The sequence below is a fragment of the Lissotriton helveticus genome, chromosome 1_1 (assembly GCF_964261635.1).
Source record: "Lissotriton helveticus chromosome 1_1, aLisHel1.1, whole genome shotgun sequence".
In the NCBI taxonomy this organism is placed as follows: Eukaryota; Metazoa; Chordata; class Amphibia; order Caudata; family Salamandridae; genus Lissotriton; species Lissotriton helveticus.
Genome location: NC_136057.1, coordinates 2080139861 through 2080211949, shown reverse-complemented (window position 1 = coordinate 2080211949; position 72089 = coordinate 2080139861).

Here is a 72089-nt window from a genome sequence, read left to right as displayed (position 1 = left end):
CTTCCCTGCTCTCGCCGAGAGCCAGCGCGCCTCTCTCTCCCTCCTAGCTTCGCTGACAACCCCCCTGCCTGCACCTGCCGCGAATCATAAAACCCCTCTTCGGCGCTGCTCTGCCCCAGGCCCTCGTCCTGTTCCCAGCGCAACACCTCCCTTCTTCCCATTTATGATCCCCGGCCCTTTGATGCAAACCCCTTTTCCCCGTGTGCCCGTTTGTCTTCCCCGTTCCCAGGCCGACACCCAGCTCTGCCGATACCAATCCTTGCCCCTCCCCGTACAATAGAAAGTTTCCCCCCAGCAAGGGATCCCCGGGTTGATCAAAGCCCCCCGCCCTACGAGATCCGATCGAACCCCACACACTCCGTGAATCGGCGGAATATCCAGCTGCGCGATGATCATCACCTGTTGTGAACGGGGCAGGGACTTCCACTGTAACCTTGCGTGGGAACGGGCTGGGAAGGGGGATTCTGAGGATGTCTTTCCGTACATCAAAGTATCGACGAGAATGTGTTACATGCAATAAAGAGATAAACTTGTGTATAAGAGGCCAGGCCTCAGGGATGCAGTTAGAGCACCTCAGAACGATACCTTCTGTCCGTTTCGTTGTGTTCTCCTCCGGAGAGAATAAAAACCTTGTTTCCTGCCTTCCAGTCTCCAGCGCCTGCCTCTTCAATAGTTTAACTTCTTTGTGGGTTCAAGAGGCGACACCGCCGGGCAATACTTAAGGATCTTATATTCTGGTTGGTAGTGCCCCCCTTATTTTCAACAGAAGAACTAGGCAGAGATAGTCTAGGTGGAATACCAGTAAAACCGCAACTGACTACAAGTCCAGAAAAAATATTTTTTAATAATAATTCACCAAAAAAGAACTGGGATGGAAACAAACAATCCAATCCTAAAGAAAAGAAATTCCAGTCCCGAGGGAGGTCTCCCAGGCGAAGAGAGAAATCTCCAAACCAAAGACAGAGGTCACCGCAGAGTGACCCCTCTGGGAATAGATATAACCTTAGAAATAGGGATAATATTAAAAAACCTGATAGATATCAAGACATTGATACACGTCCCTCTCAATCTTTTCAGACTTCCTCGCAGAAATCGGAAAGAAGAGGACGATCAGAAGAGCACGCCAAGTCCAAAGACAAGGAACCTGCTCAGCTAAAAAAGAAATTACAATTTCCAAAAAAGAAGGTAGCCAGTATCAAGGTAGTTAAAAATGCCGAGAATACTGAGGACACAACTGAAAAACGGAGAGTGGGCTCAGACAATGCTAGACAGCGCAGCAGAGGTGAGCATAGCTCGCAAAGTCCTTATGAATCATCTGGAGACAGTGGACACGAATGAATACCTTCAAGGGGAAACTGCAGACACCAGAGTTAGCAAGCCCCACAAGATATACGAGATAACATTACGTATAGAGGGAGATAAGACTAGGAAAATAAGGGGACTATTTTGGGATAACCTCTCAAAGGGTTATGACATCCTTCTAGCTGAAAAAGACTGGCCACCAGAGTTTGTCAGGGAGTGCCCTCATGGCGAAGAAGTAATTATGCCTGCCTTCTCGAATCAAATCCCGATTCATAAAAAATACACACTTGCTAGAAAGTGGGCAGTGGCCTTAGCACCTGCTTTATATAAAAATCATGTAGGATGGGATGAGGACTCCCCTCCTCACAAAATCCAGTTAAAATCACAACCTACTGCACAAAGGCAGTACCCAATTAAGCAAGAAGCTAAAAAACAGGTAAATGAAATACTAGATCAGCTAGAATACCAGGGGGTGATTGAAACTTGCACCTCACAAATGAACAATCCTTTGTTTCCGGTCTCCAAACCAGACAATTCATATCGTCTAGTTTTGGATTACCGACACCTTAACACATGTTGCAAAACCTTTGCAGTGCAAAACTCACACAGTGCTGCACTAATGAATAACATAGTGCGCAAAAAATACAAAACAACCTTGGACATCTCCAATGGATTCTTTTGTCAAAACATAGCACCAGAGAGCAGATCTTTAACTGCATTCTCAGTAAATGGCACTCAAAAACAATTCTGTCGGTTAGCCCAGGGGTACAAGAACAGCCCGGGGGTATTCTCAGCGAGAGTAACAGAATTACTACAACTATATGATGATGAAGCATTATCTTATGTCGATGACATTTACTTAACAGATGATGACTTGGAGACTCACTTGAAAAGGGTGAACACCATAATACTTGGGTTCGCTGCAGAGGGTTACAAATTCAACTTTAAAAAGTCCAGAATTGCCCATCTGACGGTCCTATTCTTAGGATATGAGTTATCAAGTGAAGGCAAAAGCCTGGCTGACAATTTCCTAGAGAAATGTGCAGTAATCCAAGCTCCTAAAACACTAAAAAACCTACAGTCGATTCTAGGTTTCCTAAATTTCGGAAGAACATACATTGCAAATTACGCAGAAAGGGTCAAACCCCTTTATGATCTAATTAAACCAGACTTTAAAAGATCCAGTTGGACTCAAACACACACAGAAATTTTGAGATCCTTACAAACAGACATGCTAATTAAAACAAAATTAGAAACACGTGATAACACACGCAATCTTGTGATTCGAGTCATCCCAGGGAGATGCGGATTCACATACCTGACTTCTAATGAAGGAGAAAAGGTACCAATTGCATTCAAATCACACTTGTACACTAAGGCTGAAATGAAATTTAGCCCAACGGAAAAAATTCTTACAGCAACACAGACAGCTATAGCAAAAGAACGAGCCCTGGCACAAGGTAAACGAATAATAATCGTGACACCAATACCAGCCTTAGAGGCGGTAACAAAGGCAAGCATTCCAAATGCTAAAGCACTCCATCCAAGATGGATACAATGGGCTAACTCTCTTGCTGCAACAGACGTGGTGTACGAATTTGATCCTTATTTAAAAACACAAGAATTTCTCCAATATGAATTTGAATGTCCTCCGCCAACCGAAATTCTGCCTCTAGATCACTACGGCTGTATAATATATACAGACGGATCAGCACAACCCGCAGTAGGGGGTAAACAAGCTTACAGTGCTGCGTGCGCGATTGTTAAAGGTCGTTGGCACGAAGGGAAATTTAAACCAACCCTCACTAAAACACAATCCCTAGGAGATTGTACAGCTCAGCGAGCTGAACTACTAGCATTCAAGATGGCGCTTGAAAATACCGATCGAGAATTCCCCACACTCATAGTGTGCGATTCGTATTATTGCGTTCAATCTTATAATGAATACTTGCAGATCTGGCTTCAGAACGGTTTCAAGGATGCGAAAGGTGGCACAATCAAGCATAAAATGCTCTGGGAACAAGTAGCTCTTTTACAAAAAGAACTACCAAAGACTCACGTGATACATACACTGAGTCATCAACGTGATGGCGTTCACGTTGCAGGGAATTCATTGGCTGATGAGTCCGCGAAGGCAGCTGTGCAAACGGCTTCCGTAGCTGCCGTCACCAGGTCAAAAACAAAAATAGACAGCGAAATATTACAAGCTGTCAGCGCTTCAGAAAAGGATTCGATAGAACCACTCCCTAAAGGCTTTCCAGTAAAATACTCATACATAACTGATGCAAACAATGTTCCTTTTGCTCAAATCCCTGGAGTGGGGGATAGGGCAATTCCAAACATGGAACATAGGTTAGGACTAATAATAGCGGCACACGAAGGGCTTGCTTCTATCCATGCTGGCGTCTCAGCCACAGTATCATTATTAAAACAGAGATACTGGTGGCCACAAATGAGAAGACAAACGAGGAACTATGTTCTAGCATGTGAAATATGTCAAAAAATGAAAGTATCAACAGTGAGACGTCCAGCGCAGACATCCCTTCTAATCTCGGATAAACCATTAGCCTGTGTTTACCTAGACCACTGCGGTCCCTTACAAAGGGATGGTAACTATAAATGTATCTTGGTCGCAGTGGACTCATGCACGAGATTCATATGGATGTGGCCCCAGCGAACGGCTGACGCCAGAACTGTTATAAAAGATTTGCGAGTCTTTATCGGCACATACGCAATTGGCATGCTGCATTCGGACAATGGTCCTGCTTTTAGCTCACGGGCTTATAAGGAGGCCATGGTCAGCATGGGCATGCAATTGCGGTACTCTTGTCCATTTCACCCTGAGGGGAACGGAATTGTTGAAAGAAAAAACCGTGACATAAAGCAATCTATAACGGCAAAGGTATTAGGTTCGGGAGCTGGGTGGGTCAAACATCTAATAAGTGTCCAACGTAGTCTAAATAACTTGCCAAGAAATTCTCTGAAGGGATTCAGTCCGTACGAATTATTATTTGGAACTAGGATGTTGATCTCTGACCTTGATAGTCAGACTTCAGTGGTTAAAGAAAAAAGCTTTGATGTCAAAGACCGTTTGGCTATTTTGCAGGACTTAAACAAAACAAGAAAAGACCTGAGCAACATACAGTTGAAACAACAGCCAACGACCACTGAAGAATCACCACCTGTCCCAGCAAGACCTGTCTGGATTCCAAAAGTCGGGGATCTAGTCAGGGAAAAGATCGCGGTAAAGAAGGAATTTGGGCCTTCCTACAGAAAAGCAGTTCCTGTCTTGTCTGTCAACGGGACAAGATCAGTTGTACTACCGCCACTTGCTGGTAAAAAGGAGAACCGAGTTGTATCCATCGACCTGGTAAAACCACAACATGTGGCCGATAACAAACAGTAGGCCAAGTGGACTCCCAATAAGTAGCAGAACACCAAGGTTTGCTACCAGCACAGAGGTCCTAACAAAAAGGCTCATCACATTCGAAACGCCTAAAGAAGAACAAGAAGGACTATGCAACAATGCAATAGAACTCAGACCTCTGAAAACCCAAATAAAGACATTTAGCAGAGACACACCAATCTATACTGAAGTACCAAGTGAAAATGCAAAAAACAGAAATCCTGAACCAATTGGAACAATTGACAGAACTGCATCCGGTTACTTCATCAACTTCGATGATTCCTCTGAAAGCCTCAGTGAATCAAAGACACAGCCATCATCAAAATCCTTTAAAGACAAAGCTAAGGAACTTTTGAACCAACTGAAAGAAACATATCTGGTTTCTCCATGGATTGAATTTTGGGTGGGTTTTGGTGCATTTATCCTCATACTTTGGCTCATCATGGTATTTACTTTGGGACGCTTCATTGAGGGAAAATATGCTAAAATGGACACAGCAAGTCAGAACATCAACTTGGTCCTCAAACCACACACATCTTCACACGTCGAGAAAAGAGAACTTTCTTCAGCCAACTTCACAGCCAATCCTATACCTGGTGGGGTAGCCTGGGACAACACTGACTATGAAATTTATGGTCCGGTCGAGATCCTGAAATATCCACACCAAATCAAGATCTCCTTGAGTGACTTTGCAAAACCAAACTCATTTGCTGATGATTGGGACTTCGAAAGTATTAACAACATGATGTCTGACTTAGTAATGTCTGCTAAATTTACAAAACATGATTATTTGCAAGGTTCTACAAATTATGATAGTATGTATTGCTATAACCATTATGGTAACCATTTTTTACATAAATCTGCACAACCTAGAAATGTTTTAAGTTATAATCAATGGGAACATTGTGCTACACCTCCAAAAGGAAGCTCTAGAACCGTATATGACAAATATTCATATTTTTCAGGTTTTAACATAAGTAATGCTGAAACATTTTATTTTAAATTGTCAAACAAGACAGGGATGAAAACCATGATAACCAACACAAAATTGATATATTCAGATTCATTCTTTGAAAAAATGAATACATTTGGATTTGATTATTGGGACAAAAATGTTGATTTGAAAAGTGTTTGGGGTACAAAAGAATGGCAAGTACAGGGTATAGAAGCTTTGTTTAGAGCCTGCATGATCCCAGAACAAATGATATTTTTAAATGACACTGTTCAACAAACCACCTGTCTTGGCTTAGCCAAAATCAAAGATTTAATTAAACCGTCTATTCCAAAGCCAACAATGTTCTGCAATAGCTCTGATACAGATGAAGAGATAGACGTAAACCATATACTAAACCAAAACAGAACACATCCTGATTGGAAACAATGGTTGATCTGGCCCACAGATACAAATAACTGTCAAGATAGATTCCTGAATAAAACACAGGGTTTCAAAATGACCAGGCCAGACCCTAGATATCCCCAAAGACATCACCCAGGGATAATAACAACCTACAGTGTGGGCAAATTATGCCTTCAATGGCTACAAACTTCCACACTGCCTGAAATTAAGCAACACCTAACTTTACTTACTGATGGTGCTGACTTGCGTGATTTCATAATGGGACCACGCAAACAGCGTCAAAAGCGTTTCATAGCAGCCTCTGTATATGCAGCATACAATGAGGCCTGGAAGGTTACTCAAATTGAGACAGCAGAAAGAATACGGGAAATTGACCGTATTAATTTGGAAAAATCACTATCTGTAGTGGACAATGGGTTAATGACTCTGTCCTCCAGAATTTTTTCATTGGACAGCATTGTGTCTTCAGCAATCGATATATTATCGCAAGATTTACTGTTATTACAACATGGTCAGTCACAATTGCGTTCTATTGTACAGCTTGGCTGGACGTTACAAAATCTGCGTTCAGGCTATGTGCCTTGGCGTTTAATCAACACAACGTCACTATTCCAAATCTTTAACCTTACTGATAGACAAATCGGTATGGCGCAAAAGGGTGCTGATTATACAATCTTGAGCATTGAAAAACTAGAAAGATTACCAATGACAATGTCAGAACGACCTGTCAGTGAATGGATAATACACGGAATCATAAATATTCCAATCTCAACCTTCAGGTTTCAATACTGCCAAAAATATATACAGGCTGGCATGTACGAGAAATTGGGAAAGGGGTACCTTAAAACAACTTGGAACCTGCCCTATTCACATGCATGTGTCAGTAATAAAGGACAGAAAGTGTTTCTTAGTGGCAACAATTGTGCTATGTCACTAAGCGGCACGCTTCTGTGTAACGGTATTAGTTTGCACGGAGCCTGTGAAGGGAATTCGTACAACCTTTCATGTCACCAGCAAGGCGCACCTGCAACTGAAATAGAACCATTCTTTCAAAGACTCTATAATGGGAGTTACATTCTTATTGTAGACCGCAGATGTTGTAGTCTTATGCCCGGGACTCCTTATCTAGTCACTACGACGGCGAAGGTCAAGTGCTGTGGACGTTCTTTATTCCCCAGCTCCTTTCCAGACAGGGAGGCAAGGGCATGGCCCAGTTTGAAAATTACTTCTATTCGAATAGATACTTTAAGCAGAATGAAAACAGTGCTTCTTCAGACGCCTACAAGGCTCACGTCATCAAAAGAAACGTATGATCTACAAGTCGCAAGGACGACTGCAGAGATACATACATTATTATCAACTAATTCCCCCGTACATTTCGCGGAAATCCTGAGCGAAATCTTAAATATTTCTGATACCAATGGGATCTCAGGGGTATTTAAGACAGTATTTTCGATGGCATTAACACCATTCAAAGCCATACTGGGTATTTTTCCAGATTTCGTCCATTCGATTTTTGGCGGACTTCCCCTGATCTTGGGACTAATTGCAGGAATCCTATTCTTAGTCCTTATTTTTCGTTATGGCAACCCATGTCACAGATCAAACTCTCGCGACAATGGAAGATACGATCCTAGCCATTGGATACCGGGACCGGATATCAAAAATCCTGGGACTCTCCCGGCTTAGAGACCTAAACATGACTTGGTTTCTATCATTTCGACCAATGTGGCAAAGGTGTGTTTTACCTGTACTAAGGTGTCTGCTATGCGGAGAAGAATGCGTGTTAGACACCTGTCTGACGCTACAATCGGATGCACCAGTGGATGCAGATACACTGTTGGTTCCTACCAAGGTTCACGCTTTGTGCTGCCCTCAAAGGCTGCCAATCCTGATGACGGCATTCCTGGAATCTTCACCACTGCGATTGAAGAGTAGTGAAGTTCAAGATGAAAGCAGCATCGAACAGGTACGACCTTCTGTCAGCAATGCGAATCAGAATGTCAATGCAGACAATCATGCGCACGAATGCATGGTTACCCCTATTTCCGACTTAGTGGAACTTTCCCATGAAGCTGTTGACAGTTTTTTCGAAAGCCTGAATGATATGATGTTCTCTCCAGAACAGAAATAGAGACTTTTGAGCAAGCTCGCACACGGCGTTCCCTGAATTCGGCCTTCAACTTTAAAAATAAAGTCACATGAACAATTCTTCCCACCAGTTCACGGACAACAATTTTTTAGCAGCCCCAAATTATTTTTCACAAATTTTTCGGGACACTTATCTTCTGCTTAAAGTAAGAAACTATTCCTAGAGAACTAAGATTTCTATTTTTAGATACTCTATAAACTTTAGTTGCCCGCTGGGATGTTCACAAATATTTTATTATGTGATGAGATGGTCTCGAACTTCCTTTCTGTATAGCTATATTAAGAGCCATTTCATGTGTATTTTTCAAATACCAAATTAACAATAATGCATACAAATGCGTGTTTACTTTTGCATTTAATTCATAGCTTAAGTGCATACAATATATATGACTGCAATTTTTCAGTATATTTGAAAATTTCAAAATGCATTTATGTATTTTGGGGTGGTAAGGTATACACTATACTCTATAGTATGTTGTACTATGTTATACTATGCATAGATTAGTAAATATGTCCATAGTTAGCGTGGAGTGGGTGTCATGTATTCCTATAGGTTCTGAATCAATCCCCCTATTCCTGACCCTATTCTGGTTAAACTAACTATCAAGTTAACTAACAGTCAGCCCATGAGGCAAGACAAGCCCCCATGATGCAGATACCGTTATCTGACGCAGTCACACTACGGCACAGGAACGTGTTATCTGATTAGGTCATAACGCTTGAGATCTAATTAGACAAGCGACATTCCTCCAGCCCCTGATAAGGCATACGACGTTCTCATAACAAATCAAACCTATGACAACCTGGAAAATCCGTGCGGCCATTGTTTTGATTTCACAGAGAACTTCAGTAAAAGAATGTGCTAACGAGCAAGTCGTATGACATCTTTATTGACGTATCTATGTCTATCTTTACGTCAATCTCGGCACCTTTAAGGTATAAATATTGCCGATCTTGCTCTATGCAAACACACGCGTGGTGACAAGACGGAGCAGCCACACTTGCCGAAGCCGAGAGCAGAAGCAGACCCCGCTGGCAGCAGCCCCGCCTTCCTGACGCGCTGAGAGACGCGCTGCTATCTCAAGCCGAGAGACCCAGCACCGGCGTTTCTGGGCAGCCCTCGCAGGCAGCCTGGAATATCGAGAGCAGAGAAAGAGATACCATTCCTCATTCATCCTAAATTCCAGGTACAGAACTGAATAACCCCTCACGGAGAATTCTTTAGTTATTCACTTGGCAAAAACAAACTTAACTTAAACTGTAACTTTCTATTCCCGCCCACGCATTAGACTTAGGTCAGGTACACGGGGTAGGCGTATTTAGAAACACCAGTTGAGTACGTTTAGTCAAATGTATATGTGTATGTAAATATATTTTAATCATTTTAAACATCATATGGCTCAGAAACCATATCAATGTTTTTACAGTATTATTTTATACTATTGCTTTTAATGTATGCACTTTACTTAACTATAAGTATTGCAATAATATTGATCCATTTCTCATGTATGAGAAAAGAGACTGATCAATAAATAACACCTTTTTATTGAACACGCCCGTCTCTTCCTTTTCTCTACAATCTGATGAGACTAAGAATGCACGTACTGACTGAGTAAAATAATTGCCTTGTGCTCACACGACTCTCGAGATTGACTCTTGATTAGGGGAGAGCAAAGTTGTCATGTTCTATGGTTGTCAGAAACTAAATCCCTTCTTGTCTAATCAGGGAAGTTAATTCCTCCTTGAACATTCGAGAAAGTTTCTAGCGAACTCTGAGCTACGCTGGCAAACCCAAAAATTAAGTCTAGTATCGACAGTAGTAGACCTAGTTAACGTCTGGTCTAGGCCTTTACTGCTGTAGGTATTATTCCAATGCGCAGAGCCTATTGGGAAAATAGGAGCTACACTACAAAAACTTTATTCAATCATTATCAAATGAGATCATAAAAGTACATAAAACAACAGAAAGCTTGGAGTTACATCCATGACCAGCATGCTGTGACAGTTCATAAGTTCCAGAAAGACACAATTAAAAAGAAAATACAAAGTTCATAATAAGATTCACTGTGTACATACACAAATGCAAAGTTAAAATATATGTTAAAATACATTATAGTTCAAAGTTGTGGGAATCTAAAACAGTAAATACCAAGACCAGTTCAAATCCCAGCGACTTTCTTGTTTTCATGCAGGCCCATAAAAACAATGCTACTGAAAAACAAACTAGGGGGTCGGGAAGTGACTTTAAAAAATACAATGCCACCCTACATTGTATAAAATGAGGGGCTTTAGGATTGGTGTAATATACTTTTTATTTACCCTCTGATAGAGTCCACAAAAAAATATTAGGAGGAAGACGGTTTGGGGAGAGTTCATATCACAGGGGCAAAGGATCAGCTCTGAGTGGTTAAGCCTTTTCGCTGTGAACGATCAAAGATATCACATTTAGGCGGAATCGCAATAGTATAAATTTATGATGCGGTAGTGAATCATCCTGTAGGTAGAAGTATCCTCCCTCTAAAATAGGTGGAACTAGTTTATAGGTGAGGACTGACTTTTTACTGTAGTTCTTCTCCCTACGGATGTATTGGGCCTTCAGCATAAATTTGTCCACCAGCCTTTGCTTTGACGTCAGTCTACAAGCCATTGGGTCCTTAAATAGATCTTTCATCCCCATCGCAGTCAGTTCTAGTTCAACATAGTTCAACTATCTAATCCTTTTATAGTTTTCTATTCTTAGGCTGTCTCTTATTATATTTTGTTTTAAAGACACCGTGTCCCTACGCCAGATGGAGTGCCACAACAAGATCGGGGCTAGCCTAAAAACATCTGTAATATAGGGTAAGCCCAACTCCAAATGTAGTATGTAATCTGTTAAAGATGGTGGAAGTGACACCAATGATTTAAAAAAAATATTCTCAATGGATTTGAGTCGACCAACGTGAGCCATTCCCCAAACACCAGCCTTGTAAGTAGCTGCAGACTTGGTTTTAGCATGGTGAATATGTTTGATGGCGGCTAATGGTTTCGCACCCATCCTAAACATGAATGCTTTTATGGCCACTAGGCTCCTCTCCATTCCCAGGGCCTTCCCTTCAACTAGCCATAACCATGTTTGTTTATTATCAAAAAATACCCCTAGGTAAAGGAAGGACTCAACTACCTCTATTTTTCCTTTTTCCACATAGAGATATGGTGATTTATCTCAAGCGCCACCCCCTGCTATAATTGCAAAGGACTTTGTCTGGTTAACTTTCAGATCTAGTGTGCTCATAAAGGCCACATAGGCAGAGATAAAACTTTGGAGTCCTATCCCTGTTCTTGCAATCAGGACCGCATTGTCAGCATAAGCCAAAATTGGCAGCTGAGTAGAGTCAGAGACAAGAAGGTTGGGGTTGCGCTGAGCTTTCTCAAACACCGTTCGTATAGATGGAAAAAAGGAACGTTGTGAGAACACAGCCCTGTCTAACACCCCACAGGATCTTAAGGGGTCAAGTGCATTCCCCATTTTTCCCATATATGACCGATGCGGCGTATCGGTGTATAGTTGCTGGATAAAATCAATTATGGGCCGATCAATCCCCATCCAATAAAATGCCAGAGCTTAGAATGGGAATCTCAATCAACTGCTGCTGAAAGCAAGGTCCATGAAGGCAAGATAGATTTTCCCACCCTCAGCTATAGAATATTTGTCCATAATCAAAGAAGGGTTCAAACACTGATCAACGGTACCTTTGCCCCGTCGAAACCCATATTGGGGCTGCATTAATATTTTCTTATCTAGTGCCCAGGCCTCCAGCCTAGATAGTAGAAGCCGGCCCATGAGTTTTGCTGTTGTATCTTAAAGTGATATGGGTCTATAATTCTTGGGACTTCCCCTATCTCCTTTTTTGTGAATTGGGACAATTACACTAGTTTTCCTTGAAGGAGGGGGTCCTACTACGTCAATATTACGTCAATATTATTAAAAACATTGGTCAGTAAAGGGATCCACAAATCCTAATTGTCCTGAAAAAATTCTATCGGGACCCCATCAGGTCCAGCGGCCTTCCTTATGCTACATGCGCAATAAGTGAGAATGATAGGCCATCCTGCATGCTTGGGGGTGGGAATATGGGTGATTGGACAATAGAGGTGGTAGGCAAACAATATTAACAAAATGCTCCACCCATTCCTCTTCTTCTACGTTGGTATCTAGCATGGGGTCCCTATGGGTTTTGAAATACAGTGAATTAATTATTCCCCAGAACTCTCGACTATTACCCGAGGATGTTGCATTACCAAGCTTTTCCCAAATCTCCTCCCTCAATGTCCTCTACCTTTTCCTTCTAGCCAGTTTGTATTGGGTGCTGAGTAATGTTATCTGGGCTTGGTTTCTTGGTTGGGCTTTAATGGCAACGCTAAGGACCTTCCTAATCTTGGAACAAGCCGAGTCAAACCAGCCTTTGACCTTAGTATTTTTATCTGTTTTCTGATGAGTCAATGCCACCTTTATATGCTCTAATAATTCCATAAAGGAAGAGACCAGAGCAATTGGGATGGTTCCTACATCTACGCATGTGCTGATGCTAGTCTGAGCAGAGGTTATTATTTCTGGGATCAACTTGAGCTTGTCAATTTGGGCCCATTTAAGTTGATATAGTTTTTCCTAGCCAGTAAAGCGGGGTCTGTATTCAGATGCCTACTCTTTTCCCTCCTAATCAGGGTTAATTCACAAGGTAAAATAGCATGATCACTAAAGCTCATGAATTGGGCACTTGTGTGACTAAAACTATCATAAAAAGGGTTAGAGATCATTATAAAATCAATTGTTGATTCCTGGACTTCTCGGCGAAAGGTTTTCATAGGGGAGTCCTCTAAGTTACTCCAGATGTTAACTATGGCCATGTTCCTGGTGGACATAGTTTTATTAAGACTGTTTCCATAATGACTGTGGTGAAACTGGAGGACAGGGTTTCCCATCAGATCAGCCAGGCCACAGACATTATCATGGTTATATTTGAATGGGTGAATATTAAAATCTCCCATCCAAATTATGGTTGGTGCCTCCGCTTTCATCAATCGCCAAATGTACCTAGTCTATAACTATATGCTTGCTGGGTCTAAAGTTAATATTATAAAAATGTATTAGAGCCCAGGTACCTTCATTTGGATACTCAAGAATAAGGAGGTGAAAGAAGGGACTCCTGCCATTGAACATCTTGACTTTCAATGCCAATAGATCTCCCTGCAGCTGACGGAGTTGCTTTTGTCTGGAAAGAACGGAAGCCATTGATGAAGACAAGATCCACAGCCCATGTCTCCTGAAAACAGGAGATGTCATTGTCCTGTCGGAGTTTTTGCCAATGAGCGTTACCCAGTTGCCACATTCCAAGGTGGTATTTTAAATAAACTGTTTTCCCTTCTGTAATTCCATTGGATTTGGTAGGGTGAGTCCTACAATCTGTATACCATTCAGAGGGTTTCTATGTAGTTGGGCTAAGATAGTTCTTAATACTAAATGATTACTAAAGTGTATCACTGCACAGTCCCCATTCATTGATTTTCTATATGGGCCCAACCAGCCTACCCTTCTGGCCATAATAATTTGGCTAGCCAGTGAAGCCCCCCCCCCCCTCTGTCCATGATAGATGTATTTGGAATTTTGGAATTTGGAAGCGGATTTATAGAGCGCGTAGCTACCCTAGGGCGTCCCAGCGCTGTTGAAAGACCTGTGTATCCAGAGGGGAAGGAAAACTAATGTATGACGAAACAACCAATGTAGTGATTTGTTCATCAGTTGGGCAGTAGATTCAGACTGTCCCGCCCTAAGAGTCGGAACGTTACCCAGAACATGGGTGGAAGATGCCAGAGGGAGGTGCAGTGTCTAGTAAGAAGAGGCTAGTAAGAAGAGGCTAGTAAACCCACATTTGTCCCCAAATTAGGTCCTTGCTGTCTTATGGGGTTAGGTTTTCCTTTATCACCTAGTGGGTTTGTCCCTGCATTGATAGCGGACCTAATTGGAATATTTCTACAGTCTGAATGTGACATTGTGTCTCCCCCAAATTAGTAGGATTAGTGTGATGCATATTGGATAATGGGGGGGCTTGTTGGGGGATAGGCTCCGGGGTGCATGCATTGTTACTTAGGTTACATTACTGATTTCCCATGAGTGTAGGTTCCTCACTAGCTCCCTCCCTTACCGGTGCCTTTGCCCCTGTCATGGTCACTGTTAGTATAACATTGTACCATCCAACCCCTAGAGGAGACTTACTTATGTTAGAGCCCTCAATGTTCTTTAATCTCTCTTCAATATGTGTTAACTTAAGTAATAGAGGGTTCAGGAGCACAGTCACCAGAGTCTCAAGTCTTTTCCATGCATCGTCGTCAGTCATCCTGGGTGCCAATAGAGGGGTTAAAATGGTGGTTAAGGTAAGCTTTGTCCCAACCCAGTTTCTCCATGTCCTCTTAGTTTGCCAGCTCCAGCAGTTTTCAGGGTTTTTTGGAGACCATCAGCTCTTCTCCTTTTGACCAGTGGCTCACCGTTATTGTCACGCTGAGATTTTGCGGCCTGGCCAATAGTAACTATCTTAGGAACTGTTGCTTCAGGTGTGGGAGAAAGTGGAGGTTCAAGTGCAGCAGACAGAGAAGCCATGGACGGTGTTTCAGCGGTTTGAGGGGTATTTAGAATAATACCATCCATGGGATTACCACCAAGGGATGAGCACTTCTGTGAAATCAAAGACCCCAAGGAAAGCTGCCGTTCAGTTAGCTCTATCTTGTGCGTGAGTACAGACTTAGCCCTTGTTGAAAAAACATCCAGTGTCCCTACTATACCACTCCCTGTTTGCTGACTAGAACCTTTGCGTTTACCCATTGATGATATCAGTTCGAATTGATAGGTTAGTGGAAGAATGTTAAGGACACAGTACCCTGTTTACCTTGAAATGGGGAACACAGCAGATCCTAGAGTCCAGATGAAAGAGGGTAGCCCAGCCCGACCTCCTCTGGGCTCTGTCGGGCGTGGATGGGCCCGCCCCCGCCACCGGTGCGTGACACATTTTTGCGATGAGGAGGGCAAAAACAGGAAGCAGGAATTTCAGATCTAATTACATTTGCTTTAGCTGTAGCTCCCTACTGTGTAAGTTGATAGAACCAATAAACCTTTGGGTATACATTTGCGGTTTCATGGTCTCACTGACTAGCAAAGCACCTAAGCAAAAGTGATAAAATATGCACAGTGAAATAAAATCTAAATTATAGAAGAACAAAATGGACATAATAAAATGGACCATGGGTTCAGGCCTCTCTCACTCTATCAATCAATCAACAGACTTTGAGATGGGGATCTCCAGACCTCTCAAAAGTTGGTATTTCAGACCTGAAAGTCTGAAACATATGACTCCAAGACACCCCTGATTCTGCTATCTCAGTGCCACAAGAACTATCATTGTTGGCTGGAAAGGGTTCAACAATTCATAGTTTAAAGTATATTTTCCACAAATGTGGAGGCTGAACTGATTGTGACCATTGCCACAGGAGGACTAGGGACATACTTGTGAGCCTCTTTTATAACAATCCCCACACTCCCATCTTTTAAGAAAGAATGTGGTCTGTATTGCATGAACTCAAATGAGAAAACTGTCAGCTGTGTCCTGAGAACAGGGCATACAGCAATCATGTCTTGTTTTTGAGTCCGTAACTCAGCAAGTTAGTGAGTTAGTGCTGCAATATAGATATTATGATTACTTTAAAATCTAGACATCTCTTTTATGGACCCATGCATAGGCACAAAAAGGGATCATGGCTGCAGGGATGCTATTACTGCTGCTACTCAAATTAAAGACAAATTATAATGACAGTAGAAATCAAAAGAGATCTTTTGTAGGAAAAAGCTTGGGATTGTTATGTGGCTTGCATTTAGCTTCCATATTCATTTCTCATTTTAATGTAGCCTCTTTTTCTAATGGTGGTTTGCACATGTTTTCCTATTGTGAGAATGGCCCTTGCAAGCATTTATTCCTGATAGAAATTGGTGACCTGTAGTATGCCCATTTAGTTCCAGGGTCACACAGTTTAAGAACATGAGGCATTGTTTTATTTTTTTGTGCACTCACAAGGAGACGATTCTTGTGCTTTACTATAATTAAAATGCTGTCCTGAAACTTTGGCACAGTGTGATAAGCCTACCATTTTGTTATTTAAACTGCGTCCATGCTGAAGCCTGTGAGAGGTGCCCTTCTGCTGAAGTCATCACGGTACGCTGCTGAAAGATACAGTCCCGCTGTCCCCGACCTTAATCATGAGAAGGTTCCCTGGGTGGTGCATCGCCTGGCTTCCTGAAATACAGTTCCAAGATATGAGGTTACATCATTCCAACAAACCAGGCAGAGGGGTACTTCCCATTGGCTCTCTTTAGCATAAAGTCTAGCAATAGATAGGAGTAACTTTAGCAACATTATGAACAGTTACCATGATTGATGTGTTTGCATTTGTCACTATTCTAATAATGTTTATTACAATAATGTATCTAATTTTTCTTATAATCACTGTTCATGTTTTATTTACAATAATTATAGATTTTCAATAAATGTTTGAAAATACAATATTGTAACTTTTCTTTGTGAGTTCTTTGGACATGCAAGAGTGACAAACAAAAGGGTTAGATCTGTGTCCACGGTTTCTTTGGGTATCTAACAGTCATGTTCTTGGCTACTGACAACTCTGAGGGTTTTGGAGTTTAGATGTGTACTGTAAGCTAGCCGAATAGACCACCATATACTGATTATATAAGAATACTCAGTCTTTGTATTATGAAGTTTTGTTGTTCTAAATACACAGTCCAACTAGATTAGTCAGAACTGTAGAACATCGCACCACCAATTTTCTAAGTTTGGTACCTATTTAGTGGATCTCCTGAGTAGTTTACTGGTATGTGCCCAAAGCTTTGTTATACCTCTCTATGGAGACATCAGTGGTGATAAGGGTTTTATCTTCCTTCAACTTAAAAGGAAGCACCTATTCATATATGTAGGTTAATCAAGCTTGATTATTCAACAGGATTGTCCTCTGTAGTCTTTTTCTTTCTTTGAATTCTATTCATTAAATGTGGCTCAACCAAAAGTTATTCCTGTAAACTGGGAGCCCTGCAGGCAAGCAGTAACTACACATTTAACTACACATAGGCTCCCCAATGGTGGTGGAGAAGGTATCTTTGTGGCTGAGGCACACAAAGGACACAGATGTGAGTTTTTTATTCCTGGGTTGATTTTCCTGCAGTCGATGCACACATACAAACATTTCACACATACACTGAGGCTGCAGTCCCACATGCATATGGACCTTATGACTATTTAGAAATTCTTTTAACATACTAGGAACTTCATAATTGGTTTCAAGGCACCCTCTCATACACAGTAGACAATGTACAGGAATTTATATAGCGCAAATCAGGAATTTGCCAGACTGGGTCCTCTCAGTTGTGATGGATTGACCTGGCCATCCTTAGCAGGCTATACACTTCATCCTAATTCACACAAACTTGGTAATCCGCATAATAGCGGGTTCCACTGGGTACATGTATGTTTTAATCAAGGAAGGAGAAACTGTGCCAATTGCTTATAAATCACATTTATATTCCCATGCTGAAATGCATTTTGCATCAACAGAAAACCTTTTGACTGCAGTTCAAACAGCAGTTTTGAAGGAACGTCCTTTGGCTCAAGGGATACACATAATTGTTGTATCTCCTGTTCCAGCCTTGGAAGCTCTGAGCATGGCCAGTGTTCCTAACTTGAAAGCTGTACAAGCAACATGGATTCAGTGGAACATTTCCTTGACAACTACTGATATAGATTATGTTTTGACTCTACCTTAGAAACACAGGAAGACCTCCAGTACGAACAGGAATACTCTGTGCCAAGGGGACTTGTGCCTCTAGATCAATATGATTTTATAATCTATACTGATGGTTCAGCCCAGTCCTAGGCTGGTACTAAGTACAAATATTCAGCAGCATGTGCTGTGGTGTAAGGTGCCATGAAATAAGGTGTATTTCTGGTTCTAAAACATATACAGAAACTTTAGGTGACTGTAGCACTCAGCTGGTTGAATTAAAAGCTTTGGTCCTGGCTGTGTAGAATTCACATCCAGAATTCCCCACACTTAAAGTGTGTGATTCGTTTTACTGTGTCCAGGCCTTTAATGATAAATTATCTATCTTGTTTTAGGTTTAAACCTATAATAACTGACAAAACTCCACCGAAAGGAAAATAGCCATCACCGGTTTAAACATATAAACACTGAAAAAACACCTTTGCAACCACAAGGTAAGGGGCCCATTAGGATGTCGGACGGATCGCCACCGCCATGCAGGCGGTGACGATCTGCCCGACATCCATGCCCGCCCGGCACCCATTTCCCCCCGCCATATTATTATGGCGGGGGGATCGCGGCGGACGTAAACACCGTCCGCCACTTTTCCGCCCCAGTCGCCTTGCGGCCGGGGCGGAAAAGGGTTCATATGGTGGTGGTGTCTATCAAACACCGACAGCCACATTAGGATGGGCGTCTTCAGATGCAGGCCCCCATGGTGAAGGCAAGGTGGGGGGTGCACATGGGGGGTACCTGTGGTGCCCCCTTGCATTTGCATACACAATACGGCAGGCACCGCGCGGTGCCTGCCGCTTTGTATATGCAAATGCATCACATACATTTCTAATATTGCGGCGCGTGAAGGTGTAAACATCGCCCGCCGCAATGTTATAAATGCATGATGCACCCGCCTCTGTGGCGAGCGCATCATAATTTGCATGGCGGGACCACCGCTCAGCTCGCGGGCGGTCCCGTTTTCCATGGGGATGGCGGGCGGGCAAAGTCCGCCCGCCATCCTAACGGGGGCCCAAGTGTCATTCAAAAAAAGGAAAAGATGAGTGAAAGAGACATTTTTATTTCTTCCTGAAGGGGCCAATACAATGTAACTTTGTTATACAAGGTAGCATCAAGAAGGCCTCAGATAACATTATTCTGCTTGAGTTTTGTTATTCAGGGATGTCACTAAAACATTGTCTATTCTTTGTTTTGCTTTTTTCAGTTTTGTGGTCTTTGGTCTAAAGATGCAGTGTGCAGAAGCATGTTTTAGGTCTTATTCAGTTATTCTATAAACCGTAGAGAATTGGGTAATATCAAAATCATATTTGATATTTTGGCTACATTTTATTTCACTGATAGGAAAAATAGCTGGTTTCATAAGAATCTATCTTAATATGTACCATCACATTTACCCACAGACAGAAAATGGGTGAAATACTTTGATACATCAGCCCCTTTTCTAGTGAGTCAGTATTGATTGTAAGTGAATTGCCAAACACCCCAAGCTTTATACATTAAATGCAAGATATAGTGACAGGTATATGTGAAAACAATGTTGTCGCCAAGCATCTGAGATAGTGGTGAAATCATGACACCAGACTTTTGGTAAACATGGAGCACAGTGTCACTTAGAATGCTGCTGAAAAAAGTTCCTACTAAGTTCCCAAAAAATTGGAGTGATATTGTTTGTATTTGCAGTAATTCAGCTATGTATGTGAAACAGTTGTATGATGGTCTTTCAAAATTGATACATGAGTGGAAGTGCTCCCCTGTAAGAGATCCTTGTAACTTGCTAGATGGTATGCTGAAAGCATCTTTACAATCTTCAGAGTTAGTAAAGAATGCTGCTGACTTTGTAGTCCATTCTAGTGTAGTAAAAATATATTTGGACCTCATATACCCTTTGCACACGCTATCTATACACATGCACTATCAGTGCATAAAGCAAGCAATAATTAAAATTAAATTAACACCGGAAAAGACTGTTTATGTTGTTTTTAATGGCGTGGAAATGTGTAACCACTGATAAACACTGTTTTATTAAGGTATTGAAAAAACTGCAAAAAAACACCAGAATTTATCAAAAATAGAAACTGAAAACAGGAAAGCCTAATGATAATTTCCCTTATAGGTGCTTGAAAGGATTCACTGATTCTAAAGGAAAGGCTATTAAGCATAAATTGCTTTGGGGGAAACTTGAGGCACTAAAAGATGCGTTGCCACAGGCTATTATTCATACATTGAGTTGTCAACGTGTTGGTATACATTCTGCAGGGAAATATTTCGCTGATGAAGCAGCCAATTGGCTGTTCAGACAGTTCAGACAGTTTGAGTAGGTGCCTTTCCTTGTTCATGAACGAGGACTGATTTTGATATTGCAGTCACTGATTTGGCTAGTGGCTAGCCCTTGCCTAAAGTCTATCCAGCAAAATACTCCAATCTATTGAGTCCTGAGAATATCCCCTTAGCCTGCATTCCCCGGCAGGGTGATTGAGTGACACCCAACAGGGAACACATGTTAGAGTTAATAATAGCTGCTCATGAGTGATTAGCATCTGCCCATGCTGATGTGGTGTCTTTACTACAGAAACGCTACTGGTGGCATGATCTTTACAAACAGGCTAAAAATGATGTCCTTAGTTGTGACATTTGTCAGCAGATTAAAATATCCACTGCTGCACACCCACTGCAGACACCTCTTTTAGTTTACAACAAGCCCTTACAGTGTGCCTATTTAGACCATTACAGACCACTCCATTTGGATGATATCTTTAAATTTATCTTAGTGGCTGTTGATCCTTGTTTGCGATTTCTATGGGTTTGGCCAGAGCAATCAGCTGTCGCTTGAACTGTTATTAAAGATTTGCAAGTCTTTGCACATAAGTAGTAGTAGCATTCGCTCAAACCAGGGACAGGCTTTCACCTCTGAGGCTTACCGGGATACTATGGCACCCTGGTTGTTGCTGTGCTTTAATCTGCCCCCTATCATCCTGAGGGAAATTCAATAGTGGAATGAAAGAGCCGAGATTTAAAGCAATTCTTAACTGCTAGAGTAATACGTTCTGTCTGTCCTTGGATCCACCACCTGTATGGAGTCCAGAAAGCATTAGAAATCCTGCCTAGAAGGTCTTTGTTTGATTGGATTATATATTACCTACTGGCAATCATCAGTAGGTAGTTATAGTTATGTTAGAAATGGGGTAGCGTGGTGCAGAGCATGCGGGCCAAACTCCAGAAGACAGGTGTTAAGCATACACGCAGTACACACAGGCGACACACAAGGCACACTACAAAAAGAGACGGACACCAGTTTAGATGGAAAAAACAGCATATGTGTTATGCAGGACAGCAAGAGCTAATCACAGGGGTGACACGGTGCCAACTGACACCAGGTAGCAATATAAAAGGGGACTGTTTACAGGGCAGGGCCAATTGGGCCACTGCCAGAACCATTGTTACAGGACACAGGGTCTTATTGAAGCGCTCTATGAGCCCGTCAGTCTGGGGAATGGCAAGGAGTTGAGAACCGGTAGGTCACTCCGCACTCCTTCCACATGGCCTGCATGTAGGCCGACATGAAGTTCGTGCCCCTATCCGACACCACGACCTTGGGGAATCCCACATGGGTAAAAATCCCCATCAAGGCCCGCACCACCACAGGTGCAGGGATGGTCCTCAGAGGAATTGCCTCCGGGTACCGGGTGGCGTGGTCCACCAACACCAAGATGAACCGGTGTCCCGAAGAAGTCGGCGGGTCCATTGGCCCCACAATATCAATGCCAACCCGCTCAAAAGGGGTACCGACAACCGGGAGCAGTTCCAAAGGAACCTTTAACTTAGTCCCCATCTTGCCACTCGCCTGGCAAGTCTTACAGGTCTTGCAAAAGGTGTCAGAGGCAACTCGCATTCTGGGCCAGTAAAAATGTGGGACCAACCATGCAGAGGTTTTGTCCTGACCCAGGTGTCCAGCTAGTGGTATCTGATGTGCCAATTCTAGCAGGAAGGCTCAGTAGCATTGGGGGACCTCTAAGGCGCTTGATGATCCATGCACCGGAGCCTTAGGCTGACGGTAGAGGAGGCCATCCTCCCAGTAAATGTTGTAATTGCCGGTTTCTTGGTTGGTCACTTGGGCTTCAGCCTCCCGCCGCATGCCTTCAAGCGTGGGGCACTCTCTCTGTGCCCAACTGATTTCCTCCCAAGTAGGCCCTACTTCCACCTGCGACTCTGCAGGGGTTGGCATGTCCCTCACGGGAACAACATCCACCCCGTGGACTCCTGGGTTACCTCCGCGGGCTCCCCATCCATCTCACGGGGTGGTCCTCCACAACATCCTCTTTTTGTCCAGTATTGGGCTGGGCCATTGTTCCAGGCTCCAACCCAGGTTGAGTACTTTGCCGGGCAGCCATGGAGCTCGTGACCAGGCAAGTCCACCCTGGTAACCCCAGCATCTCCGTGTGGGCTTGGAACTCCACTTCCTTAAAGGCGGTATACTCCAGATCGTTTCGGAGCAGACACTCAACTGGCAAGGCAGGGCTTACAATTCAAGAAGAGCGAGATGCACACCATTTTTATGCAATCATTTTTCACAGTTTTTATCCATCATTGATAAGAATGCGTGCAGATTGACATCGAGCCTTGCCCTGTGGCCCAATAATGTAGACAATAGGGTAGGATGAGGCGACCTCTCGCCCCAAGTCAAATGCACAGCGAATTGAAGCCTTCGTGGCTTTTCACTAGTTAATCCATCATGTAGGCTGGGCTTACAGCAACTCTCAACTGGCCCGAGCCCCCTCCCCACTCAAAGGGAACCAGAACCACTGGGTAGTGACCCACTCTGCCATCAGCCAACACAGCCGGATGTAGTACATGTGGGATCACTTGCTCCGGGGACACCCGCCGTCTCAGTACCATCATCATGCTGGCACCCGTTTCCCTCAGAACCTCCACCTCCTGCCCGTTAACCTGCACCCTATGCCGGTACTTGGCAGTGTTCGAGGGTAACTGTGTCTCTGGGACCATTTCTCTATCCCGAGTGAGACCAGGGTCAAGCCTGTCCACTCCCCTCCCTTATGTAGGGACAACTCCCCCCCCCCAGGGCTACACTAGCCACCCCGGGGCTCTTACCTCCTGTGGGGGCTGGGGACCTCTTACGACACTGGGGATCCCACTTGTAGTGTCCAACCTCCCCATACTCGTAGCACCGGACAGTTCTGGGCTGCTGACTCTTGTCAGGGTAAGTAGGTTTCTGGAATACAGATTGGGGTGGGGAACCTCCCCTTTTCCAGGCTGTCTATTTTGTGGGCCTCTAGAGAACTCCTTCCTTTTATCTCCCCCCTTTCCCCTCTGGGGAAAACCCTGTCCACCTTTCGGGGCGTCTCCCCCCGGGTCCCTTGGGGGACACCCGAGTGCTAACCCAGGTATCTGCCTCCTCCGTAAGTTCCCGAGGGTGGGTCAGCTTGCGGTCCATCAGGTGTTGGAGCAGCTCCGGAAAACATTTATCTAGAAGGTGCTCCCTTAAAAACAAATTGCACAGCCCTTCATAATCGCTCACTTTGCTGTCACGCACCCAACCATCTCAGGCTTTCCGTGCATAATCAAACAAATCCACCCAGTTGTGTGTGTGAAGCTTATGGATGTTGCGAAACCTCTGCGATACTTCTCTGGGGTGAGGCCAAACTTTCTAAGCAGCGCCTCCTTCATGACAGGGTAGTTGGTTTGGTCCGCTTCCTCTAAAGTCAGGAGTGTGTCCCTTACCACTGGTGGTATGTACCGATACAGGCCATCCCCCCAGTAACTCTCGGGCATCCCATGGGCTACCAAGGACACCTCATATGCCGTCAACCACTTATCAATGTCATCCCCCACACTGAAACTGGCTATCACTTCCTTAGGTAGATAGAACGTAGGCTCTCGTGGACCCTCAGCTGGTACGCTGCCGCCATTCATATTGACTTGCGCCCCTATTTGCATTGCTCACAGCTCCAATTCCTTTAGGCTAAGCTTGTGCACAAGCTTCCTCTCCTCCATAGCTAGCCTCTTGTCCTCTCTCTCCTTATCCATCTTAGCAAGCTCTAATCTCAGTTACCTCTCCTCCCTCCCGTCCTCATACTCCTCCGGCAATTCACTCCTCCTTGACACAATATTGCCTGCCTCGCAACGTCTTTCTGGCAACACATTCTCACTATTGTCAATGTGCAGTAGGTCTAACTCTCCTGGAGCACCCACCTTCCCTTGTGCGCCCAGCTCCTCCTGTCCCTCATCCACTTACCCTCCGGGTGGGCCATTACCCATGCCCTCAAGGCTTTCTGAAGCTCCTCTCTCCTGGCGCCTCGCTTGACGGACACCCCCATCCCCTGACAGAATCCTTCAGCTGCGCCACCGTATACACCTCTAGGTTGGCCAGCTCAAACTCCATACTGACAGGTGGGGTCCCAGACAACTTAAGGGAAAGAAACACTAGGACGTAGGTAACAGGTTTCACACAGGAGTCTGCGCAATCAATTAGACAGTGGAGGTCAATTTGTTAGGCTTGCATACAACAGGTGTCCAATTGCGGCGCACACTGAATCACTGGAGGGTGGTGCACAACCACAGGTCCTTATCCCGCCGATGAACACCAATGTTAGAACTGGGCTCCCCCAATTCCACCACGGTAGCTTGCAGCGAGGCAGGTAGGCACCCGAAGGCAATGTATAAAGCAGAAGTGCAGCACTCACTCACACTGAGACAGGGAGGCACACGCAACAAAATGACACCACACCAGATTGTTGTGACGTACCATAAAAAATAACATAAGGAGCTATACCTACCGATAGCCCCAATACCAATTACCAAATAACCAGTCAGTTGGCAGTGAAGAAGAGTCAATAGTTTATTATACAAAATACTCCATAGAGGAGCCTCTCCCATCCTCACCCATCAGGTGTGCGGAGAAGACAGCCAGTTCATAGTCAATACAGTACCTATATACCTTCAGTTCAACACATGAAGTCACGGTAAATGGAAAAGTACTACTTGGCTCTAGGACCCTAAGGAAAGACCATATATGGCACACATGATTAGTTTGAAACTCTGCTTTAGCTATTATTGGGGAAGGTCAGGAGGGGTGATTATTCAGTAATAGCAGAGCATATGAGCAGTGTGTACCCTTACTAACTTAACTAAAACTGGTCTATTTAGACCTTATTCAGACTAAATTGTTAAGAATATATAGATACATCATGCTAAAGAAGATACCTTATGCCACTAATACTACAACTATAGGGAAAATCGGATTTTATCTCTCAGAACCACCCTTTTAGCATGATGTAGCCAACTTATTATTATTATTATTAAATTACACTTGTATAGCGCTATCTACCCGGAGGCCTCGTAGCGCTTATGACTGAAACTTACTAGCGCGGACTCAGGGCAGATCAGCATGACTTCGCATACAGGTGTGTTTTCAGAGCTTTCCTGAAGGAAAGATGATTAGTAGTTTCCCGGAGGGGTAAAGGGAGGGTGTTCCAGAGCTTGGCCGCAGTGTGTGAAAAAGAGCGGCCGCCCCAACGGGTTTTCCTAACTCTGAAGGAAGTAGCCAACTGGAGGGAACCAGAGCGGAGGGAACGAGACGGGACATAGGGAGTGACCAAGGACTGTAGAATTGCAGGGCCAGTGTGATGAAAAGCCTTGTGTAAAATACACATCGCCTTGAATTGTACTCTCGCCGCAATAGGGAGCCAGTGAAGTTCCCTTAGGGCATTCCTAGCTGACTGCCAGCGAGGAAGATTGTAGAGTAGACGGGCCGCACTGTTTTGGGTGACTTGGAGCTTCTGGATAACAAAGGAGGGGGCTCCCATAAAGAGTGCGTTCCCATAGTCCAGGCGTGATAATATAAGGGCCTGGACCAGGATCCTCCTAGCCTGAAATGGAAGCAAGGGGAGCACCTTCCGCAACATCCTCATCAACCCAAAACAGGTGGCCGCTATCTTTGTGGCTTGTACCGAAAAGTTCAGGGCTGGATCAAACCAAATCCCCAGGCTTTTTATCTGGGGCTTGGGAATGGGGGGCGCGCCCAAACATGGTGGCCAGATGGATGCAAAGACAGAGGGAGAAGAATTACCCAGCAAGATGACATCAGTCTTCTCCCCATTGAGTTTTAAACAGGAAGATTGCATCCATCTGGCGACCGCCTCTAGACAGGGGCCTAAGGTGTGGGACGATCCCTCCGCGTGGTCTAAGGAGACCACCAGTTGGGTATCGTCCGCGTAGGTGACAATACGCACACTGAAGGGTTGGACTATCCTGTCTAGAGGTTCCATGTAGGCATTAAACAGAGTGGGGCTCAGGGAGGAGCCCTGAGGAACCCCACACCTGAGTGGATGTTTAGGGGACACTGCCTTACCCTCAAAAACCTGAAAGAACCGGTCAGCCAGGAAGGATGTCAGCCATTCCAGGGCCGCGCCCGACACGCCCATGTCCGCCAGTCGTTGCAACAGCGTGACATGGTTGACCGTGTCGAACGCGGCACTAAGGTCCAATAGGATGATGGCGACTTTCCCACCCTGATCCAACACTGCTCTTGCTTCTTCCGTGACCGCTAAAAGAGCAGTTTCCGTCCCATGTAGCGGACGAAACCCTGTCTGAGAGGCTCGCAGGAGACTATTTGACTCCAACTAAAAGGGAATCAGTCTTCAAGAATGCCTTCATCAATTTACATGATATCTCTAATTTCCTGCTGAACCATTTGAGCCTTCACTGCAGCCGGAGAGGAACTAGTCACAGAAGAAGTAATTTTTGCTGCACAGTAAGAGCAACAAGCAGGCCCACAATGTACAAAAAGGCAACAGGTAAATATGATACCAGCTATGCCTGCCAGTATCATTAATATTTTACATCCCCAAGTGGACAACAGACCCCAGAACCACCCAGATAAGGACCAGGTACCAGTATCTGCATGTACTTCAGAGATCAGACGATGTAACCTTTGAATAGCCAGATGGACAGAAGGGGCGGAGTCAGGGATATATACACAATAGGAGCTGCAGATCACGCTACATGCTCCTCCTCGATCTGCCAAGATAACGTCTAAAACCATTCGATTCAGGAGTGAGACGAGTCTTGTCGCTTGAAGCTCCACAGTTAAGTTGGTCAGTATACCTGCAGTGGTATTGATCACCCTCTCGACTACTCTAGATAGACGCCTTACTGGTGATAATAGGACCCCAGATAGGAAATACCCCTCTTACAATATCAATAAAGTGCTGCTCAGTGGTATCTGTCTGATCTATTTCAGTAGTGTCATTCTCTCTCTTATCTCGAACGAATGACAGACTCCGCTTATCTAATCGATGGTCCTTATGATAGTTAGAGGAGGCTATATACACTGGTAAATACAGAAAGGACAAATAAAAACAGCCAGCCCAACCGCGGAGAATCCATGTGTAAGCATTTTCTCCACAGACAAAATATACATTTGGAGAAGTCAACAATGGTGGACTACTAAAGGTGCACAGTCGATAGGTATAATTACAGCGGCTTTCTTCTACTGAAATGTATCCTGCTCCCTGAACACAGAACGCTGAAGTACTATTTAATATGGGCACTGGAATGGCTTTGTCATCAGTAACATTTCTTTCCTGAAATTGCTGAAAATACTGAGTAAAATTAAACTCCGGAAAACCTAAGATCTAATTTTTAAGCCATGTAACATTTTTATGTTCAGTGTACAGGTTCATACAGGCATTTGGATCCAATGACCCCTCCCCATTATTGCCCTGTGGGTCAAAACCTAGATGCACTTCTATATAGGCCAGGATCATCTCATAATCCTTCTCAGAATAACGAGCAGTATCTACAGTATAGTGCGTGTACATCATAGACAATAATTTAAACCAGGCCTCACAACTTCCCAGGTATGATAAGGGTAGTGAAATAAATAAATCATGCATATGCATCACAGAAGGGAAAAGACCACAAACCCACCAATTTGTCGTATTCGTAGCACTATGCGTTTGGTGGCACATTTCAACAAATATACGTTTTTAGTATATGTCTGACGGTGCCTTTCTTTATGCAGGGCCAAAGTGAAAAAGAAATGTTCTGGAGGTGGGGTAGCCGTTCCTAATACAGTGTGCATAGGATGACGAAATTCTAAATACACAAATACACTCATTAATATGATCAATAAAATCGCAATGGTAACTACAAAAGCTATCTTTACACGCATGCTCCAAGAAGAAAACACAGGCATATATGTAGGATAATAACGGGGTGCAAGAGGGAGTGCCTCTTCAGGAACCAAATGACCAAAAGGGTACATGCTAGCTTTAAGTCCGAAACTAAACTAGGGTAATGCAGTCCAACCTGCCAGAGGGTGCTTCTTTCCTGTGTCTGTCTAGAGCCTCACAGACAGGCTCCTATCGTTCATCCAAAAGAGAAACAAAACAAATCCTTGTGTTGGAGTTATGTTCTCACACAACTCTTGAAGAAAACCCAACCTGGGCACCAATTTTTTACCAAGTTCAGTCTTTCTTTCTGAACAGAGGAACCCAATGTTCCCAGCTCTCAACGTATTAAGTCCAGTGTCTTGCTCAGTACCCCAGATAAGTTCTAGCAAACCCTATTGCTCAAGTCTCTCCCTATCTCCTACCATCTTGGTCTGGGGTACCGTGTCGTGTTCTGGGCCGCAGGTTGTATCGATCATGGCCAGGTATTTCCTGATCAGCAAACAAACAGAGGAGTATGCATCCGTAGCAAATGGAATGTCATGAACCTCTCGTACAACTGTGGGGGCAACAGAATCTGGGGCAATTACTGCCACAGATGACAGAGCCCCTTCCGTGCCCAATGCTCCTTTTCCTTGCCCTTCTCCAACTTCCTGGGCATCAGAAAAAGGAACAAAACGAGGGACTCGCTCACTCTCCTGGGTCAGCACTCCTTCCTGGTTCTGCTGATCAAAGGGAAGCGGGAGAGGCAATCGCTTCACATGAGAAGCATGAATCCAATGCCGCTTGCCGTCCACCTTCACCGAAGTCCGCGTAGCTAGAAGAATTTGATGGGGTTTGGACCACCTAGGTTCTAAGCTAGATTTTTGCTGATAATTGCGGACGAGGACCCACTGTCCTGGCTCCAAAACGATGTCCGGGACCCTCCGGCAGGGGCTGCAACACTGCTGATACCTGTTGATGAATGGAACAAAGATCTTTAGTTAAAGCATACGGGTAATCTGTCATCATAGGGTAATCGATCTCACAAAACGTTCTAGGTCTTGGAACACCCCAAACATTAGCTGGTTGTCTGAAGATGACCTCATATGGTGACAAGCTTGACCGGTAATGCGGAGTAATGCGTAAGGACATCAAATCTAAGGGCAGGGCGTCGGGCCATTTCAGTCCGGTGCCCTCTTGGATTTTTGCCAGTTTTAACTTCAATATTCCATTATATTTCTCTACCAGTCCTGCCGATTGGGGGTGCCGGGCAGCATGGAACTTTTGCTTAATTTGTAACCCATTACAAATGTCAGGCTCAGTCTTCCTGTGTCTTCGGGATTGTGCTGAAGATAAATAGGTTCCACCTCCTGACGTCCCCGGTGTCTGAGATCATATATACAGAGCACCAGGATAGTCAAGCGAGGGAAGGAAAGGAAGGGGGCAGCGGGGAGGGAGATCTGCAACAGCAACAATATTGCACTCAATGTATGTACCACCAGTGTAGTTTAGATCAACTGAAGTTTCTTCCTTTACCCCAAAACAAACCCTACAATCTTCCTACCTGAAAAGGAAAATAGTAGTCTTGTATGAAAGAAGAGATAAGGAGATCCCAGGAGATATTAGACTTCTAGGAAGAGACAACGACATTTAGATAACATGTTAAACATGGCGTACAATTATTGCATAACATGAGTCACAACCTACCAACACGTTTCGTGTGAAGTTCTTAGGACTATGATCCCCTGTGAATCCCTTGTATACTCTCTTCTATGTGAAAACAAAAAGAACAGGTTGCGGAGAAAAGAAAATAGGCAACCAGCTGGACACGATAATAATCCTTAACGTCTCCTTTCAAAGCATAAAATGGACTCTGTGGATTCTTCAAGGTTTAACAAACAGTTATTGTTTTAACAGAAGATTGACAAGTCCAGACTGGACCCCAATCACTAGTACAATCACCACGTAAAGCACTCCAATACTCGTGTTAAATCCACACGGAGAATGCCTGAGTGGTGACGTTGAACAAGTCAGAAGCACCGTTCCGATGCAAGGAAAGTCTCCCAAAACGGTTCCCTTTATACGGAACCGAACATATAGCAACAGTACAAGATAAACAATGTGCATAGAAGCCTGGTACTCAGCACGTCCTTCTTACACGTAGAACAGCAGAACAGGCTTCCGGCAACCAAATAGGGTACGTGAAAGGCAGTGCTAAACGCACAGCACTTACCCAGAATCCGCAATCCGAAGTAGCATCAACCTAGGCAAAATATTCGGCAACGCCGGCTTCCTCCGGTCCGACCTTATTTCCTGATAGAGTGCGGGTGCGCATTACGTCGTTGACGTTCCGGGCATGCTGGGGATTGTAGTTCCATGCCCTAGAATGTAAATCACTCGAAAAGAAAAAGGTCAGCGTAACAAGGTTCACGCAGTCTGTGACAGTACATACCCCTTCACGAGGGATGCTGACCAGCGCCCGGCTTATCAGGACACAGCCGGTGGAACCGCTCCACCAAACGAGGGGCATGAACCACCCCTGCAGGCTCCCATGAGTTTTCTTCAGGCCCATAACCCTTCCAAGAAATCAGATAGTACACCCTCCCCCTCACCAGCTTGAAATCCAGCACCCTCTGAACCTCATATTCCCTGTCCTGAAGCACCCAAACTGGCGAGGGAGGCCGTCGAACAGGGCAGAGTGAGGGCTTTAGAAGGGACGCATGAAAAACAGGGTGTATTCTGAGATGCGAAGGCAACCGCAGCTTCACCGCTACAGGATTGACGTGCTTCAGCACTCGAAATGGGCCAATGAACCGGGGATTGAATACACTATGTTTCTTAAACCTAATGTACCTGGTGGATAGCCACACCCACTCCCCCTTCTTGTATACAGGACAAGGTTGCCTATGCTTTTCAGCCTGAGTTTTGTACCTATGCTTGGCACGTAAAAGATTCGAGCGTGTGGGGAGAAGAATCTTGCGAACACGCAACAATCTGTCCCTGACATTTGGCACATGGCAACTGGTACTGGGGAGCAACAAAGGGTTAAACCTAGGATGGTGACCATAAGAGCTGAAAAATGGGGTATGAAGTGTGGAGGAGTGTTGCGTGCTGTTGTATGCTATCTCTGCCACCCACAACCAATCCACCCAGCATCGGTATTTTCTTGCACATAACATCGCAGATACTGCTTGAGCGTTTGGTTCAGCCGCTCCGTTTGCCCGTCGGTTTGTGGATGAAAGCTGGTGGAAAGGGAAGAAGAAATCCGCAATTCTGCACACCAGGTCTTCCAAAACCGAGCCGTAAACTGTGCCCCCCTATCCGAAACTATGACCCTAGAGAGGCCATGCAGCCGTACGACATGTACCAATAGGAGATGTGCCAATTGACCCGCCGTGGGAACTTGAGTAAAAGCAATAAAATGGCCCATTTTCGTGAGGTAATCTATGACCACAATGATGGCTGTTTTCCCCTGATCTTTAGGGAGGCCCACTATGAAGTCCACAGAGAAACTTTCCCACGGCAGATCAGGAGTGGGCATAGGTTGTAGCAATCCTTGAGGTTGTTGCCTATCAGATTTCATTTGAGCGCATTTCACACATTTCTGCACCCATTTCTGCACATCGGGCCGAATGGAGGGCCACCAGAACTGTTGCAAGACTTTTTCCAATGTTTTCGCATAGCCAGCACAGGGAGTGTCATGACACCATGAAAACACTGTCTTCCGTAATGCAATGGTGGGGATCAGCACCTGTGACCCTTTCATGGGAATCCCTTGTTTCAATCTCCAGTCCGTGTGATGTCGTAACCAAGTTCTCGAAGTACAGGACTGGATTCCTGCTTTCACCTGTGCTAAGAAGTTTTCCGTTCTTGTTGCGCACACAACATTTTAGGGGTTGATTATGGCTCTCTCCGGGGTTACAGCGTGCAAAGTTGGATTTTCTTGGCGCGTTAAGGCATCCGCCTTCCGGTTGTTTACCCCAGGACGATAGGTTAGCGTGAAATGGAATTCCTCAAAGAACAACATCCACCTCAACTGCCGAGGAGTGAGATGTCGGGCAGATCGCATAAACTGCAAATTTCGGTGATCCGTATAAACAACCACCTGATGGCGAGCACCCATGAGCCAATGCCGCCACTCCAGAAATGCATCTCGAATGGCCAAGAGCTCCTTTTCAGCAATCGTATAATTGATTTCAGCCGGTTTCAATTTCCTGGACATAAAAGCAATAGGATGCAGTTGTCCAGTCTCAACATGTCTCTGTGATAAAACCGCACCCAATGCTACTTCAGAAGCGTCGGCTTCCACCAGAAAAGGCAGTTCTGGGTTCGCATGAGTAAGAACAGGGGCTGTGGAAAATGCCGTCTTCAATTGAATGAAAGCGTCTTGTGCTTGTTCGTCCCATGCAAACGGAGTGGTTTTTCTGGTAAGACGAGTTAATGGGGTAACCATCTCAGAAAAACCCCGAATGAATCTGCGGTAAAAGTTGGCGAATCCAAGCAGACTCTGTACATCCTTGACATTCTCAGGACGAGGCCAATCTTTTACCGCTTCCACCTTTCGGTCTGCCATTACCTGTCCAGACGGAGTTAACATGACTCCCAGAAACTCCACTGTAGCCACGTAGAACTCGCACTTAGTAAGTTTGCAATACAGCCGATGTTTCTGAAGCGAGTGCAGTGTTCTTTTAACGTGTTCCACATGTTCCTAAGTGTTATCGGAGTAGATCAAAATGTCGTCAATATAGACGACAACGTATCGGTCCAGATGTTCCCTCAATACCTCATTCAAAAAAAATTGAAAAGTGGCTGGGGCATTACAGAGCCCAAAGGGCATGATCAAATCTCCATGGGTTCCACGGTGGTTATAGGTTTCTCACTTTGACCCACTCTTTCACAGGGCTGCAAGGAGCGTTCATTTTTCTTATTGTCTCCCTTTCTATCCCTAAGTCTGTGATCCAGCCGTAGGGTAAGTTCAATGAGCGCCGTACACGTGCGGGGTTGCGGGTCTACGTGAGCCACGGCATCCTTCAGTTCATCATTGAGTCCTTGGTAGTACACAGCGGATTGTTTAGACTCAGGCCAGTCGGTTTCTGCCACCAATCTGCGATAATGGTTAAGATATGTGACTAAATCCGATGATCCTTGCTTCAATTGCAGGAGATCCCTATCAGCAGAGAACGTATCCGCCCTGCGTAGAGCCCATACCGCATCTTGAAAGCTGTTTTCCATTCATCCCCTCGTTTTATACGGACAAGATGATAAGCGCCCCTCAGGTCAAGTTTGGTGTATATCTTGGCTTGACGCACTTGTTCCAACAGCACCGGGATCAATGGAAGAGGATATTGATTCCTCACCGTGACAGAGTTAAGGGCTCTATAATCGATACAACACCGCTTCTCCCCATTCGCCTTAGGAATAAAAAACAAAGGGGAGGCTGCAGGAGATCTCGAGGGTCGGATGAATCCAGCCGCCAAGTATTTGTCCAAATAGCTGCGGAGGAGATCGTTTTCGGGCAAGGTGAGCGCATAGATTCGTCCACTAGGAACCACCGCGCCCGGGAGGAGATCGATCCGGCAATCATATTCCCTGTGTGGTGGGAGGACTTCTGCTTGAACGTCACTGAAAACATCTTCATACGCTCGATACTCCTGAGGCAGAACCGTTTCCTTTTCGGCTGCCGTAGCAATGTATGCGGAACAGGAAAGTTCTTTTGCTGGTCTATTTGGCTGCAGCAGACAATGAGACCGACAAAACTCGGATTCAAACCGCACCGTTTTGGAAGACCAATGTATAAATGGCTCATGTTTTTGCAACCACGGTAGTCCCAATATGACGCCATACTGAGGGGCTTGAATGATGTTGAACGATATGGTCTCTTGATGATAATTGTCATGAATTAGAACATATCCAGGGGTGTGATATCGTATAGGTCCAGCTTCCAATTCTTTCCCGTCCACAGCATACACTGTTTCTGGTACACTTTTGGACACAAAACAAACCCCCAATCTATGAGCCACATCCCAATCCATAAAACATCCAGTGGCTCCTGAATCCACCATGGCCTTTATCTCGTTCTCCACTTTATTGATGACAACAGTCATGGCAAGAAATACATGGGTATTCTCTTGCGTACTAGCTGGAGTCAATGAAGGAATGATGTTGATGCTCGAGGGTTCTCCTTCCTTCACCCTCAAGCGTTGGAGTTTTCCGCCCCCTTTTCAGTGACTCCGGCTATGTTTTGACCAGATCGAAACCTCCCAGGTTGTGGTTTAACCGGACACTCCCTGAGATAGTGCCCCTTTTTTCCACAATAAAGACACAGTCCTTGTTTACGTCGATGATCACGCTCGCTCACCGTTAACGAAGCCCTCACGGCTCCTATCTCCATGGGTTCCACGGTGGTTATAGGTTTCTCACTTTGACCCACTCTTTCACAGGGCTGCAAGGAGCGTTCATTTTTCTTATTGTCTCACTTTCTATCCCTAAGTCTGTGATCCAGCCGTAGGGTAAGTTCAATGAGCGCCGTACACGTGCGGGGTTGCGGGTCTCCGTGAGCCACGGCATCCTTCAGTACATCATTGAGTCCTTGGTAGTACACAGCGGATTGTTTAGACTCAGGCCAGTCGGTTTCTGCCACCAATCTGCGATAATGGTTAAGATATGTGACTAAATCCGATGATCCTTGCTTCAATTGCAGGAGATCCCATCAGCAGAGAACGTATCCGCCCTGCGATCAAAAGTCTTTTCAAATTCTCTGCGGAACTCATCCCAGTCATACAGCAAGGGATCCTCTCGCTTCACTATTGGTACTGCCCACTGCGCTGCATCACCCCCTAGGTAAGAGATCACAAACGCTACCCTGGCCTGATTGGTAGCAAACATTTTGGGTTTACACATGAAGTGTAGTAAAACCTGGGTCATAAAAACTTGAACTTTATTATTATCCCCAAGAAAACGTTCCGGAGGAGCTAAAGGTATCTGAGCAGGCATTTCAACTATCACTGAGGCCGAAGGGGCTTGTCTACCACTGGCATTGAAAGGCTTACCCTGCAACCTGTCCACACGGGCTTGCAACTGTGCGGTTTCCGCTCTAGAGTCGGCAACTTCTTGACGAGAAGCAGCCAACTCGGTTTGTACCAACGCCAGGGCAGCCATTACATCATCAAGGGAGGCCATGAATATTACCTTCAGCACAATCAGGAAGTCGTGGGCCGAATATTCTGTAAGGCTCAGTCTTCCTGTGTCTTCGGGATTGTGCTGAAGATAAATAGGTTCCACCTCCTGACGTCCCCGGTGTCTGAGATCATATATACAGAGCACTAGGATAGTCAAGCGAGGGAGGTAAAGGAAGGGGACAGCGGGGAGGGAGATCTGCAACAGCAACAATATTGCACTCAATACATGTACCACCAGTGTAGTTTAGATCAACTGAAGTTTCTTCCTTTACCCCTAAACAAACCCTACAATCTTCCTACCTGAAAAGGAAAATAGTAGTCTTGTATGAAAGAAGAGATAAGGAGATCCCAGGAGATATTAGACTTCTAGGAAGAGACAGCGACATTTAGATAACATGTTAAACATGGCGTACAATTATTGCATAACATGAGTCACAACCTACCAACACGTTTCGTGTGAAGTTCTTAGGACTATGATCCCCTGTGAATCCCTTGTATACTCTCTTCTATGTGAAAACAAAAAGAACAGGTTGCGGAGAAAAGAAAATAGGCAACCAGCTGGACACGATAATAATCCTTAACGTCTCCTTTCAAAGCATAAAACGGACTCTGTGGATTCTTCAAGGTTTAACAAACAGTTATTGTTTTAACAGAAGATTGACAAGTCCAGACTGGACCCCAATCACTAGTACAATCACCACGTAAAGCACTCCAATACTCGTGTTAAATCCACACGGGGAATGCCTGAGTGGTGACGTTGAACAAGTCAGAAGCACCGTTCCGATGCAAGGAAAGTCGCCCAAAACGGTTCCCTTTATACGGAACCGAACATATAGCAACAGTACAAGATAAACAATGTGCATAGAAGCCCGGTACTCAGCATGTCCTTACACGTAGAACAGCAGAACAGGCTTCCGGCAACCAAATAGGGTACGTGAAAGGCAGTGCTAATTGCACAGCACTTACCCAGAATCCGCAATCCGAAGTAGCATCAACCTAGGCAAAATATTCGGCAACGCCGGCTTCCTCCGGTCCGACCTTATTTCCTGATAGAGCGCGGGTGCGCATTACGTCGTTGACGTTCCGGGCATGCTGGGGATTGTAGTTCCATGCCCTAGAATGGAAATCACTTGAAAAGAAAAAGGTCAGCGTAACAAGGTTCACACAGTCTGTGACAACAAACATGACTGATAAGATCTGCATTAAAGTGACTCCCGTTATCTGTCCAGATCACCCTAGGCAATCCATAGTGGGGGAAATATTCCTTAATCAAAGCTTTTGCAGTCGCTAGAGCAGTGTTTTCCTTGGTCGGGTAGGCTTCCAACCATTTACTAAAAGCACACACCACGACCAGGACATACTTCAAATTGTTCATACGTTCCAGCAGGATATAATCCATTTGGAGCACTTCAAATGGCAAGGATGGGGGTGCAAAATTCCCACTAAGAACAGGTTCCCTGCCTCCAGGATTGTGTCGCAAGCAAACCATGCAATACTGAACTAGGTAAGCAGTCTTCGGAATGTTAGGATTATTCGACACAGGGTCTAACAGTGCACAAATGCCTTTCACCCCAATGTGTACTGAACCGTGGGCCATAGTTACTACAGCATTAACCAATGCATTGGGCAGCAACCATCTCTGTTTTTCAGGTCAAACCCACCCAACAACCATTGTCATCTAATCTTCCCACTTCCTTCTCCTAACGAGCCAATTCAGCAGGAGTAGCTTCTCTCTGTATCTCTCGGACACTTTCCATAGTATTATCAAACATTTCTGTCTCCTCAACCCATCTAGAAGAATTCACATACATGGGAGACATTTTAGACCTCGCAGTTTCTTTCGCTACCTGGTCAGCAAAAGCATTTCCTTCTCCCACTGCATCCACTACTGCCTTATGCACACTACATTTGACTACACCCACCTTCTCTGGTAATGTCTAAGCAGTTAATAATCGTAAGATCAGGGGGACATGTTGTATTCATTGACCATGAGAAGTGAGAAAACTTCTCCGCCCACAACCGACCAAAACTATGAGCCACGCCGAAGGCGTATTGGCTATCTGTATAAATGTTTACACTCAATCCTTCACTTATCTCACAGCCCCGCAGCAATGCCACTAATTCAGCTGCCTGTGCTGACTGATAGGGTACTCAAGAAGCCTCAACTACAGTGCGGAGAGTCGTATTCGCATACGCAGCTGTTGTTGTGCCATCTGGTAACTTGAAACAAGAACCATCCACATACAATTCCCCTTAGGGATCAGATAGAGGAATGTCTGTGAGATCTACCCATCCCTTCGTCTCTTCTTTAGTTCGAAATATACAATCATGTACGTCATTGTTTGGCTCATCCGAAGGGAGGGGTAGTAACGTGGCCGGATTCAGAGAGGCACACCTTTTGATTGTAAAATGGGGAGCAAACAAAGTCAATTCATATCCAGTAAGACGCGCACTCATAAGGTGCTGGGTCTTTGTTTTGTTCAATAATGTATCCACTGCATGATGGATTGACATGAAAAGGGTGCCGTTCACACAATCCATCGGAGTCTGTTAGAGGCTGACACGCTTAAAAGTAACCCTATAATTCCTTCCATAGGGGAGGGATGTCGAATAATCTCTCCCCCAGAATTGACCATTAACATAAATCCTGGTATGGGTGAGGAGCCCTCTCCTTCTAGCATCATTATTGCACAGAAGGACGAGACTGGGAATAACAGCGGGGAAGTGAGCTCTCAATGTAAGGAGATAGACCGTGATATTTCCTTGGTGCAAGAGGTAGGAAGAAACAAAAAACAGGATTCCTGTACATTCCTATCTTGGAATGTAGCAGGTTTAAAAAATAAGATAGATAAGCCAGCACTGAACTCAATTGTAAATGAGCGGGATGTTGTGGTCCTTCAAGAAACATGGTCCACAGAACCCGTCCATTTAAGTGGGTACAGAACTTTCTTTACCCCAGCTGAGGCCGGCCTACATGGCCGTGCGAAGGGAGGTTTAACAATTTTCCTTTCGAACAAGCTTAAATATGAGAAAGTAATTTTTAAACCTAACTCGAATTATTTTCAACTTATAACCATAAGTACTAAGGGACTCACTGTAATTTTGATTAATTTTTACAATAATATCCCAAAAGCGCAAATAGTGATTACTTTAAGAACACTTAGAGAAAAAATACAACATGAAACAGATAAATCAAACAATGAAACTGTAATTTTATGGGGGGGGGTGATTTTAATTGTCCACTCTGTACCGGGGGCAAAAATGGGCTCTGTGGCTTAATGTTAGAACAAGATACACATCTAACACACTTTGAACATTCCCTGATTGGGGACCTACTCAATGAACTAGTATTTATGTTTGATTTGGGCTTCACGAATGAAATAGCTCAGAATCCCACTCCATTCAAACCGACATTTGTTGGCAGAGGTGTAATGTCCACTATTGATTTTGTTCTCGCATCAAATAGTTGTGGTAATAGAATCAATAGCCTATCGATTTTGGAGTTGCCCCTAAGTGACCATCTGCCCTTATTATTAGATGTCGTGAATCTTTTTTGTGAACCCTCTGATTATACCCCTTCTCGAGATATAGCCCCTGATTTAACTTTAGGTAGGCAAAACGGGTATACTCTAAAATGGGGTAAAGTTATGCCTGAAAAATTTCTAGCAAAATTATTAAATACTTGTTCAGATAGTTTTTCTATATGCCTAGGGGAATCAACCTGCCCCACTCAGATTTCAGAGCATTTTGATAAAATAGCCCTTGAAATTAAGAAAAGTCTGTGGGTGGAGCTAAGAAATAAGACTAGGCGCTCCAAAAAGCTGGTTTGATACCGCTTGTACCAGGGCTCTAAGTGACTTGAAAAATGCCATCCATAAATCACCTCGGGTTCACTTAGTAATAGGAGGGTTAAGGAATTCCTACAATAAGGCCCTGAAAAATAGGAAAAATGTTATTAAAAAGGAGGCCCTTGAAGAACTTTGCGAGGCTGCACAGTCTAAAGATGCTTCGGCATTTTGGAGGGCAGTTAACGCACCTTTTCTCTTCGATAGTCACAAGGCCCGAATTGAGACAGTGATTACCGAAGAGGAATGGGTGGGACACTTTTCAATGTTATATAGCTCGCAGGATGCCCCTTGTTCGACTAATGTTTTTACATCTGTGAATAGTGTAATGGGCGTGGAAAAGTTGGTGGTATCGCTGGAGGAAGTCTTAAATGGATTAAATGTCACTAAGGGTGGTAAGGCTGCTGGTCCAGATGGGATCCCCGCAGATTTATATAAAGCAAATGTGGAGATTTGGGGTCCCATGTTGGCACAGCTTTTTAATGCCGCCCTAGCCAATGGCATGCACTTATCCTGGTTCACTTCAATAATCGTGCCAATTTTCAAAAAGGGAGAGAGACAAAATTGTGCCTGTTATAGGCCAATTTCCCTTCTTGATTCTTCTGTAAAAATCCTTGGGAGAATAATTTTGGCAAGACTTCAGACTTGGGCTGATGAAAATGAAATTTTGAGTGACCTACAGTACGGTTTCCGGAAAGGTTTGGGAACCGTGGAACAATGTCTAAATCTAATGATTATCCAGCAAAAATATATTAGGGTTAAAGGGGAACGGTTATATTTACATTTGTTGATTTGTCTTCGGCATTTGATTGTGTTTCGCATACCAAACTATGGGATATCCTGCAAGGGCTGGGCATCGATGAAGCCATAATTTGCTTCTTGAGAGATCTTTACTCAGGTGCCACGGCATCAGTCCGCTATGGCCGTGGGGGAGAATGCACTAGAAGATTTGGTGTGGGTCGCGGAGTACGTCAGGGCTGCGTCCTCGCCCCATTTTTATTTCTTCTTTACATCAACGGACTTGAACATCGTCTACTGCAGGAGTGCGGGGATTTGCCTAGAGTGGGGAGGAGGCTGATCCCCGCGCTTCTGTATGCGGACAATGCTGTCCTCATGGCTCGAACCCCCCTGGCCTTGCAGAAATTGTTAGTATCCTTTGAAAAATTCATGTTGAGTTTAGATTTGAAAATTAATTGTGGTAAAACTTACTCCATGAACTGCGGCAAAAAATCTGGTAAAAAGTCGAAAACTATGTTTTTAAATAAGCTCCCCTTGGAAAATACTTCGTGTTTTCCCTATTTGGGTATTTTGTTTCATGAGCGGGGCGGTTGGTTGAGTGCCATAAAGGCCAGAACTCTTTTGTTTCAAAAAACCTTAATGGCCGTTAGGATTTTCATGAAAAAGCTGGGGAAAAAACCTATAAAAGAAATCCTGACCATATATAATGCCACATGTATATCCGTTGCGCTATATGGTGCGGCACTTTGGGGCTTTTCGAATATTGACCCACTACAAATAGCTGAAAACATTTTCCTACGGGATATTTTATCTGTACCACAGAGTGTTTCCACTTACATCTGCCATGTGGAGCTGGGTCAACCTTATCTGTCAGACTTAATTCGAATACAGCCCATTCTTGTGTGGCACAGGGTGTGGACTACCAATGAATGTGTAGTTAATCGGGCTGTGATACAGGACATTTTGAACAGTGAAAATTCGGTCAGGGTTGAATGGTTAGCATATATTAAGCAATTCGTGTTTGATATTGGCCACTGCGAATACTACGAGGATCCACTATCTATGGGAATCATAACCAGAATTTTTTTTTAAAAACTCTGTTTGGAATACCTCGTGGATAAAAGAAGAAGAGCAGAAGCAAATAAAAAGTCAGTTGCTTGCCATAACCAAATACTGACTGGAGTAAAAGTACAGCCCTATTTGACCCTGTTGATGTCAAATCATGAACGATTTCTCCTAACCCGTTTTAGATTGAACCTTGTTTTTAGACTTCTGTCCTTCCCAAAGATGAATTTATGGTCACAGACTTTATCTACTTGCCCTTGCGATGATTCCTCGCCCCAATACGATATTCATATCTTATTTTTTTGTAAATTTTATTCTATTCCCCGTCGAAAATTTTTAACCCCGTTTCTTAAAGATATGAATTTAAAAAGATGTAGATTAGCATTCCTAGAATGTCAGAGAATGGATACTGTTTTTACTGTTGTGGTTCTTTTAAATTATTTTAAATATGTATTGAAATTAAGGAAAAGTATTAGTGTAAATGAAATATAACTCGTATGTTTATTTTTAACTCAGTTTCTTTATGTAGTATGCTGTCTATGTTGTTGTTACTTTCATGGTTAATTTTTTAGCCGAATAAAGTACTTTCTGATTCTGATTCTGTATCCACTGCATGCGGTACCATCACTGTGAGGTCAGTATTTAGAACGAGCCCTTTCGACTGTCGAATGGCCACCGCGACTGCAGCAGTTGCCTTTAAACAGCTAGGAAGCACTCTGGCGACGTTATCTAACACCGCCGAGAAATAACCACAAGGTCTTTGCTTACCACCAAATCCTTGTGTTAACACAGAAAGCGAACAACAGTCCACCTCGTGTACATAAAGCACAAAAGGTTTTTGGTAGTCAGGAGTACCCAAGACGGCGCAGAACAAAGCGCAGATTTTAAAGAGTCAAAATCTTCCTGACATTCATCAGTCCAGGGTAGAGGTTCATGCACATCCTTAGTGGTAAAATACAGGAGAGGTTTAGTAAGCAAAGAAAAATTAGGAATCCATTGACGACAATAAGAGGTTATGCCAAGAAATGCACAGACATCACGCTGAGTACGAGATACAGGCATGTTAGAAATAGTAGCCACACGCTCAGGGGTTAGTCTCCTCCCCTCTTTCGAACGTAGATGACCAAGATAAGTCACCTCCTGTCGACAATATTGAAATTTGGAGAAGGATACCTTATTACCATTGGCTGCCAAGTGAGACAATAATTTAACAGTGGCTTCCTGACAACCTTCCTCAGTATCGGAAGACACCAACAGATCGTCTACGTACTGGAGGAGCACATTACCTGGGGAAAGGGTTAATTCTTCCAATACTGCTTTCAAAGCCCGACTATAAATGCTGGAACTCTCAGTGTACCCCTGGGAAGCGCGACAAAACCTAAAGCTGCGCCTAGATAAGAAGAAGCCGAAAATATGACGGCTATCAGGGTGGATCGGAATGCTAAAGAAAGCATTCTTCAGATCAATCACTGAGAAATACTTAGCAGTGGGGGGAATTATGGTGAGGATAGTAGTGATGTCAGAAACCACCGGGTATTGCGGCACCACTATCTTGTTAATTTCTTGTAAGTCAATTACAAAATGGTACGTATCAGCATAATCGGGATCGCTTTCAACAGGGACCTTTTTCAAAATCGGTAATATAGGACTATTGCATACATTAGAAACCGTTTCTTCCACTACGCCCTTGTCAATCAAATCCTGTATAATGGCAAGCAGAGCTTTGTCACCAGCCGGTGAAATCTTGTACTGAGGTTTGCGCGGTAAACGAGCATTCGGTTTCAGAGTAATAGAAAGGCGGAATCTTTAAGAGACCGACATCTGTATCCCCAGACGCCCACAGCGTTGATGGGATAGCAGCAAGCTCAGGAGGGAGGGATTCATTTTTAGTGAAGCATTGCAGAGTATGTTTACCAGGCGATTGTATGGTCAAATACACACGATCAGGGGAACAATAAATCTTTGCATGCAATTTCTTTAGCAAATTCAGCCCCAATAGATTCTCTCCGCAATGTGTTGTTAGCCAAAACGGAGAGTCTACTGTAACTGGATCTATGGTAATCGAGATAGGTTTAGAAATGGGGCTCACCACCGGGATTCCAGAAAATCCCACCAAAACATTATTCTGCCCGGACAGAGCAGCCCCTGGGACCAGCGAACGAGCAATAGAACTATTCATTGCACCCGTGTCCACTAGAAAGTTTTCGGAAGTTCCCATTAATCACCCCCTTACATAAGGCTCTCGCTGATCAATGGGTACTGACTTCTGGCCCCCACTATGTCCGTGGCGGTCCTATGTATAAACATACCCATCTGTCCATCGGTTACACAGTCTTCATTGTAATACTGCCTTCCTCTCGGATTATCGAAAAATTCCTCCCTGACTCACCGTGTGCTACTTATTCTCATCGCATATAACTTCGATCCACACCACCTCGACTTCTTCCTCTTCCTCTTACTGCTCCATTTTGTGCTAGCAACAATGGACACTGAGCTCGCCAATGCCCTTCCTGTTTACAGTAAATGCATTGGCTTACAACCAAAGCAACAGCTGGACCTCCGCCTCGTCCAGTTCCCGACCCCCCTCGGGACGAACCCTCTTCCGCCTCCGTCTCTTTCTCATCCCCTAATTACTTGCTGTAATAATACTCGGGTCTTGAGATCCTTTGCTTTCTTTTCTGACTTATCCTTACTCTCATTCTCCCTATGCTCATAATACTGAGTCATGCTCAGTATGACCGAAGGCGTGGAAGTGGTCCAAGTACTCTCCGAGGCTTGCAGCCGCATCGAGATCTCAGGTAACAGATTAGTCACAAAACGATTAACAAATAATTGTATACCACGTTCCACTGACAAATCCTGTCCACTAAAATCAATAAACACCCCTTCAAACCTAGTAAAGAAGTCAGAAACACTCTCGTCTTTTCTCTGTTTACAAGCTGTCAATTTATCCCAATCTACCTTTCGGGGCGTAATGAAAGAATGCATACAAGTAATGATCCGACCCGTTAAAGCCAGAATCTCAGGTCTAGGTTTATCACCGGGCTTCCGATCCTTATCCCAGTTTTTAATTTGCTCCCAAGTCCCTCCCAACTCTGCGGCATGATTCTGATCATGCACCTGACGCCATACATCAACATTTATTATTATTCCCACCTCATTGCACAGTTCTTAGCTGTTGAAATCATAACATGCCTCCAGTCTTTGGAGCCTCTTTTCCCAAGGCAATATCAGGCTGCATCAATGTATTCCATGCAAGGGACCGTGACTCTCCATATTGCTTTGAAGAGTTCTGCTGCTCTGGGGATAAAGTCCACTTTAGTCCTGAAGTCCCCAGGACACAAGGGGACCTCATCACCCCACCAGCAGTGCGCCAAGAGGCACATTTGTAGATTGTTGTAAAACGGGGTGTGGCCTCAGACCACCTCTCACCAATCCAACAGTGTGGGGCTTACTGGAGGTACCTGGTGAGCTAGTTGGCCTTAAGAAACCTCACCCAACAGCACCCCAAGAGGCGAGTTTGCAGAGTAGTGGTGAAAGACGGTGAGACTTCCGGCGAGTTGCCGGTTTGCCTTTTTTTTTATTTAGGATAGGGTGCTGTGTAGACAGGGCTGGACTGGCCGTTGCGGGCACCGGGCAATCCCCCGGTGCGCCGCAAGGGTGGGGGCCGGTTTTGGGCCCCTGGGGGCCGTTTTTTCACAGGGCCGTTTTTGCAGCATAGCTGCAAAATCGGCCCTGTAACAAAATCGGCCAAAAACCGACCCCGACAAAGAGCTCGGCCGCACCCCCAACGGACCCCTCGCCCCCTGGGTGGGGATGGCCGCGCACTTTGCCAGGGCCGGTTTTTGTTCCCAGTCCGGTCCTGTGTGTAGACCCCCTTCCCTTGGCTCTTTTGGGCCGCGTGGACCCCATCCCCCAGGGCCGACCTATTTTTACATTTTTGATTAATTAGAAAGGGAGGGGGTTGCAGGCCCCCCTACCGACGCCGATATATGCCCCAGGGACACCATCCCCCATGGGTGGACCATTGGTTTTTTTTTTAAAGGGGAGGTGGCTTGCATCCCCCTCTGCAGGCCAATTTTGGCCCCGGGGAACCCATCTCCCGAGGCCCGGCCTTTTATTTTCTTTTTTATTTTAAAGGAGAGGGGACACGCGCTCCCACTCCCCAGGCCGATTTCGGCCCAGGGGATCCCATCCCCGGGGCATGACCACTTTGTTGGGGACCACGGGGGAGCCCCAAGGCCCCCGCGGTCACTGCCTCTTGCGGGAGCCAGCATTGCCTTTGGACAAAGGGAGCTGCTAACACGCAGCTCACTTAGCCCAATAGCAATTCTGCTTTGCTTCATGAAAGCAAGAACATTTTTCAGTGCTCTCACTTACATTGAGCAAAGCAGAGTTTGCTATGGCTTTCTTTGGCCCTGGGGGTCCCTGTGGGACCACCCGAGCAGTCCTAGGGGGTAAGAGTGTTTCTATGCTGACCCCTTTTCTTGTTTTTTTATTGTTTTTCATCCTCTTTTCTTGTGACTTAGTTCAACCGAGTCACAAGATGGCTGCCAACCCTTCCTGGCTGGAATGGTTGGCAGCCAATCAGATTGCAGGCTCTGGATTGGGAGGGTTTGTCGATCTTCCACAGAGATATTTGTATACCTGAGAAATGTTTACATTTCTCAGGAACTACTGAATAGATTTACACCATTTAACAAAAAGAGTGATTTCCGAACCAAGAGCTAGCTGTTTGCCAAATTTGGTGTAATTCCGTTCAGCTGTTCAGGCTGTCGCAGTGTCTAAAGTTTCCTATGGAAATTAACATGGAGAAAATGCATCTTGGTACCCACCCTTTTCTCAGCCCCTGCTTGACAAATTACCCCAAAACCTTTAGCACAGCAGCTGAAGTGAGCGGGCCATTAGTTTTGAAAATTTCGTGAAGATTAGGCACCAAAGATATTGGCAAAAGAAAAAAATGTTTTTGGAATAAAACAAGGTCCTTAATATAACTACCTACTAGTGACCACCAGTAGGATATATATATATATATATATATATATATATATATATATATATATATATATATATATGTCCAAGGCTTCTTTTCCCAGTTAGAAAAAGATGAGGGGACGCGGCTGGGCTTCACGGAATTCTATGGTGTACGGCATGACGCGTTTCGGCGGTAGCCTCATCAGATGCCTCCCAAGATTGTCTTTACTTGTTTTGTTCGTTATGCCCCTCCTCTAAAGTAGTGAGGGGCTCACCTGCACTGCATCTCGTATCAGAGCGCTCCTCCCAGTTCATGGTTAAGGACTGCATGTTCCAGCATGCAATTGGTTCTCAACATGGAAGAGCGCTCACCACACAGCCGGAGTGTTTTCTATTCTCAAGGTGAGAGGCTGAGTTGGATGGCAGTCGGCTTGGGATGGTAAACTGTTTCAGGTGTTTTGTTGATTCCTGCCCCTGCGCTTCCAGCCTCACAGTCCTCCGTTGGCTCGGCTTGGATACATCGTTAAAGTAACGTGTTCTCTCTGTGTGTGTCACGGACTGACAGCTGGCAGCAATGCCTTCGTCTCCGTCGGGTGCGGGAGGGTCTGGGTTATGCCAATGAACCCTAAACGCTACCGGAAGACCACTTAAGGAAGGCTCCCCTCTGCGTGTCATTGGTCTCACGCTATTATGTCCAAGGCTTCTTTTCCCAGTTAGAAAAAGATGAGGGGACGCGGCTGGGCTTCACGGAATTCTATGGTGTACGGCATGACGCGTTTCGGCGGTAGCCTCATCAGATATATATATTCACTGAAAAAACCATAGGTTTCAGGAGTTATATAGTTAGGAATTAGCTTTTAAAAAACCTTTGAAATTCACTCAAAAAACTATAAGTTTTAGTGGTGTTATAGTTAGCTGGACATTTTACTCATACAAAACCATTGAAATTGCTCCTATATAGTTAGTTGTACTAACTATATTTCGCGCACCCGCAATCCACTGCTGATGATGTCACATATTAGATCATTCATGACATGGTCAGTGACATCACTGATGACATCTCAAATGACATCACTGATGACATCATCCAGTGAATGTGGTTTGCTTCGTTATTTAAATATGCATTATATATATAGCAATTTGCATTGAAGAATAAGTGGATATATATAAATAAATATTTGGATGGAGGATTTAGTAGCAGTGTAATTGACTGTTTACTTGACCAATTTATAATGTCTCACTAAATATAGTGGATAGTGACTAAACTGTGTGAATATCTGTATCACTTTGTCAGTTGTTGTGTAAACTGATTCTACAGTTGGTTATTAGCTATGTGAAAGTCTATATTAGTTATTGATTAGTTAACTGAGTATTTGTATGGGAGTGTGAAAGTGTGTGTGGTTCGGTGGGGGGTGTGTGACTGTCCAAAGATGTGTGAATAGTTGATTCAGTAGATATATGAAGTTAAAACTACATGTTCTAACAGTTGTTTGGGTGAGTGAATATCTTTATGGGTGTGGTGATGATCAAATATATTTCTCAATGGTACAGGTCCAACAAACTAGAAAAATAAAAGGCAGTGTATGTGTCAGTTGTTGTATATAAATAAGTATACATAAGACACAATGATTGTGTGAGTGACTGTATGGATAACTGTATACTTGTAATAATGATTTTATAATTCACTAAGTATGACTTACTATCTAAATGAATAGAAGTGGTGTTTGTATAAGTGTTTTGCTAAGTAAATATGTAAGTATGATCCATTGTTTGCATAAGTGAGTAGCATGACTTCATATGTGAATAGGATGCGTGCTGTTGTTTAATGTCGATATAGATGTATAAGTATTTTTGATAGTGTTCTATTGTTCATTGACAGCATGTATGAGTGAATCCATAGGTAAGTGATTAGATGTGTGTATACATATATGAATCACTGAGTGGATTTTTAGATACTTGTATTGCTGTGACAATGGATTTAAATATGATACTCTGTATTTTACAAAGAGTGATGAAAAATTGTAATAGTGTATGAAAAGGTGTATGTGATTGTCACGTGGATGATGTCATCAGTGATGTCATTTGAGATGTCATCAGTGATGTCACTGACCATGTCATGAATGATCTAATATGTGACATCATCAGCAGTGGATTGCGGGTGCGCGAAATATAGTTAATACAACTAACTATATAGGAGCAATTTCAATGGTTTTGTATGAGTAAAATGTCCAGCTAACTATAACACCACTAAAACTTATAGTTTTTTGAGTGAATTTCAAAGGTTTTTTAAAAGCTAATTCCTAACTAGATAACTCCTTAAACCTATGGTTTTTTCAGTGAATTTCAAAGGTTTTTTACATGCTAATTCCTAACTATATAAGGCCTGAAACCTATGTTTTTTTCAGTGAATTTGCAAGGTTTTTTAAATGCTAATTCCTAACTATATAAGGCCTGAAACCTATGTTTTTTCAGTGAATTTCAAAGGTTTTTTAAATGCTAATTCCTAACTATATAAGGCCTGAAACCTATGGTTTTTTCAGTGAATTTGCAAGGTTTTTTTAAATGCTAATTCCTAACTATATAAGGCCTGAAACCTATCGTTTTTTCAGTGAATTTCAAAGGTTTTTTAAATGCTAATTCCTAACTATATAAGGCCTGAAACCTATGGTTTTTTCAGTGAATTCGCAAGGTTTTTTAAATGCTAATTCCTAACTATATAAGGCCTGAAACCTATGGTTTTTTCATTGAATTTGCAAGGTTTTTTAAATGCTAATTCTATTAGCGGATAACGTTTTTATATATTAAAACGTTTTTTAAATCTCAAATGCCTGCTTTGCTAACAGAGTTTTTAAGCACAGGCTCTTTTGTCTCTGGTGGCCATCTTGGGAGACTGCATATCAGAATCTTTTTTAATGAAATATAAGAGGATTTGAGAAGTCACTCAAAATGTGCCCTAATTTTTCTTTCTTCAGCACTAATCCTAATTTCTATGGCAAAATGAACCTCCTCATTTTGTTTCTTTGCAAATTAAATGTTTTAAGTGTTAACACTTTATTCCAATCAAGATGACTTCAGGTGTGCCATACTTTTGCCATAAGTAAGACTGTTAGCGCTCTAGTTGTTCTTTAGAACACTCTGGGACATTCTGTCATTGGGCTATAGTTGGGCTACATCTGGCTGATATTTGGGCTACATTTGTTTTTTTTTTGTCTCTGGTGGCCATCTTTGGGATACATTGGGCTACATTTGGGCTCTAACATATATATAGCCCAATGTAGCCCAATATATATTTTTTCAAAGTTAATTTTCGTAAAAACCACTGGAGCACATATCTTGAGACATAGCAAAGGCACATCGGGCTACCAGTCCCTACAATTTTGCCAAGTTTGGTGGAAAACCATTCAGCCGTTCGGGCTAAAAGTGAGTCCAACCGCCCTATGGAAATTAACATGGGGAAAACAAGTTTTGGGACCCCCCTTTTATCTCGGCCCCCGCTTGACGAATCCACCCAAACTTTCAGGGAAGGACCGGAGCGCCGCGAGGCAAAGTTAAGGAAAATTTCAGGAAGATTCCTCAACCGGCGCCAAAGTTATTCCCAATAGAATGTTGCGATTTCCCTATGGAAAACAATCCTAACTATATATACCTACTGGCTATCGCCAGTAGGTAATATATATATATATATATATATATATATATATATATATATACATATATATATTCACTGAAAAAACCATAGGTTATAGACCATATATAGTTAGGAATTAGCATTTACAAAACCTTGAAAATTCACTGAAAAAACCATAGGTTATAGACCATATATAGTTAGGAATTAGCATTTAAAAAACCTTATTTTACTCACACAAAACCATTGAAATTCCATATATAGTTAGTTGTACTAACTATATATCGCGCACCCGCAATCCACTGCTGATGATGTCACATATTACATCATTCATGACATGGTCAGTGACATCACTGATGACATCACTGATGACATCTCAAATGACATCACTGATGACATCACTGATGACATCACTGATGATAACATCCAGTGACTGTATGTTTCTGTAAAGTTAAAATATGTCTTATATATTGAAGAATGAGTGGATGTATAAGTGTCTGGATGATGTATTTAGTAGGTGCATGACTGACTGTATAAGTGAGTGATTAAATGTGTCTCACTAAGTGCATGGGTTAGTGACTAAACTGTTTTAAATTGTGCACCATTGTGTCTGTTGTTTTGTAATCTGATGCAATTGTTGATCATTAGCTATATGACTAACTATATGGGTTATTGATTAGTTGGCCAAGTATTTGTATGGGAGACTGAGTGTGTGTGTGGGTGTCTGGGAGGTGTATGACTCTGTGCATAGATGTGTGAGCAGTTGATTCACTAGATGTATGGGTTCAAAAGTGCATGTGGAAACAGCTGTATGGGTGGTTTACTGTGTGCATGAGTGTATTGGTGAGTGAATGGATATCTCAGTGCTACATGTCAAAGTAAGTACATATGTAAAACACAGTACATGTGGTAGTTGACATATATAAATAACTGTGCATAAGAGCCAGTGAATGTGTGAGTGGCTGTATGGATTATTGTGAACTTGTATCAGGGATTGTATAACAGAGTAAATATGTGTTATTATATGTTTCAATAAGTAAGGTGTGTTTAACTATATAGTTGAGGAAATGGAGGTGTGATTGATTCTTTGCAAGACTGATTAGGTGTGTGAGTAACTCCATGGATGAGTGACAGTCTGTGAGTGTCTGTTTACACTGAGTGTATCTAAGGTTATATTAGAGTCTGAAGAGGTTCATCGTATCATCACATGAATGATGTCATGAGTAATGTCAAATGAGATGTCATCAGTGATGTCATCAGTGATGTCATTTGAGATGTCATCAGTGATGTCATCAGTGATGTCACTGACCATGTCATGAATGATGTAATATGTGACATCATCAGCAGTGGATTGCGGGTGCGCGATATATAGTTAGTACAACTAACTATATATGGAATTTCAATGGTTTTGTGTGAGTAAAATAAGGTTTTTTAAATGCTAATTCCTAACTATATATGGTCTATAACCTATGGTTTTTTCAGTGAATTTTCAAGGTTTTGTAAATGCTAATTCCTAACTATATATGGTCTATAACCTATGGTTTTTTCAGTGAATTTCATTGGTTTTTTAAAAGCTAATATCTACAGAAGTAAAATGTATTCTTCTTTAAATCCAAAAATATATTTTATATGTTTATTAATAATTTTTTTTAAATATTTTTTTTGTTTCGCTCCCGGTCCGCTAACCGGGAAGCTTCCCGTTAGCTCAATTCGATTCCGCGATCCGGTCCGCGAACCGGTAACAAATCAACATAGTGACGGTATCGCGTTGCCGCGTAATGCGTCTTATGACGTACTGCGTTAGCGCACCCGGAAGTGCCCCGGGGCGCGGACCGAGGCGCGAAACGCAACACCCCGGAAGCGATCCGCGGCGCGAAAGCGCGACGTATCGCGTTGCCGCGAAATGCGTCTTGTGACGTATCGCGTTAGCGCACCCGGAAGTGTCCCGGGGCGCGGACCGAGGCGCGAAGCGCAGCGAACCGGAAGCTAACCGGGGAGCGTTCCGCAGCGCGTAACATGAGCGTTAGAGGTCATGTGACTTGTTAATAAAGCTTTTCATTGGTTCATTTCACTTTTAGTTTCATAATTATGGAAGGCTAGGTCAGGTGACCTAAAAATAACACTTTTCATTGGTTGAGAAGTATTGTTTTTTCCAAATGATGAAAACCACTCCTTCTTTCCTCACTCTGACTTTCATTATTGTGAGAGGAAGACCTATTTTGCTTCTTGGAAGACCTATTTTGATTGTATGAAAATGGCTTCACTGATTGCTTCAGCTGGTGCACCCCCACCACCACCTCCACCTCCTCATGGGAAGAGAGGACCACCTCCCCAGGTGGTTACCAACACTGAGGAGGAAGATGAAGAGATGGATGAGGAGGGAGAACAACCACAATTTCTTGAAGAGTTGCCCCGGGTTTCAAGAAAGAAACCCAGTTTCATCTGGCAGTTTTTTTCCATCCCTCGTGGCCAAAAAAAGGTCAATGCCAGGTACGCAACATGCCTCATATGCAAGGAACAATTGTCCAGAGGGACGGACAAAAAATACAGCTACGGTAATCATACCATGCATAGGCACATGACGAGGAAACATCCCTTAAATTACAGCCGGGCGGAATTAAGGGATATGATGGACAATCCTCGACCAACTCCTGTGACGAGACCAACAACATCGGTTTCTTTATCACCAGAGGAGGCACGGGAAACTGTGCCAAATATCCAACCCAATTTTGGGAACATGATACACTTATGTATGCGCTGTCGTGCATTATTAGCTTGTGGCAACATGAGCATCAATGCACTGAACCTGGCGTATGAACACCATGATTGCCCTAACCGCCCCCAGTAATTTTTTTTTGCTCCTGTTGAGCCCTTTTCAACGCCTGTTTTTTGTTGTTTACCCCCCCCCCAAAAAAACCAAAAAAAATATAAAATCGTTCAAAAAATACAAAAAAAACAAAAAATGTTCAAAAAATACAAAAAAAATATAAAACAACAAAAATATAAAAAAAAAAGTTCTTTTCAGAACTACCTTCCCTTTCCAAAAAAATTGCTACAATGTTTAGCACTCTGGCAAGCTCTCTTTCTTTTGGTTCGCTCCCGGGTTAGCTTCCCGGTACGCGGACCGGGAGCTAACCAAAAAAAAAATTAAAAAGAGTAAGTATAAGGAAAGTAAACAGAGAGTGATGTTTCAAGAAAGACAGCTATAGGGAGTAAAGAAGAGATACTGTTTAATAGATCTATTTACCAAAGAACAGACAGAAGAGGGTATAATTGTGAAAAACAAAATAGATAACGAAGTGAAAGAAAAACAAGCATTGGCATAGCCAATAGGTATCGACTTTGGGACCTTCTAAGTATTTAGTTATGCAGCATAATATCCTTGGTGCAGCAACATCAACTGTTGCATGGCTAAACACGTATAAGGTCCCAAAGGCGAGACCTATTGTCTATGCCAATGCTTGTTTCTTAAGTAGAATTGCAATACGTATGGCTCTTCCATGTAAAACAATCTTATCTTGTGCTCTAAAGATTGCTAAAGTCTCGACAGAGAACAGGCTAGATTGTAAGTAGGGTAAATTGCGCTTGGTGATCTGTTTGAGGGAGCGTCTGCTTTGCCTGGTGTCTTTGGAGAGCAATTTTGATTGTTATACTGGACAATATAGCCCTAATGTAAATAACATAGGGGCATATTATCAACATAGGCAATAAAAGTTTTGCAGCTTTTATCGGCAGAAATGTGTCGCTAAAGCTGCTTTTGCGGCAGAAAACTGCCGCTAAAGCCGCTTTTGCACCAGTTTTCTGCCAATAAAAAGAGCAATAATTTTATTGGCTGCATTCATAATATGCCCCTTAGTGTGCTTCAACTACACAGAGAAAGCATTATGAACAAATAGTGATACAGTGATCAGTCAAAGACACTAAGAGTAATAGAGACGGAGTGAGTGAACAAGAGTGAGGAACTATGAGAAGAGAGGGACTGAGAAAAAGAGTGGAAGGAGTTGAGTAAGTAGGTAATAGAGAAAGGAATGAGGGAAGTAGCAAAGGCAGGAAACTGAGGATTAAAGAAATGAAGCAGTGGAACTAATAGTAGTTCAATGTGATAGAAATGTAACGAAAAGAGTACAAAATACTTACCTTATAATTGTCGTTAAATTCCTCAATTTTTATTTTTATACTTTCAATCTGTGAAAGAGAGAGCAAACATTTGAAAAATATAAAAACATGTATTAAAAAATTACAAAAGACAAGGGCAAAGATTGAAGGACAAACAGTTTTTCAATAACTTTGACACTTACAGAAGCTACACAGTCCTAAAGATATACATTTTAAACTAACACTATCTTGATGCAGATGAAGTGAGGCCTATCTTAAAACATGGTGCATCTTTTGCATTGCTGTTGTCTCAGAAAAGTGTCGCAAGACACTAAAATTTAAAATAATTGCTTCAGGATGCCAATAAGATGTCTACTATCCAGAGTTTTGTTTCAGGTGAGGCCTACTCAGGGTTGCAGATGAAATTTCGAGTTGTTGAAGAGAATAGAGGACATAATACATGTGAAGATCTACCAATGAAGTGAGTCATGTCCACTGCAATCTTCAACAAAGTCCAAACCTCCTATGTTTCCCTGGACAGACCTAAACTTGATCTGCACAATGTGATTCGTAATGATAGGAAACACAGGTGATGTAATTGAAATACATGCAATTTATTTTGCTCATTTCACAATCACATCACTTGTGTTTCCTTTGCTTAGGTATCTCATTGTGCAGATGTAGTCTAGCATATGAAAGAATACGCAGAAGTGCAGCACTGCATGCAACAACTTTGACACTTACAGAAGCCTCACCTTCTCCATGCCTCCTACACAGTTCTACATATACATCATAAATGCAAACAGTACAGAATTAATTATACATGTTAAATGGTTTATTTTTGCTGTTCTCAGAATGTATCAAAATTCACTAAAAACAGTGACTTGAAGGTATTCATCATGTAACAGCGGGGAAAAAAAAACACAATCAAAATGATTGTGTTTAAAAAACCCATACAACATCAGAAATGAAAATTCAGAACTCCTTAAAGTTAACTTACTTTCCATGACGTCCAAGGATGTCCTATGAACAGCTTACACTCTTTTGTGCTGTTATTACTTTCAGCCCGCCACTTTCTGAAAGAAAATCTCCATCGTTTTTAAAAACACGTTACATACAATAAATGACTTCTTGCTCTCTACCACAAGATTCCACAAGGCCAAATCTGGTCAGAGCCATGTATAACTCTTGGATTTCTTGTTAGCCAATCCCATCATTTGGCATTTCCGCAACTTTCAGAATTAAAATGTTGAAGATCATTTTCACAATCCAGGAATAGTAATATCTTCCCCTTCTTGCTCAGTCATGTTCTACATTTCCTATGACACTGATACTGCTTAATATGAAGCAGACTTACACTACCTCTATGACTACAACAATTATTTAATTCTCTACATCACTTTTAATCACAAAGCAATGTAAAACAGTAGACAACATTGCAGACTTACATTCCCTCTACTCCATGTTTTGATTGGCTGCTTCAATTAGCTTATAAAAAGAAACAGTTTTTCTGAACTCATTCAAAGTGCACATATATCTCCATGATGTCCAGTCCTATGATTAGAAGTTATGTCTCTGAACTACACTTATCCTCAAGGCCAAATTGTGTAGGAGCCATTAGAACTTCTTGAAATTCCACAGAGCACATCCCAAGATTATTTCCCTAAAATTTTGGTTTTAAAAACACCAGGTAAGAGTTTTTAAGGTCATACGGCAATTTTTTTGTGAAAATTAAAACAGAATCATTGCAGAATGACCAGCCATTTCTAGACTTTAAATAAGCTGTGTAATGTCCTGATGATATTGAAGGGCCGTCATGATATATAATTGCTGTAGTTACAAAAGTCCTTCCTGATATTGACAACTGCGAAGCTACAATTTTTTTTATTAAAGTTGTCAATTTTGTTCCATCAGGCCTACATCGTTGGAACATTAAAATGACGTACTGGCCATATGTTCGTATAAATAATGTGGACATCATTTCAGATTTACATTGGCTACACTCCATGTTGTGATTAGCAGCTTTTACTAGCTTATTAAAGGAGACTGATTTACTGTCTGGCAAAGTTAAATATATAAATCTTTCTGAGTCTACACTAGTAGTACTTGATATCATACAGTTCTCGCAGTCATGCTGCCATTGATAAGAAAGCCCAAACAGCTGGTCTACATCTACACCTTCAGCATGTAATACATCAAGCATATACATTAAAAACTCCTGACAATCTTGCTGAATATTTTGAGAGAATTGTGTTTGGCCTGAACATCTGTCTAACAGATTTCGAATTTCAGACACACTTTCTATGTTTCTTCTATCAGTGGTACATTTCTCTAACACAGAATTTAACAAACCGCAAAATCTTTGATCAGAATTGACCACAATCTCTTCTTTTACATTTTTTAGAGAAAACAAAACATTAATTACTACATTAGCATAGCAGTTGACACCAGAACTGTTTTCAAACTGAAAACCAACAACATCTTCAACAGAATCCTTTTTGTTTCTGCTTGTAATTTTAGGTTCATTCACTTTTTGTCTTTTTGCTATAACCTCCCCAGTATTGTTCTCATTTCTTCGTTTCCGGCCTACCAGACGTTTCTCAAACAAAGGAAACTGAGGCAAATGTGGCGCATACTCTCTTCTTAACCTATTGTATTCCTTAACACAATCTAGATCTGCACAAATGTTTGTGACATCACACTCAATCAAGTACAATCCCGATAAAGTTCTAACTCGTGACAATGCCACATATGCCATACCCTCCTTGAACACAGAACTGCCAATATTCACCAATGCACTGTCTACACTTAAACCTTGCGATTTATGGATTGTCACCGCATATGCCAAGCAAACAGGAAACTGCTTACGGCGAACATATAAGTCTTTTACAAGCAAAAATCTAGCAGAACAACGAGCAATTAGCTGTACTTCCTCAATGCCATCAAATTTAATTTTTAAAAATTCAATTCCATCTCTATTTCTGTATTTCACAAAATCAACAACATTACCCATTGATCCATTTACCAGACCTCTTTCAACATGTAAATTCCTTCTTAAAATTATACGGCAGTTCAAGCACACATTCAGAGTCTTTTCAAAACCTGCAGTTTTAGATATACTCTTCTCTAATGAATCCAATTTTGTTTTCAGATTCTCAGACAAAATAATTGTTGATCCCATATGCTCTACTCTATCAATAGCTTCCAGTTTCACAATCTCTTGCTTTTCTAAATGCAACATTTTGTTGTTAAATTTGGCACATTCTGCAAGAGTTGGCATCAAACATATTCCAGATTTCTTTTCAGTAATTTTCTGAAAAATATTCTCAGGCACAACATCTTGTTCTGGATATAAATTTGACAGTAATCGTGCATGTAAAGCTTCTTTCCCATGCTCGGTCACTTTTCCAATTCTAACATCTTGTAGAATAGTCTTGTAAACTTCATCCTTCGCCTGACGCATATTTTCATGCAGTTCAGCATAATTGAAGTTTAACCATATATTGACGTTGCCAATGCTGCCTAGGCACTTCCTGGTATCTTCATGCGTGAGCATTTTGAACACAGGTTGCCCTTTCACTGGTGTCAGCTGCAAAAGATCTCCGAAAACAATGATGTGTTTGCCACCAAATAACACATCATACTCTGTTTTGAGAACTTCTTGCATCCTCAAATGCACAAAGGCAAGCATGACATTGGAAACCATGCTTACTTCGTCAATGATAAGAAGTTTCATTTTCCTCAAGATTCTTGAAACTTCAAAACAAGCATCTCCAGATAGCTTATGATATTCTAATTTGTTGTCATGCTCCACTGGCAGCATCAGTAAACGATGTAAAGTAATCCCTTTAATATTATGTGCTGCCAGTCCAGTTGGAGCAGTGACAACACAAGACAGCGATGACTCTGTCTTTTCCTGCAAATAGCATGAAATTGCTTTAATGAGGAAACTTTTTCCAGTTCCCGCTTCTCCACTCACGTACAGTCGGACAGGCTTCAACGACGTACATGAGCACTCTTTCTTATCATGACTTAATCCATGATCAATTTGCATGGTAACTTCGTCATATATTTTCCTCTGCTCAACGTTGAGTTGCCTTTCCAACTCTTCTAAGTTAACCGCATCCTCTTGAGCATGTGCCATGGCTCTTTCCACTTCATTCATAGCAGTGGCAGCTTCATTTTCGATAACAGGTCCTCCTAGTGGATCCTGACTCAATGAAGCAGAACTCTGACTGTCCTGAGAACTGTCTCTGGCAATCTCGGCTGCAATTGTTGCTTCCTGCTCAATTTCCGCATTCAACATTTCTACATATTTGGGAAAAGCAGGACATTCTATGGTCTCCTTGGCGGCATTGAAAGAGTCTTCGTAACAGAGAAAATCTCCAAGCAGTTCCTCTTCTGCACGCCAAGGCTTGAAAAGTTGCAAAAGTGCTAAATAGAAAAACTCCTTTTTTTCAGGAGATTCGCCACTCAATTTTCGATGGTTTACCAAGTGGCATTTTCTTTGCTTGACCAGACATCCCTCACTTCCTATTACAGCATACACTCCCTTCTCAGTATCTTCTTTGATGTTCCTCTTGAATATGTAATTTTGCAGAACCTCATACAGACAAACATTCTCGAGGTGACTGCTTCGATTTGGATAATATGTATCCAACATGTTGGTCTTCAAAATGTCGGTACTGTTTGGCTCCTTTTCCGCCAAATACTCAATTTCCCGCACAGGTTTGAGAACTCGATTACGCGTTGCAGCAAGACCAAGACTCGCCCAAACGATACTCCTGGACTTGGCATAGAGACTTGCTGAAGACAACCGGTCAGAACATTCGTACGCTCCGATTTCTCGATGCGACAACATCTTCAGACTGAAACTGTACAACTTCTTGCTGAGGCTCTTTTCATGGGAAATGTCCTCCCACATATCCTTCAATTCTGTCTTCTCTTTTTTGGTGATGTAAGACGTCACATACCGCGCCACAGCCATACAGTTATCAGCCACAAACTGTATATCCATGTTAGCATTCCACATGGACAAAATCACCGGGTTGTAGTCGTTGATGTACTTGGACTCTTCGTTCCTCTTCAAATTGTAAGTGTTTTTAGGTGATTTCTTCATGACATTGTGTCGCAACGAAGACATCAAACTGTTTACTCTTCCTTTAGAAATCACCGGTCGTGGAAAGCCGAAATGACATTTAGTGTAGAACTTGTCTTTGTTTCGGAATTTACGACGGCAGTACTTTCCACATCGATGGCTTTGGAAACGCAGAACTTTTTCTCTTAGGCTTTTCTTCTCCTTTGCGTTTGGAACAGCACACGTAGAATACTGTTGGATGAAACTCATCACTGAGTCTTCTGGATCCGTTCCAAATTTAGGTGCATCCTTGATCCACAGCAACATATGTATATGAGGAGCACCTCTTGCTTGGTACTCCTTTCTCCAGAAGAAATCCAACACCTCTCCAAGAGGTGGATTCTTCTTATTCATGATGAAAGACATCATAGCTTCAAATCTATGATTGAAGTACCTACATACATTGACTGGATCCAAAGAGCAGAGTTCTCCGGGTGTCTTGAATTCGATGTTATCTACGTTAGCATTTGCCTCTCGTAGAAATTCAAGTAAGTCTTCCCAGCCATACTCGGCACAGCTCAGAGTGAGGAACCATGTGGGAGTACCTAAGTTCCTCAGCATACATTTTAAATCACCATGACGACGGTACCAGTACTCATTAGTACCACGCTGACACGCCATGAGATTAATCAGGTGAGAATCCAAAATACTATCTTGGACATTGACTTTATCCATAAAGTCACTTGCCGAGATGTTTTGCATGTGTATACCACTTTTCAAGATGTGGTTCACTGCATATGACAGTCCAGACAGATCGCTTTCAAACAGGAGATGAAACAAATAAGGAATGCATTGTCGAAACCTAGCATCTCCTGCATACAATCGCAAAGTCCGGTATTCAGAAGCAGGAATTTGATGAGGTCGCTCATCATATCTTCCTCCCTGACCTGTTGGAAAAAGCTGTGGGAAACACCGAGCTTCCAAACTTTCCTCCCAAACACTAATGGGACTCCCTTTGGCTTGTTTCATTTGAAACAACTCAATAGCATTCCCCATGACTTCCTTGGAATGCAAAGGATGAACACTATAATGTTCATATATTTCTTCACTAGTAGAGGGTTCTACTTTCTCAATTTGACCAGCACACAAATCGCTATCCTCTTCCTCACTTACTTCCTCTTCTGCAACATATACATTCTTGTAGTATTTATTATTTTTTTTCAAATACAATGTTGCCTTTTTGACTTTCCTAACATCTACTAAATCTTGCCATATTTTCTTATTCTTTGTCGGAACCCCATTAACTAAGATAACCAGAGGTTCCTCTTCCACTTTTTCTACTCCAATTGTGTTAATGTTTTTTTTGAAATCTAGAGGCAAATAAACAACTCTTCCCTTTAATCCTCTCTGTAAATCTGATGGAGGCAATTTCCCTGTCTTTGGCTCCATTCTTACAATAGCCTGAAAGGGATGGATACTTTGAATCAAAATAGATTCATAAGTATTTAAGTCCTTCAATTCAGAAGGAATCTCAACCAATTCCAGATTATTATGAACTGCTCTAGCAGGCATCTGGTTTTGTTTTAATTTGTTACAACAATAAGTACACACACGTTGATCCAATCCCAAATCAAAACAATTTTCTACCATCAAGTATGTTGCAAAATCCTTCCATTCACTATTATTTTCCCTTTCACTTTTTGCATATAAATCCACTAACTTAGTCTGATTCTTATAATAAGTGCGTCGACAACACACACAAGTGAAATTAGGCCTCTCACTTGATTTCACCTCAAACGTCGCAATTTCCCTCTGGAAATTATCTGTACTGGAAACCTGTACACTATCTTCCACATGACCCTCTACTTCTTGCTCAATTTCAACATTCTCCTCTTTACTTCCAAAGTAACAAAACTCAATTTCTTCACATATATTCTTCACATCTATTTCAGAACCATGCAAAAGAGCAGCGCATAATTGTTTCAGCATAATTGCTGGACTCTTAGCATAATACAACATTCTAACTAATTTCCTCACTTTGTTATGATGCACTGCTAGCATCCTGAAATGATGAAAAACACTCTGACATACTCTCCTGGAAAGACAAGCCAGTGAATGACCATGCAAACCTGTCACTTCTCTTACTCTGCAAGGATCTAATTCTTGCAACAACATCATTTTCTGCTTCAAACTTTTTTTGTTAAATGACCGTACGAAATCACAAAGCAAATTGATGGAATCCTGTCGCACACTGCAAATACTACTACACTTCCAGGTGTACACAGGACCCTTAGCACGTCTTCCTAAAACCTCATTACCTAACACATCTTCTGCCTCTGTTGTCACAAGTTTTTCTTTTTCAACTGGACAACCATCTTTCACTTCATAAGCACGACCACTGGTGTCAACTGCATGCACCAAATCATTATCCTGGAAGTAACTCTCCTCATTAAAAAATGCCTCACAGCTTGAACTATGCATCCATTCTCCAGAAAAAACTTCACAAAAATTACTACGATTAACTATTCTCTTCCATCTACTATTTCTTTTGAAATCAAAAATTGCCTTGTTTAGCTTCCTAATTCTATTGATTATCAAAATAAATAACTTACGTTTAATTTCAAATGCCTGATCAATAACTTTCTCAACTTTTTTTTTTCTCTTATAAAAAAATAGTTTCTGTTGACCTTTCTTAATATTTTTTAACAAATTGCCAATTATCCTGTTGCGGAACATTCGTTTACGAATCTCCCTAAACTGTTGTTTCCTTCTACTATCATGCACAGATTTATCTCTTGCTCTAGCAGTAACATTTTTCATTGTCCTTTTCTTTCCATTTGATTTCCTTCTCGTGTTATGGACTGAAACATTTTCTGTAGTAATATTTTTTTTATTACAAATATTTCTTATGAAATATTTAGAGCTCTTACCCGGTGCTTTCTTCGTGTCTTGAGAAATCTTTTTGTTAGAGGACTGCTGGGTTTTTGTTTTCACCTGCTGTCTTTGACGTTTTGCAGCCTTTATCTGTCTTTGTATTGTAGGCATGTTGAAATCTTGAAATGATCTGCAGTTGAATCTGAGGAAAAATATAATAAAAAATGTTAATAAACATTATTACCAAACAGTAAATCAGTAACAGTGATCAAAAACTTAACACACTACTTGACATTTTAATTTGAAGATTTTTTAGTCATTGGCAATCTTACAATACAGAAATACCAGAAAAGAAATGACATTTATATTTATGTTACCTATGCTATTTTATATGTGAATCTGATCTAATTTTATGAACATATTTTAATATTTTATTGAAGACACTACACATAACCTGTTTTTGAAGGTGTCTTTATTTTTAAATTAAACGGTTTACCTTTTTACTTTTTATTAATTATAAAATTTAAAAATAAATGTTTATATTTCCAAAGGCTCAAGCAGGTCAGCTTCCCATCCTATATCATATAGTTCGGACAAATCTGCATCCTCATCACGCTCTTCTTCATCCTCAGGATTTAAATCATCCAAAGGATCAACATCCACTGATGTTTCAATTACAAGTTCAATGATGAGGTCAAAATCAACTGATTGCAGATTGTCGCTCATGTTGAGGTTGTCTTTATCTTTAAAGAAAGATAACAACAATGAGATGTTGCAGAGTAAGAGACAAATCTCAGAGATTATAATAGTAAAATTGTTTAACAAGATTAACATTTAGCAGCTATTATTTAGCCATGTCCAGCAATGCTGAGCAGGTGAAGCCTATGTCTAATTTTTCACTGAACAGGACTCATCTCTTCTTAACCTTGGATAAGCCTCACCGACTCTGTGTCCCCTGCACATACTTAAATGTAAAGGGGCAGATTTATATTAAATGGCACATCCCCAGGCATGCACCAGTTAACGTGCACCACTGCTCTGCCACCCATGGTGTGCCGCATTTACAATCAGATAGGAGAAAGCTGCGTCAAAACCCTGCGCCTGCTTGAAGCTGGCATAGGTCTTGACGCAGCATTGTGGAGATGGGGCACCCCTGAGCCTTGCTGGAGCTGCATCGCACTTGCGATACAACTCCAGCAATGCGCCACCTTTACGGCACAGATGCGTCACGCATCTGTGCCGTTTTTGCCCCATGCTGCGCCGCATTGTAAATGCAGCACAACATGGGTGGCGGAATAGTGGCGCAGGATGACTGTCACATCCCTGGTGATGCGCCAGTCATCATAAATCTATCCCTAAGCTTCTTATCTTGTTACAGATGAACTGCCATATGTATCATCAAAATATTTTACATTTCCTAAATAGCGAATTTTAAGGAATAAATAGCGATTCTTTACCATTCCTAATTTGCAATGAGCAAATTGCTAATTGCAAGTTACCCATTCATTTCCATGGGCTAGGAGGCTCATAGGAATGAAGGTTGCAATTTGCGATTAGCAATTACCTCATCACAAAATAGGAATTTTTTCAAGGGTGCAGGGGTATCTCAAGAACACCCTGCTGCACCCCTGAAAAAGAAATTTGGGGGCATATGGCGCACATACATGCCCTAAGGGCATGTATGGGCGTCATATGTCACCTTTTGTTTTTTGGAAAAAAAGCTTTTTGAAAAGAATTCACAAATTACCACCAATTTACCACAATATGCGAATGGTAATTACCTTCATACATATGGCCCCAATTGAGGCCTGTCTTGCGGCATGGTGCATCTTTTGCATCACTGCTGCTTGGGTTTTATGTGGTACGTTTTTTTTACACCATGACATATCTGCCTAAATGCATCAATTTGTAATGTTGTCGCCTCATAGCAAATCTTTTGCACCACCGCTGCATCATAAAATTGACGCACAGTGGCACAAAAGAGGCATACACCTATCATAATCTGTCCCTACCATTTTAAATGATTAATCCAGGATGACAATAAAGTGTGTCCTATCCAGAGGTTTGTTTAAGGTGAGGCCTACTCAGGATTGCAGATTAAAGTTACGCTTGATGAAGAATACAGAGGAGATAATACATGTAAAGGCCTACCAATGAAGTAAGTAATGTGCACTTTTTTGCGCTAGTCATCATAAATGTATCCCTAAGCTTCTTATCTTGTTACAGATGAACCACCATATGTACCATCAAACTATTTTGCATTTCCTAAATACCAAATTTTAAGGAATAAATAGCAATTCTTTACTATTCCTAATTTGCAATGAGCAAATTGCTAATTGCAAATTAACCATTCATTTCCATGGGCTAGGAGGCTCATAGGAATGAAGGTTGCAATTTGTGATTAGCAATTAGCTCATCACAAAATAGGATTTTTTTCAAGCGTGCAGGGGTATCTCAAGAACACCCTGCTGCACCCCTGAAAAAAAAATTTGGGGGCATATGGCGCACATAAATTTTAACAAAATTCCTTTACCTCAACAACGATTTTCAAATCATAACTTCAAAACACTACACATGGGAAAATTACTTAAATTGTCCTTAAGACACATAAAAGCGTTTTTTGATTGGCTTTCCTGCATGGTAGGGTCACTTTTAACATGGCTATGTAACACAAACATTCAAAATCTAAATTTTCCATGCACACGTGGAAGCATATTTACAAGCAATTTGCGCCACAGAGAAAGGTCTTACACTAAAATGAGAAAAATAACATCAGGGACAGTCAATTGCCTTATAAAGAAGCATACACCATTATGTCCTTGTCATGATTTTAAAAACAATTCCTTTTCCCCAAAAACGATTTTCAAATCATAATTTCTAAAAACTGCACATGGGAAAATGACTTAAAATGTCCTTAAGACACATAAATGCGTTTTTTGATTGGCTTCCCTGCATGGTAGGGTCACTTTTAACATGGCTATGTAACACAAACATTCAAACTCTAAATTTTCCATGCACATGTGGGAGCATATTTACAAGCAATTTGCGCCACAGAGAAAGGTCTTACACTAAAATGAGAAAAATAACATCAGGGACAGTCAATAGCCTTATAAAGAAGTATACACCATTATCTCCTTGTCATGATTTTAAAAACAATTCCTTTTCCCCAAAAACGATTTTCAAATCATAATTTCTAAACACTGCACATGGGAAAATGACTTAAAATGTCAATAAAACACATGAAAGCATTTTTTGATTGCCTTTCCAGCATGGTTGGGTCACTTTTAACATGGCTATGTAACACAAACATTCAAAATCAAAATTTTCCATACACATGTGAGAGCATATTTACAAGCAATTTGCGCCACATAAATCATAATTTTCTCCTTAAAGCACACTATTCTCTATCTAAAGTAAAGAAATATTTTCTCACCTTAGCAAATACTTTGAGTTTGAAAACAGTCTCAGAAACACACCAATTTGTCTGCAGCAGAGCAAAAGGTATGCACTCCAGAGTCTGCAGCTATAAAAAGCACAGAAATGCTGTAATTCTTCACACATATCTCTCATGTCACCCAATCAAAAGTCTTCCCTCACTTTTTTCAAATGAAAACCCATCCCCCCTCTGCCCTTTCTGCTTTATCTGCATGGCAACCACCTCCTGGAAGAACTCTGTTGTTTGCAAGTTCACACAACAATGTTGCAATTGAACTCTGAACTCTCAGTGCACCTGCATATCCAGTGCATTCTTTCATTTAATGATTTTTTATTGACCACTCAAAATACATCTTTCAAAGAACACATCCGTGCACCCTAACTTTTTGTTTTCAGCAATCAAAATCCACCAATCACTGTTACTGCTTCATGAACACAGAAACTCCACAGTTTTTTTCATTTCAAACTCTCATTTTTTCAACTGCCATTTCATTGCCACACTTCATCTGACTGCAGGAGAACCTTCTCTCACCATGTTTTCTGTCTGGATTGTTGGTCATAGTTATATTCACTGGGCTCAAAGGTACGTTGAAAGCAGGAATTTACCTAACCTCAATTTACAAGATGTGGAAATTAAGTGGTTTGGCCACAGAGGATTAAAATGTCACCAATTGATACCATTGGTGAAAACCTTTATGCATTTGCCCAAACCTGACCTGTTAATTGTGCACTGTGGAGGTAATGACTTGGGCACTTTGACTGGTGTAGGTCTGGAAATGCTTTTAAAGGACACCTTTGAGCAATTAATGGCACTTTTTCCTCAGACTGCCTTGGTATATTCAAATATATGCCAAAGACAGAAATGGAGGTGGTCAAACCAATTTTGTCCACAAATTGAGAAGTCGAGGAAGCATGTAAACAAATCTGTTTCAGCTTACATGAGAGACCATGGAATGGGCTCCCTGTACAACAATAACTTGCGTTACTACATGCAAGATATCTACAGAGGAGATGGAGTTCACTTCTCAGATGAGGGCAACAGAATTTTCACTCTGAATTTAAGAATGTGCATTGGTACCTACTTATAAGTACCTAAATGTACCATAAACCCAAAAGCTCTTCTCAGAGCTACCCTACATCTGATCACTCACAATTATTATTTAACTCTAACATTTTTCACTAATTTTCAACAAAGTACGCTACCGGGGCCGCTACCCGGTACGCGAACCGGGAGCTAACCTCGCGAAATTTTTTTTAAAAATGTTTTTTTTTCGCACATATAAGCCTCCTCAGCCACCCTCAGAAAACCTAGGGGGTCAAGATAACTCTACCGTGCCCCCTTCTACCCATTCTGAACATTATTTGCCCTCCATCTTGTATCTTAATTCGACCGAAACACAAAATGGTGGACTCCCGGAACGCTTAAGGTCCGCGAACCGGGGCGCTCAACGGTTCGCGTACCGGGTCGCTCCCTGGGAAGCGCACCATCAAAAAAGGTGGGAAAGTAGTTCACACAAAAGCCACTTGAGACAATTTCACCAAATATAGATTAGCTCATACTACATACCAATCCCTACCATTTTCACAAATTTGATTGGAATTCCATTTAGCCATTTAGCCTGTAGACCTCTCTAAATACCGTGAGGTAAATTACTTCACAAAACACATCTGAAGTGTTGGAATTGACAACCAATTAAAATGTTACTTTCATTTTCTACTTTTTTTACCTGACATTTGATTGGTTATGTACCCGAATATATATAAAGGAAGAGAAGGAAACACAGCCATTTTGACTACTACTTCCTGGTGTACATTTCAATAGGATTTTCATTAATAACTTCAACTTCTTTTTAAAGGTAAGTTGTTATTTTTAAAACTGAAGTATATTGTGCACTTTAAGTTAATATGGCAAACTTTTTCTGTTAGTTATATACTATCCCTCTGTAGTACTTATAAATTTAGATACAATTTTTTATATTCCTACTTCCACTCTGATACTATACACTGCCCAAAGATAAATTCACTGTTAAAAACTGCCTATCTAAAATTAATCCCAACAGTGCCCTACTTCTACTAATATATATTTTTTTTATGCAAATTTCAGGGAAAATGGAAAGCGAACAAAACATTTCATTTGAAATTGTCCTTCCAGAGTCCAACACAGAAATCATTGATCCAAATGAGATTGAATTTATGGATGAAACTTGGGACCAAGAACTACTGCAATGTGTACAAGCAGTAGATAACTTCCTTGCAAATGAGGACATTTTACAACCTCAGAGACTACAATGTATATTCCACGATAATTATGAAATTTCTGACAATGAAATGTTAGAAAGTTTAATAAATTATGAAACACAATAAAAAATGCTTAAAAAATAAAAATAAAATAAAAAATAATCAACAAAACCAACAATCAATTAACATACAGCATTTGAAAAGTCTATCATTCATTTTTCATTGCAGTACGCTGCCCAGAACGCTTCCCGGTTCGCGGACCGGGCGCTACCCACGCGGGGCCCTTTTAAAGCCTCCACATTAAACCTAAGGGGTCAGGGAGGATCTACTATGCCCCCTTATGGTTATTGCCACCTTTGTTTTGGCCTCCTTTTGTCTCTCAATCCTACCGAGAGACAAGATGGCGGCCGCTCCGGACTGTTTGGAATGTTTACAGACGCCGGATAACCAATCAGCTTCGCTACGCGAAGTTTTGGTACGCGCCCCGGTCCGCGAACCGGGAGCTGCCCAGTCCGCTGTTACAGATATATATCTTTTTTTAAACGTTAATTTCTCAAAATCCACTGGAGCACATATATTGAGACCTACAAAAGGCACATCGGGCTACCAGTCTCTACAATTTTGCCAAGTTTCGTGCAAATCCATTCAGCCGTTCGGGCTAAAAGTGCGACAGACCGCCCTATGGAAAACTCAATGTTAAAAACACGTTTTGGGACCCCCCTTTTTTCTCGGCCCCCCCTTGACGAACCCCCCCAAATTTCCAGGGGCTGCTCAGAAACAAAATGTTCCATTTTCCAGAAAATTTCAGCCAATTCCGTCCACAAACGCCAAAGTTATTAGACATATAATTTTCAAAAATCCCATAGGGAAAAAATCCTAACTATATATACCTACTGGCGACCGCCAGTAGGTAATATATACATATATATATATATATATATATATATATATATATATATATATATATATATATATATATATATATATATATATATATATATATATATATATAAATATATATATTACCTACTGGCGGTCACCAGTAGGTAGTTATAGTTAGGACCTAGTTTCCATAGGAAATCCACAACATTCTATTTGGAATAACTTTGGCGCCGGTGGACGAATCTTCGTGAATTTCTTCAAGAAAATGGCCTGCTCGGTTCTGCTCTTTCCTGGGGTGATTCATCAAGTGGGGGCCGAGAAAAAAGGGGGGTCCCAAAACGTGTTTTCCCCATGCAATTTTCCATAGGGACCTTTAGCCAGGGCTACAGCCAGAACGGCTGAACGGAATGACACGAAATTTGGCAGAGAGGTAGAGTTCTGTTGAAATGGTGTAGATCCGTTCAGCAGTTTCTGAGAAAATTGCAAGTAAAATCATAGCGATATCTAGAGTCGGAGTTCAGTATGCATACTGAAATCTGTTCAATTACGAGCGCGAGCTGCATGCTGATTGGCTATGAACTGTCTGTCAACACTCAAAACCAGGAAGTGTTGGCAGCCATCTTGTGCATCGCTAGAACCGAGTTACAAGAAAACAGTAAAACAAACAAAGTTGAGAAAAAAGGGAAGGGGGTAGGGTAGAGATATTCTGACCCTCTAGGCTTGCTCAGGGTGTCGTACATGGATGTTTAGGCTCTCTTTTTTATGTTATTTTTTTTAAAGAAAAATCGTGGCGTACGCCTATGTAAATACCTACAATTACGAGCAGGAGCTGCATGCTTATTGGCTGTCAATACTCCAAACCAGGAAGTATTGGCAGCCATGTTGTTTGTCGGGAGAGCAGAGTCACAAGAAAACAGTAAAACAAAGTTGAGAAATAAGGAAAGGGGGCAGGGTAGAAACATTCTGAGCCTATAGTCGTGGTCAGGGGGTGGTACATGGATCTTTAGGGTACATTTTTATTTAAAAAAAATAAAAAATGGTGGGGTACTCGTGCAGTACTTGTATGCGGTGGAAAAGGTGAAAAAAAAGTAGAAGTCCGTTTTATTCATTAGGTCCCGGGGGGGTAAATTACGGGGGCAATTTTTCTGCATAATGGGGGCTTGTAAGGTGCCCCGAGCACTGGGGAACGGCACTCCTCTGGTTTTATTTTGAGGTATGCGGGGGGTTACGGTCCTACTCCCCGCAGTCTCGGGGAGCGGCACCCCTCGGGTCTTTTCTTTTCTTTCTGGGGCAGTGATATGTAAAATGACCTTCCAACTCCGGGTATCAGCATTGTCTGGAGTTTTTTATTAATGTTGTTGGGAGGGTGGGCTTGATAATACGTTCTTGTTAATTCCCATAGAAGCCTATGTTCTGTTGCTAACATGGGGTTCTATGGAAAATAACAAGGCCGTATTAGCAAGCTCATTATCGCCGTTTTATTGGCAGTTTCCTGTCGATAAAAGCGACGATAATGTATCGCCTTTTGTATGTAAAGCTTTCCTTTTTTTGGTGCAGCTGTTGTACTCTCTTCGCATGCTCAGCATAGTTTCGAAGTTCACGTTTTTTTCTTCAAGTTCAACAAGCAAACCTTTCTTTATATCAGTTAGTAAATCTGTCGCTTTCTTTTCCTGGTTCGTGTGATTCATCCGGTGCTGTACTTTTGTACAGTATTAATAGTCATATTTTTTATATATTTATTTGAAAGGTAGTGCCGAGGCGCCAAACGTTGATTACGTACTCCGTCCACCGCCATTTTAGTAGTTTCTCACCGTTGTATTTATTATATCAGTTAGTTAGAACTCAGTAGTTTTCAATCCTAGTCTTGAATATCTTACTATAGTATTTCAACATTAATTTTATTGTGGACCGTCATACCCCTCCCTCACAAAATAAAAGAAGTATGTAGTTTTTTTGAATTAACTTTTACCAAACAAAAGAATTACACAAATCGCAGTAGAACCTCATGCGTACTCGTATTGAAAGAGCTGCGCAAGCGCATCATAAGCGTACGCAAAGCCATGTGACTTTAAAAGTAGAGATTTGATTGGTTCGTAACTTTCCTATTGCGAGTGTTGAAAGTTCCGTCCCATTATAATTATTCGACTTTGACTTTCCAAGAAGAAGCCTTTGTTGTGAGAATCTTCTCAAATAGAAGGAAGATCACCATAATAAGAGCAATGGAGTCATCTTCCAGCAGTTCTTCAGAGGAATATTTAATTCCTGAAGAAGCTCCAAAGAAGAGGAAAGAAACTCTAATTTGGAAGTTTTTTACTTTTCCAGAAGGTCAAAAAAGGTTAATGCTGCAAAAGTAACCTGTAAAATTTGCCAAACAACTCTTTCAAGGGGTGATCCATGTAAAAAATACTCCTTTGGCACAGCAAATAAGGTGCGACACGTGAAGAACTTGCACCCCAAGAACTTTGCTCGAGCTGAAAGATGGAGGTTGCACGAGAACCCACCTGCTGCTACACCAAGCACATCAACTGCGGCAGCATTTTCAGCAAGCAGTCCACACCCATATATTGATTCTGACTTTGCTAAAGTTAAAATTCTTTGCATTTATTGCGATAAACTTTTGTGTTATGGGGAACAGTCTATAGACCTGATGGAACGCAGGATACAGGATCATTGCTGTCCTCGACATTAGTTGTTCTTTTTTCATTCTTTTGTTCCGCTTGGAATTTGTTGAGAAAACACAAAAAAAATACAAAACAAAAAAAACTGTTCTTTTTAGAACTACCTTCACTGGTCAAAGAAAGAACTATATTTCTATGTTAGTGTGTAAAAGTTTGTCAGAATTAATGTGTAGTTCATAAATGAATGAATGAATATATTACTAGTGTATGGAAAATGTGAAAGTGCAGAGCTATAAGGAAGTGCTACAGCATAAATCTATAAGGTGTTTACCTATAGTATACTGTAGTATGTGCGAAGCACTTGAATGTAACATATGTACATAACTATGTTAGAAGTCTATGCTTCAATTTGCGCTGCTGGTGAAACTGCCTGGGTGAATTTGTATGTGTTAGGGGCGGATTTACAATCCCCTTGTGCCTCTTTTACACAGCTGTTGCGTCACTTTTGTGACACGGCGGTGGTGCAAAAGATGTGCCATGGTGTGTGCTATTAACAATGTGACGCATCTGGAGGGTGCATTACATTGTAAAGCCCTGTGCCAGAAGAGGCTTTCCTGTGCAGCAGGGGGTGCAGCAACGCCTCCTAAAAGTGACTGAGTGAAATGTATAACATTTCATTCAGTCACTTTTGAGCTTATGCTGCGTCAAAAGCCTTGCACATGCTTGAAGCAGGTGTAAGGATTGATACAGCTTTGTGAGTATAGGGCCCCGGAGCATTGCTGGAGTTGTGTTATACTTGCAACCGAAGTCAAGCAATAATTAATCCAAAAATTATTTTGCAATTTAGTTTTGTTATTATTTTATAATAAGAATATGAAATATAATCTAAAAAGTTAAATACATATAAATATTTATATTAAAAATATAAGAAATTAGAATAAAAAGAAAGACATAATAATTAATACATTTATAACTTATCATTTACAAAACCTTCGAAATTCACTGAAAAAACCATAGGTTTCACAAACGTTACAGTTAGGAATTAACATTTAAAAAACCTTGCAAATTCATTGAAAAACCATGAACCAATGAATTTGCAAGGTTTTTTAAATGCTAATTCCTAACTATAACGTGTGTGAAGCCTATGTTTTTTTCAATGAATATATATATATATATATATTACCTACTGGCGG